At 44.9% G+C, this 52,964-nt stretch overlaps 3 protein-coding genes across 9 annotated transcripts in view; 2 read left to right on the top strand and 1 right to left on the bottom strand.

Annotated features, from left to right (window-relative positions):
* The first annotated feature begins 4,576 nt into the window (after nucleotides 1–4,576).
* NDUFB8 (NADH:ubiquinone oxidoreductase subunit B8) lies at nucleotides 4,577–9,163 on the top strand. The gene is made up of 5 exons (XM_055300046.1): nucleotides 4,577–4,713; nucleotides 4,971–5,097; nucleotides 6,396–6,495; nucleotides 6,899–7,054; nucleotides 8,977–9,163. The coding sequence occupies exons 1-5, from the start codon at nucleotides 4,629–4,631 to the stop codon at nucleotides 9,067–9,069; spliced, it is 561 nt and encodes a 186-aa protein (XP_055156021.1). The 5' UTR covers nucleotides 4,577–4,628; the 3' UTR covers nucleotides 9,070–9,163.
* A 2,707-nt stretch (nucleotides 9,164–11,870) lies between these two features.
* On the top strand, nucleotides 11,871–47,236 carry SEC31B (SEC31 homolog B, COPII coat complex component). Of its 7 annotated transcripts, none has more exons than XM_055300039.1 (26): nucleotides 11,871–12,103; nucleotides 14,410–14,496; nucleotides 14,837–14,960; nucleotides 22,464–22,659; nucleotides 22,873–22,968; nucleotides 23,897–24,040; nucleotides 24,372–24,514; nucleotides 25,348–25,447; nucleotides 25,539–25,700; nucleotides 26,228–26,362; nucleotides 30,174–30,404; nucleotides 33,603–33,677; nucleotides 33,940–34,035; nucleotides 34,389–34,488; nucleotides 35,200–35,378; nucleotides 35,645–35,771; nucleotides 36,162–36,307; nucleotides 37,003–37,176; nucleotides 37,687–37,848; nucleotides 41,633–41,810; nucleotides 42,219–42,530; nucleotides 42,799–42,857; nucleotides 43,162–43,308; nucleotides 43,616–43,735; nucleotides 44,190–44,261; nucleotides 46,541–47,236. In XM_055300039.1, exons 2-26 carry the CDS (start codon nucleotides 14,418–14,420, stop codon nucleotides 46,598–46,600), a joined length of 3,417 nt encoding a protein of 1,138 aa, XP_055156014.1. In that variant the 5' UTR covers nucleotides 11,871–12,103; nucleotides 14,410–14,417; the 3' UTR covers nucleotides 46,601–47,236. The 7 variants fall into 7 exon arrangements, with proteins under 7 accessions (XP_055156014.1, XP_055156012.1, XP_055156013.1 ...); XM_055300037.1 differs by lacking the exon at nucleotides 46,541–47,236 and adding an exon at nucleotides 44,492–45,640 and having other exon boundaries at nucleotides 23,900–24,040; XM_055300038.1 differs by lacking the exon at nucleotides 46,541–47,236 and adding an exon at nucleotides 44,492–45,640 and having other exon boundaries at nucleotides 26,273–26,362.
* Nucleotides 47,237–49,494: 2,258 nt separating this feature from the next.
* The window catches only part of WNT8B (Wnt family member 8B), a 22,321-nt gene continuing 18,851 nt past the window's right edge, over nucleotides 49,495–52,964 (bottom strand). The window contains exons 3-6 of the mRNA XM_055299862.1: nucleotides 52,122–52,260; nucleotides 51,135–51,260; nucleotides 50,250–50,392; nucleotides 49,495–50,040 (exon numbers count right to left, since the gene is read on the bottom strand). Of these exons, the coding sequence (XP_055155837.1) occupies nucleotides 49,495–50,040; nucleotides 50,250–50,392; nucleotides 51,135–51,260; nucleotides 52,122–52,260 (954 nt within the window). The remainder of the gene's footprint in view (nucleotides 50,041–50,249; nucleotides 50,393–51,134; nucleotides 51,261–52,121; nucleotides 52,261–52,964) is intronic.

Below are 52,964 nucleotides of genomic sequence, written 5' to 3'. Positions count from 1 at the left end.
GTGCCCAGGCCTAAACAAGAAGACAAGAAGAAAGCCAGTTTAGTGGGGCGTTGAACTTTACAGTCATGGATGGGGAGCGAAGCAAACACTTGACCTACTTAAGGAAGTCAGAAGAAAAAGCAATTAGTCAGATTGATAGATTTGGGCAAAGGTTGCTTTAAAGGCCTAGACAAAAGATAGATGGCAAGTTGAATTCTTTTAAAATCAAAGATGGTTATCTGTCTTTAGCATCATTTTATTTGTCTCTCTTTTTTTTCTCTTTACCACTTAAAGATGTTTAGGCCATGGGACCAAGCTTATTATTAATGGCCAACCATGAGCGTTCTGACATTTTCAAACAATTTATATTGGCTATAAAAGGCCTTATCAATTACTTCAATGGAGTATTTAGGCGATTTTTATGAATGACTGTGGGAGGCCAAATTCTAAGATGGATCCAAAGATTTCCATCCCTTGGTATACATGCTGTATAGGTCTCCCCCCTTGAATAAGAACAGGTCTTATGAATATGGTAGGGTATCCTCCTGTGATGAGGTTATGCTATATGGCAAAAATGTAATTAAGGTTCCTAATCTGTTCATTTTTAGTTTATCAAAAGGGAGATTGATCCTGGGTGGGCCTGATCTAATAACTCTAGCTCTTTAAATCTGGGTAGAGGTCAGTGACAGAAGTCAGAAAGATTTGAAGCCAAAGAAGTTCTCCTATTGACTTTGAAGGAGAAGCTGCTATGTGGCAGAGAATGGTAGGTAGGCTCTAGAAGATAAAAAAGGCTCCTGGTTGGCATCCAGCAAGAAAGCAGGGACCTCAGTCCTACAACTGCAGGAACTGAATTTTGCCAACAATCACTGAGCTTGGAAAAAGACACAGAGCTTCAGATGAGGACAACAGCCCCCAGAAATACCTTACTTTTAGCTTGGTGAGACCCTGAGATAAGACCCACCTAAACTCTGCCTGGACTCCTGACTCATGGAAAATGTGAGACAATTAATTGGTGTTGTTTGGAGCTGCTAAATTTATGGTAATGTTATGCAGCAATAAAAAACTAATACACTAACTTAACTACATAATTATGGTACAGTGACTATGCTACACCAAACTGATAATGGGATTACTTCTGTGGAGGGTTTAGGGTTGTGGGTGCCAACCAAGGCTTCAGTTTTATCTGCATGTTTGGATTTTTACAAGAGCATATTAATATATACCCTTGGGAATTAAGAATAATTAGAGCAAGAAGATTTAAATTACTAAAATCAAGAAAGAAAGAAGAGTCATTACTACTGACTTTACAAAAATAAAAGGGAGTACAAGGGAATACTATGTACAATGGTATGCCAAAAAATTAGATAACCTGGATGAAATGGGCAAATTCCTAGAAAGGCACATACCATCATAACTGATTTAAGAAGAAATAGGAAATCTGAATAGACTTACAAGTGAAGAGATTAAATTAGGAATAAAAAAACATTCCACAAAGAAAAGCCCAGGACCAAATGTATTCACTGATAAATCTTACCAAACATTTTATTTTATTTTTAAAAAGAGTTTATTTATTTATTCATGAGAGACACACAGAGAGAGGCAGAGACACAGGCAGAGGGAGAAGCAGGCTCCCTTCAGGGAGCCTGATGTCAGACTTGATTCTGGACCCTGGGATCTCGACCTGAGCCAAAGGCAGATGCCTCACCACTGAGCCACCCAGGTGCCCCATTACCAGACATTTTAAAAGGCACTAACACCAATCCTTTACAAACTTTCAGAAAAAATAGAAGAGAGAACACTCCCCAACTATGGGAAAAGCTATCCTGATACCAAAATGGGACAGAGGTATAACACGAAAAAGGGACTACAGACCAATAGCCCTTATGAATATAGTTGCAAAAATCTCCAACAAAACACTAGGAAACCAAATCCAGCACCATATTAAGAAGGATTAAATACCATGACCAGGTAGAATTTATTCCAGAAATGCAAAGTTAGTTCAACATCTGAAAATTAACCATATTAGTAGAAGAAAAAATAATCACATCATCTCAATAGATGACAGAAAGCTTTTGACAAATTCCAACACCTGAAAGGATAAAAATGGGGTCCCAAAGGACACCATCAAGAAAGTAAAAAAGACAATCCATAGAACAGGAGAAAATATTTACAAAGTATATAGCTGATAAGTGACTTGTATCTAGAATACATAAATAACTCTTACAACTCAGCAATAAAAAGTAAACCCAATTAAGAAATGGATGAAAGACTTGAGTAGACATTTTTCCAAAGAAGATATACTGTAACCAATAAGCACATGAAAAGATGCTCAACATCTTTAGTAATCAGGGTAGTGCAAATCAAAACCACAATGAGATACCTTTCACAGCCATTGGGATGACTATAATAATAATTTTAAAAAGACAGTAGCAAGTGTTGGCAAGAAGGTAGAAAAATTGGAACCCTCTTATGCTGCTAGTGGGAATGTAAAATGGTGCAGTTTCTTTGAAAGTTTCGTAGTTCTGCAGAAAGTTAAACATAGAGTTATCCTATGATCTTTCTTTTTTAAAAATTTTTATTTATTTATGATAGTCACACACACAGAGAGAGAGAGAGAGAGGCAGAGACACAGGCAGAGGGAGAAGCAGGCTCCATGCACCGGAAGCCCAATGTGGGACTCGATCTGGGTCTGCAGGATCACGCCCTGGGCCAAAGGCAGGCGCCAAACCGCTGTGCCACCCAGGGATCCCCATGATCTTTCTTTCTTAGCAATTCTACTGCTAGGTACATACTGCAGAGAATTGAAAACATACATCCACACAAAAAGCTGTACAAGAATATTCACAGCAGCATTATTTATAATAGCCTCAACGTGGAAATAACCCAAATATCTATCAACAATGAGTGTTTAAACAAAAAGTTGCAATCAATATGACAATATTATTTGGCCATAAAAAGGAATGAAGAATTGACATATATTACAACCCTGGACCAACCTTGAAAATATTATGCTAAGTGAAGTAAGTCAGACACAAAAGGTTATATGTTGCCTGATTCTATTTATATGAAATGTCCAGAATAGGCGAATCCATCCAGACAGTAGATTAGTGGTTGCCAGGGGCCAGGGGTAGGGGAGATACACTAACAGGGACAGGAGTTCTTTTGCGGGGAGGTGGGGGTGGTGGGGTGGTGGTGGTGGTGGTAATGAAAACAGTTTAGAATTAGTGGTGATAATTGCATAACTTTGTAAATATATTAAAAATCAATTTTATTGTATACTTTAAAGAGATGAATTTTATGGTATGTGAATTATATCTTGATAATAGTAAATAAATTATAGCCACTTGTTTCTTTCTTTCTTTCTTTTCTTTTTTTTTGCCACTCTTGTTTCTTGACCCAAATTAGGTCAGGGCTTGCTATTGATTGAATGCAGATATTGTACAATTATTTTCAACATCAACCAGTGATGCTTATTTACAAGAGGGCAAGTTGTTGTGAAGTAGTTCTCCCTCAAATTTATATGGCAAGTGGTATATATAATTGTTATTGTTTTATTTATTTATTTATTTTTTTAGTATTTTTTTTAAATTTTTTTATTTATTTATGATAGTCACAGAGAGAGAGAGAGAGAGAGAGAGAGAGGCAGAGACACAGGCAGAGGGAGAAGCAGGCTCCATGCACCGGGAACCCGACGTGGGATTCGATCCCGGGTCTCCAGGATCGCGCCCTGGGCCAAAGGCAGGCGCCAAACCGCTGCGCCACTCAGGGATCCCTTGTTATTGTTTTAATATATATTTGAGAATGTCTGTAATAATGGATTCTGCAGTAACACAGTAATCACCCTAAAAGTTGTTGGAGATGTATGTACATTTATATTGTATAAATTATGCAATTCCTGTTTGTGTAAAAGTGAAAACATAATCGTATGCAAACACGATAATATCCCCCATTCTTCTATTAAGCTAGTTTGTTAACTGTGGTCTGGCTTGATATCTATTAATATAAGTCCTAGCCAATCTGAGGCTTTAGCTAGTCTGAGAAGAGCTGCTTTAGATGCTACGATTGGTCTTACATTTGTTGGGTTGAGGTGAGTGGGGCATTCAAATATAAACACGGAGTAAAATTGAGGAGCGAATTCCAGGCCGATTTGTGTGTTGCATCATTCCTCTACGAGATCAACCAACTTGCAGAACAGAACAAGAGCAAGGAAGACCACGGGCTGAATTTGAAGAATGATCACGTTTGGGGACTAAAGGAGGAAGTGCCAGTGAAGGAGAGGAAAAAGGCAAGCAGTCAAGAGAAGGGATTAAGACAGGCTCAGTTGACTTGTACTGCATCTGATATGCTTGGGTTCGGTGTCCCCATTATCCCTGGAAGTGTCTAAGTCAGCTGATGGAGAAAGGGACACAATATGAGATGTCAAAGTAGTGACCTGATTGATTTTCTGTCCTTCCCGCTTTCCCTCTCCGCCTCTATCCATCTTCTTTTCTCACCTTCCCTGCAGCTTCCCAACACGGCTTAAGCCCCGCCCTTGTGGGAGCCTAACGACTTTCCTTCGCTACTGGCTTCCCTCGTCGCGTTTGGCCCGGCTCGGCCGCCGTGACGAGGCCTTTGCGCATGTGCAGGGTGACCCGGGGAGGAAGGTGAAGATGGCGGCGGCCAGGGCTTGGGTCCTGGGAGTCCGAAGGCTGCAAAGGGCTACCCGGACCGTGGTGCCGTTGGGTGCACGGACAGGTCCGCGAGAACGGGCGAGGCCTGAGTGTGGGGATGCCTGAGGTTTGGTGTGTGGAGGGTTGGGGGAGGAGGACATCGCGGATACCGCAGGGGCCGTGTCCGGCGAGGGGCGGAGGAGGAGTTAGACACCCAGAAAAAGGTGTCAGGAGTCTCACTGGTTCCCTGAAGCCCGGGTCGCCGCAGCCACCGCAGCTTGAAGCCTTCGGGGCGGCAGGAGGGACGGGGTCTTTTCTGACTCGCCCTCTTCTGATCTCCAGCTTCGCATATTACCAAGGATATGCTCCCGGGGCCCTATCCCAAGACCCCGGAAGAACGGGCCGCCGCCGCCAAGAAATATAATATGCGGGTAGAGGACTACGAACCGTACCCGGATGATGGCATGGGGTGAGATGCAGAGTCTGCTCGAAGCCGGGTAGTGATGGGAGATGGCCAGCTGGGTTGGGTGGCTTGACTCAGACCATTTTCCCTGAACCTTCTCATGACCCCTCAGAGTCAATGGTATGGGTGACTTTCTCGGGGGAGGGAGGTGGGAAGTGATGGGTGAGCAGCTGCAGCCTAGAGGACTTCAATTTTCTCCTTGGCTCGGGCTGTTTCCTCAAATGAGGAAGCCGAGATTTTAATAGCTCCCTTGAGGACCCCTGAATAGCAGGAACTTTCCTTGGCTTCAGCCAGAGCGCAAGGTTTCATTTAGATTGAGCATCTGCTGGGCTCAGGTGCTGTCATTCAGGCACGTGATCAGACTGGAACCGGACTCCTGTCTTGAGAGCCTTATTTGTAGATGTAGTACTCTATATTCGTCTGTATATCTTTCTTAAAAAAAAAAAAATCTTTGTTCTTATGGCTATGGAAGTTGTAACTGTCAAGCAGGTTAAACAGCCAACTTCTCTATTCCATTTGATGTTATCCATCCCTCCTTTACGTAACATCCCTTTGGTTAGTTATCTGAAGTGATTACTGTCAGGTTTATTTTCTTTCATACATCAGTCTTCCAATAGTGGTTTTAGCAGCTCCTATTCTTCTTGTTGTTTTCCAATCATTTTCTGTGACACACAACTAGTTGTCATCATTTTCTATGTCTCTGATTTTTGTTGTGGACAAGAGTAACCTTAGGAGCAGTGTGTAAAAGTTGATATTGGATTTGTTGGGGAAGACCCAGCTTAGCAGGAAGTCCCATGAGGTGTCTGAGACATGGAGATGTATGCTAACTTGGTGGTTGGGAAGCAGTTACTATGAAGAGAATGCTTTTCTAATCTGGACCCTGGTTGTTTGTATTCCAATTAGCTGGGTGACCCTGGGTTCAGACTAAACTTCAGTTTCATTTTCTATCTAATGAGGGAATCAGAGTGATTGATTGCTAAATTGCCTTCCAGCTCTAACATTATAACATTATGTGACTTTTTAATTGTTTTTTTTCTTTTGGCTTTTTTTATTGTTGAAAGAAGGTAAGAAAAACATGTATGTTATAATGCTTCAGAGTTTGACACAGTCTTTTATTTACACTTTGGACTTCTGTGATTAGCTCTGTGCTTAGTGACTATAAATTGATTTGAAAGTGGGTTTCTCTGTCTTTAGGTGAGTCAGTTATCTCTATTACTTGGTTTCTCATCTCTAACATGAGGGGACTTTGAATTGTCTGAGTGAGGCTGCTCAGAGCCCCTTCCAGAAGTTTTTCTGTCTCTCAGGTATGGCGACTATCCGAAGCTCCCTGACCGCTCACAGCAGGAGAGGGATCCATGGTATAACTGGGACCACTCAGACCTGAGGTTGAACTGGGGTGAACCGGTGAGAGATCCATATCCCATTTGACCTTTCTTCCTTCTCTCTAATATCCCGTGAGGATTCTTTATTTAGCTTAAATGGCACTTTGCTGCCTAAGCAACATTAAGGTTTTCTGCCCAAGGAAACAAGATCCAGTGGTCTGAGATCTGAGGGTCCATGTATGATACATAGGATGGGACTTCTGGAAATAATCAGAGCTCTGTACTTTGAGCTGTCTTTGGTCAGCAGAACCTAGATCTAAGCTAGCACCTAGTCCTATGTGCTAGAGTAGCTCCCACTTGACTCTCAGAATATTGCCCCAGGGCAGTAAAATACCTTTCTTGAAACTTGTGTTAGGCTCTTTTGCACACTGCCTGCCTTTTGTAGGAAGAGCAGTATGTGACATGTAACTGCTTTTCTGCCATAGATGCACTGGGACCTTGACATGTATATCAGGAACCGTGTGGACACATCACCCACGCCCGTTTCCTGGAATCTCATGTGTAAGCACCTCTTCGGCTTCGTGGCCTTCATGCTGTTCATGTTTTGGGTTGGGGAGACTTACCGCACCTACCAGCCTGTGGTGAGTATCTGAGAAATGCCCCAGTAGGCACATTTACTTAGCTCTGTTTCCTGAGAGAATGAAATCTCTGTGCAGTAGGGATCCAACTAATGCCAGGCTTGGCTTCCTATTAAGGCCTGTGGAAAGCCTTACCCATTGACCTGGCACAAGTATCAGAGCACTGCTCCATGCCAATTTCTTGGGTCATTCTGAGTGATAAGAAACAATTTAGGACTAGGTAAGAAATGAGAATGTGTTAAGTCTACTAATCTTCTAGAGTTGCCATTTGGGGACTACACTTACCAATTACATTTTAGCAAGTGATCTTTCAAGGTTTAGTCAAGGAATCTAGACCTCAAACCGTATTCTTTGCTGGAGATGTGAAGGGCACTTCCTATAGGGTACCGGAAGCAATTGTTTACTATAAGCACAGACAGTTTTATTTTGGAGAGTGTAAAGGACATGGAAAGTATACTCTTTGACTTTAAGGAAGTTTGATTTGGATAAGAATAAAATGTAGATAAATGACACAATGAGCAACATTTGAACAGAAATATAGGAATGTAGCAGTTTTAATGTCCATATGTATGTAGTGAACATTTGTGTTAAGGGGTATGAGGTGCCGTTAAAAAAGAAGGATCATGCTAGACACTAAAAATATGTATAGACTTCTGATGGTGGGGAGAAGTTGGGGAGAACATTTGGGACAAGAGAAAATAGAAGGAAGGAAAAGGAGAGTAAGTTAGCTGGAGTGGAATAGGCATATAAAACATTCCTAGATAACCAGCCGTACTGGTTACCTAAAGAGAGGTAAAATTCAGATTTCCTGGTTCAGTAGCTCCATGGTAGGGTTCTAGAATCAGTATTTAACAGGTAATTTTCATGTTCTGGGAAATGAGGTGTGGAAATTGCCTGTTAAGAAACATTGTGAGGTGAGTTGATAATTTAGGTTGGGATGCTTTGATTATGTAACTAGGGATTTGGACTTAGTGGTATAGTAAGCTACTAATTCAACAAATATTTATGAAAACTCTTGTATGTACCAAGTACAGATTGTGCTAGAAGTTGGGGATCCAGTGATGACTTGGTCTGCCTCTAGGCAGCAGGGAGCTATGTTGAGGTTTTGAACAGCCAAGTGACATAACGAAGGCTAGGATTTTAGGATGATTAATCTACAGGGTAGATTGTATGGGAAGGAACTAAAAGCAGGCAGACTGTCATGTTTGCAGTTGGCTGCTCAGTGCTACCTCTGCAGAGATAATCAATGTCCTGATGGTAGCTGGTATGTCTGTGTGCACTGACACGAGCCTTCCTACCAAGCCCCAGGGGCTCCAGGCTGGAGAGTGCACGTAGGGCTGGTGTGAGCACTAACTTCACTTCAGGAGAGCAAGAAACACAGTGTGGCTCTTCCATTTTTCAGTTCTGTAAGCACATCACCCTTTTCTCCTCCCCTTGAGCTGTGTTCTCTGACAGCTGTTTGTTGGTAAAGCCAGCAGCCCCTAAAGCACGTCCCAGTCGTGTCTCCTCTGTGTTTTCCCCCACTGCTGCTCCTGCACGCCTCATTTGCTAGGCCACTTTAGTGGTGGAACCATTAGAGGCTGAGTGACTTAAAGGAGATTGAGTCTGTCTCAACCCCAGGAGAGAGTGGGATGGATGGATGCATCGTCTCATTTAGAAAGCACTCTCCCTCCCTCCTTCTCTCTCTCTCTCACTCACTCACACACACAGAAGTGTAGGCACCACTTCTCTCACAATCTAGGCTTTCTCTCTGCCTTGGGCTGATGAGGGAAGAGGAGTGCTGTTCCTGCTGTTCTAGCCCAGCTGGGTCTGACCAGAGGCTACCTTGTACCCATTTACAATGTGTGATTGTTAACTCAGAGTGGGGTATAGCCAGGTATTGGCTGGGATGTATGCTGTCTTGCTGACCTGTGTTTTTTCCTTAGGGGCCAAAGCAGTATCCTTATAATAATCTGTACCTGGAACGAGGCGGCGATCCCACCAAAGAGCCTGAGCCAGTGGTTCATTATGAGATCTGAAGTGGCTTCATCAGCTTTGTGCCCCTTAACTGACTCCTTCATTTCTAGAGATTTAACCTTAATGAAATCCCTAATAAAACTTAGTGCTGTGGTATCTGTGCCTCATTTCCCCAGGAATAGCCACTGCCGTGAGGACCTCATCCTTTTTTCTTTTTTCTTTTTTTTTTTTTGTCTGCTATCTGTTCTTACCCCCTACCCCTTCTGAGATTAGAAAGATGGGAGGGTGGGGGAGTTAAGCACAAGAAAACAGTACATTTGTTAATTTTTCTGGGACTGTGAAGGTATTTGAAGGTTCCAGTTGTGTGGCAGGTGGTAAGGGTAGCTCCTTTTCCCATTTACAGGGTTGAAGAAGGAAGATACATTCCTGACTTCCAAGTTGGGACAAGATGTATTTCTCATTAAAAAACAAAACAAAACAAAAAAACTTTTTATAGTGGTTAGTTTTTTGTTTTTTAAATTGCACTTTAACATGTTCCAAGTATATTCCAGGGTAAATAGGTGTTTTTGGACTTACTTGGGGCTGTGACTTCTCTAATGTTATTTTTGTTGTAAGAGTGTATTCCTTGTTCCTTGTATTTTGTTGTAAGAGTGTATTCCTATAGCAAATTCTGAATGCTATATTTGTGAATTGGAGGACAGTTCATTGAGTTACTCTGAACCTATGCATGGCTTTTGCTCCTGTTTTTGAGGGTCTGTCTCAATGTATCTGTTAAGTGAACCAATTCATTTTTTTTTGTCCCTTTGGGGACATTTTCTTAAAATAACAGTCATGCTACCCGAAAACCTGTCCACAAAAAAATCACACATTCAACATGACCTATGAAAGCAAATTCATCCAAGTTAGTTTTTGTCCAGGCACTGAAAGGGACTTTTATGAGATCAGGGGATGAATACTGATACTAAAATGCCTCTACTTCAGTGTCTCCACTGGCTTTTTATCTGTCTTCACACTCTGTCCTCTGTCGCATTTGATAATATATTTAACAAACCTCTGTGTATAATATGTATCAGAAACTGATAGATCCTGTAGATATAAAATTGGACAAGACAAAATAATTGCCTTCAAGTATTTACCTAGGAGGTAAGACTGGCAGTTACTAAACAGAGTGAAAAGAATTAAGAGATGTGTGAGCTGAAAGAGAAGAGTGTACTTTTAATTTTTTAAATTTTAATTTATTTTTTGGAAGGGGGAGGGGAGGGAAAGGGAGAGAATCTTAAGCAGGTTCCATGCCCAGCGTGGAGCCAGAGATGGGGCTCAATTTCACAGCCCTGAGATCATGACCTGAGCTGAAATCAAGAGTCGGATGCTTAACTGACTGAGCCACCTAGCCACCCCTGTACTTTTTATTTTTTTTAATTCTATTCTTGAAACTGACCTTAAGCATTTGGTTCAGATTTCTTTTTTTTTTAATATTTATTTATTTATTTATTTATTTATTTATTTATTTATTTATTTATTTATTTATTTATTTATTTATGATAGAGAGAGAGAGAGAGGCAGAGACACAGGAGGAGGGAGAAGCAGGCTCCATGCCAGGAGCCCGACGCGGGACTCGATCCCGGGACTCCAGGATTGCACCCTGGGCCAAAGGCAGGCGCTAAACCACTGAGCCACCCAGGAATCCCCTGGTTCAGATTTCCTTCAGAGCACTCCCACCAGTGACATTTCTGCCTCATTCCCTAATTCGAGGTATAGTCTAAAGTTCAGGTTTCCGCCCTGTTTTACTTGCTGTCAGGTCTCATCCCCTGTTGTGGTGCTAAGATGTTCAAGAAATGTTCAGTAGGTAATTAGTACACAGAGTGGGCAGGACAGACAATGCCCTGAATTGTGTTGTCCTGACTTCAAAACCCTCTAGTCCACATGAAAAGGGAATTAGACTTGTGTCACAGTGATTAGGGGCTCCATTGTAAAATAACTGAACCAGTTCACCATCTTTGAGACGTAACTGGAAAAACACAGTGGAATTTATGCATTAAACCAAAGTTTTGAATCAACAGGTCTAAGGTCTTCAAGTGCTGACCTTTTTGCTTGGAAATGTTCCTCAGTCCACATAAAATCCATCTGATTTTTTCACTTCCTCCTTCAACCCTTTACCTCATCAGTCACAAGAGCCTGTCCAGTTTTCCTTTACAATCATCACCACTATGTTAATCCAGACATTCATCACCTGGTACCTGCACTATTCTGTTAGTCTCCTAATTTGAGTCCCTGCCTCCAGGTCTGTTTTCTCTTCAAGGGAGTCCATATTATTTGTCTCAGAATGTAATCTTCATCTTATTGCACCCCAACTCATAATTCTCACTAACTCCCAATTACCTGCATTGTTGAACTGGTATTCCCAATCTGTACCTGACCTCTTTGATTCGTTGTACGGGAGATGCCAGGGGGCCTATATCCAGTTGGGCCCTTCCTTCTTTCTGAGACACCGCCTATGTTGCTGCTGCAAGGTATGATATCCGTCTCTTGTCCCTGAAAAAGGTTTCACTTCCAGGAAGGCCCTGGTCTACAGTACGCAGTCCTCTGCACGCCTATACCCTTTAATTAGCTCAGCCAACAGCTTTTGGGCACCAGCTGTTGCCGGGCTGTAGTGCGTTGCCGTTATTTACGGCCGGGATTCCTATTTACCTTGTCAATTAGGATAACAGAGAGCTTCTGGAACTAGTACCTGGTCTTCTCCACTTCAACAAACAATGAATTCGTATTTTCCCTTTTCTGGGGCCTGTCCGGGAGCCTGGCTCAAATTGAATAGGCTAGAACTTAGCAGTCGCAGGGTCCGACCCACTGCGGCAGAACTGCGCAATCACAGGACCGGCGACGGATCCCGAAGTAAAAGCGGGAGCCCTAGAGAGCCCTAACACCTCCTTGGCGGGTCCGCCGGCTCCTCGACCCTGCGCTCTGCGCGTGCGGGGCCCTGCCAGGACTACTTTTGGCCTTCGGCGGCTGCCGTCCACAGCGCCCTGTTGAGCCCAAAGGCCCTGTAAGGAGATCGGCTCCGGCCGCGCCGCGCCACCCTGACCTGGGCTTTCCGTGCAGGTGGGTCTTCCCTCACCTGTCTGGAGTCGGGGACTGCGGCTCCTCCGTCGGTAGAGCGCCTCGGCGGAGCTCACCCCCCGCGGACACGCCAGCCCGGGGCCGCGCCGCGGCCGCCCTCGGGTCGCACCCAGCGCCGCGCTCCGGGCCGCGCGGGGGTGCTGCGGCCGGACGAGGGTCTCCCTTCAGCGCTGCCCTCGAGCCTGCCTTCGCGCTCCCGGCCCCGGCCTGGAGCACAGAGTGGGCAGGACAGACAGTGCCCCCCAAAGGGCCAGGGCCCCGGAGGGTCGCTGCCGAGCACCATCACTGCAGGAGTCTGTTCGGCTCTCCGTGGAATGTGGATTAAAAGCCCATCTTCCCGGCTTCTAGACCGTCGGGGACTTAACACCTCAAGTGTCTGAACTAGCTTAGTTTGAACTAATATAATGGTTAAACACACTGGGCCATGGGGGCTGATTGGGGTTCACATCTCGGCCCAGCCTGTTTTCTTCCTCGTAAAATGGGGATAATAATAGGACTTGCCGCATAGAACCATTGTGAGGAATGAGATTGGCACTTTAAACGAGCAGTGCTAAACGCAGCCCCGACTTTTTTAAGGGCTTTCCCCAGAAACGTGAAAATAGCTTTGACCAGCAGGTGGCAATGGTGACTAGATAATATGATATGCAGCGAGTCCGTAGGTAATTGATGTTGCCTCCAGTGTTTAGAGGCCCCCTGAGAATCTTGGCTGAATTGGCAGCCTTAAACTTTCTTCAGGCTGGAGATTACATTAGAGGTTGAGTAATACCACCTGCTCTTTTTGTAGATTGAGGCTAACCTGACGGTGGCCTCCTTAAGCAGGTCACAACGGGTCCCAAGTGTCCTCCCTCAAGTTCAATGTCACCTTAGAAACAAAGAAAACACTTGTCTGCCACTTTGCTAGTCTGTTGGGATGGCACCTTGAATATGCATTAGAATTGGGTTGGAAACTACAAAATTAAAATGGATGTTTACATTTATCCAACAAATATTATCAAGCACTTGCTATATATCAGACATTGTTCTGGCACTAGTTATTTATAATGTGATGAACAATGCAGACACAGTACAGGCTCCCCTGGACTTCACTTATTAGTGGATGAGACCAACAGTGTAAGTGTAAATAAACATAAGTTACCAAGAAGAAAAAAAATGAGTCTAATTTTCATTTGGTGGCTCACCTCTCTGAGGGGGGTGAGAAGCTGAGCCCGGAAAGATGCGATAAGGGGCCAGTTACGCAGAGAATGAAAGGAAGAACATTCAAAATATAGGAAACAAAATTTACAAAAGCTCTGTGGTGGTAAAAAGCCAGGAAAAGAAAAAAAAAGGCTAATGTGGCTGCAGCATAGTAAGAAGGGAATGTGGCAAGAGATGAGGTTGATGGTGTAGGCTGGAGCCTTTGAGCAGGGTCATAAAAGATTTGAGTGCAATTTTATTCTGAGTGCAGAAGTCATTGGAAGGTTTTAAGCATGGAATGCCAAAATCCTGTTTATGATTTTAAAAGTTCACTTCTGCTGCTATGTAGAGAGTTAATTGGGTGATGGTAGAGTGAAGATGACCAGTTGGAAGATTAATGCAGTATTCCAGGTGAGAGATGATGGTATTTTCAAACAGAGTGGTGGTGGTAGTGGAGATGGGGAAAAGTAAACAGATTGAGATACAATTTTGGACGTGAAATCAGGAAGACTTAATGATGAATTAGAAGGAAAAGGAGGAACCAAGGGTGATTTTCAGGTTTCCTGGTTAAGCAATTAGGTGGATAGTGGTACCATTTACTGAGATGAAGAAAACTGGAGGAAGAACAGATTTGAAGGGAGGACATAGTGGAATAGAGAATTCTGTTTGAGACTAATTTAGGTATCTTTGCTATATCAAGATGGAAATATTTGATTAGCAGTTATATGTAAGAATTTGGAAGTCAGAGGAGAGATATGTATTGGTGGTATGAATTTGGGGGTCATCAGCATAAAGCCAAGGGAATAGATGAGGTCACTGAGAGATTATCTGATTTGATAATTATCATCACCATTAGGCCGTGGCAACCACTGTGTTTGAATATCTTTTTTGGGTTAAAGCATTAGGTTTCAGTAATTGGGTAAGTGAACCATCCTTGCCAATCCACAGATGGTCATGTGTATGTCACCCTGTATTGCCCTGAAATGCCCCATTCCATGGTGGGGTGAGAGAAACAAGATCTTGTGTCTGCAGGTATGCCCTAGACCTGGCCCTTAAGTTTGGAGGTTTCTATTTTCAGTAGGCCAAGGGCCATGTCAATTTTCTGCCACACACAGGACAGACCATGAAGCTAAAGGAACTAGAACGGCCAGCTGTCCTAGCGTGGAGCCCAGCCAGCCAGTACCCTGTGTATCTGGCCACAGGTATGATGATTCTGTGGACTACAATCTACTGAAAGTACACAAGTCAAAGGGAGACTTACTATCCAGAATTCTTTACTGAGCTTCAGAGAAAGCTTTAGAGTCATGGAAAGGTGGGGTTTGCTCACAGCACAAGCAAGGGGACATTAGGTGTTTGCTTTGAGCTATGCCTCAAGCCTGGACACCTCTGTTTTCTTGCTTTGTTTGGAGTTATCATTTGAAAAAGGGTATACCCAGTCCTCTCCTGTTCTTCTACCTCTCCACTCACTAACCATTTATACCCCAAATCTGTGCATGTATTTTTGCTTATATGCTGCTGCTTCCTAACTTTTCTTGTGCCTAGGAACATCTGCCCAGCAGCTAGATGCCTCCTTTAGCACAAGTGGCACACTGGAAATCTTTGAGGTTGATTTCAGGGACCCTTCTTTGGACTTGAAGCACAAGGGAGTCCTTTCTGCCTCAAGCAGGTACTATGTCTGAATTGGTGATGGGTATGTGGGGCAGTTCCTGATATAGACCCTGTTGAGGAATCCTGGTGGTAATGTGTGCTTCTCGGGGTTCATGAGGAGATTCATGAGGGAACAAGTTAAGCCTGGGGTTATTTTGCAAAAGGATTTTTTAAAACCACCACGTGCACCTCTTTGGTCAGCAGCAGCAGCAGCAGCAGTGTCAAGCAGAATCATGTGATAGAGATGCTTCATACAAACCTGGACCCATAAGTACCTGATCTCTCTCTGAGCCTAGAGATGTTGGCTCCTTCCTCCATTGGCTCTTGTGAAGATAACCTTACACAATATCTCTTTTTCTGCCAAGGGGAGGAGAACAAATGAGCCTCTTCTCATTGTGGTTAGGAACTGATTGGGTACTCATGGATTTCATGGCTCTCTCAGGCTTATAGAGCTAAGTACTGGCATTCACAGAGCACATGTATACAGGCCAGGGACTATGCTAGGAGCTCTGTATATCATTTATCCCTCAAAATGAGCCTGAGCCATAAATACCATTATTCCCATTTTACATAGGATGAAACTGAAACCCTGGCAAGCTAGGATTTATATCTAGGCTTAACTCCAAAATCTACCTTATTTCTATTATTTAACTTCTCTTTTATAGGTTTGATTTTATTTTTATTTTGTTATTTTTATATTTTTTTAAGATTTTATTTATTTATTCATGAGAGAGGACAGAGCACAAGAGAGAGAGAGACAGAAACACAGGCAGAGGGAGAAGCGCAGGCTCCATGCAGGGAGCCAGATGTGGGACTTGATCCCGGGTCTCCAGGATCACAACAGGCTGAAGGTGGTGCTAAACCGCTGACCCATCCCGGCTGCCCTCTTTTATAGGTTTTATAAAGATGTGGCTTAAATTCTGAAGTAGTGGCCTCCAAATTTTGATGTCACCAGAGAAAATGTGAATTTTCACTATACTCAAGTCCTATAGGCAATGTAAGTAATATACATGTGTTACTCTACTATTAAAAAAATGCAATTTGTATAATTTTATAGATTAAAAATATAAATCTTTTCCCTACAACTTTGAAAATTATCTTGGCCATCCCACTTTAGAGATTACTGGTCAAAATGCAGCTTTGTATTCTCCTGTGCATTTTTCTTTTTTTTTAAATTTTTATTTATTTATGATAGTCACACACACAGAGAGAGGCAGAGCCACAGGCAGAGGGAGAAGCAGGCTCCATGCACCGGGAGCCCGATGTGGGATTCGATCCCAGGTCTCCAGGATTGCGCCCTGGGCCAAAGGCAGGCGCCAAACCACTGCGCCACCCAGGGATCCCTGTGCATTTTTTCATCTGAGAGATTAATTAAGATATTTAGACAGGGGGATCCCTGGGTGGCGTAGCGGTTTAGCGCCTGCCTTTGGCCCAGGGCGCGATCCTGGAGACCCGGGATCAAATCCCACGTCAGGCTCCCGGTGCATGGAGCCTGCTTCTCCCTCTGCCTGTGTCTCTGCCTCTCTCTCTCTCTCTCTCTCTCTCTCTCTCTCTCTCTCTCTCTGTGACTATCATAAATAAATAAAAGTTAAAAAAAAAGATATTTAGACAGAAGTATCCTCTTTTTTCTTTTCATGGTTTAGCCTAGTTATTGTCCTCCCTTTCTGAAGCCCCTTTATGACTTTCTGACAGTATCCCTTATTTCAGAATTCTTTACATCTCTGTATTTCCAGCACCTTTCCCTTTGAAGAGCAGCCACTGAAGGGTTTACCAATAATGATGAGATATTCTTAGCATCTAAGCAAGCATTTCAGAAAGGGCCCCTGAAAGGAGTGGAGCTAATTCAATTACATTTATACTTCTGGAGTTAAAGAATAGGACCAGTGGGCAAGGACTCTTGTCCTTAGCCAGCAAATTAGCAGCTTCAGCACAGTAGTGGCTCCTTAGGGCAGAGTTCCTAAGAAAGAGGCAATAAAATTGCTTAAGAAATCTTGAAATTGGGGCAGCCTGGGTGGCTCAGTGGTTTAGCGCTGCCTTCAGTCTAGGGCATGATCCTGGAGACCTGGGATCAAGTCCCACAGACCGGGATCAAGTCCCACGTCAGGCTTCCTGCATGGAGCCTGTTTCTCCCTCTGTATCTCTGCCTCCCTCTCTCTGTATGTCTCTCATGAGTAAATAAATAAAATCTTTACAAAAAAAAAAAAAAAGAAATCTTGAAATTGAATCCTAAGAACTCTATGGGCAGAGATTTTTGTCTGTTTTGTTCACTGCTGTATCTCTAGCTCCTAAAACAGTGCCTGGTGTTAGATACTTAATAAATATCTGTTAAATGAATGAGTGACATTAGAAATGTCGGAATTACCAAACTGAGCATTCATATCCACCATTTTAGTTAGTTATAGTTATTCTTCAGTTAACCTTAGTTCCTTGAGAGCTTTTCAAGTGTGATGATCGGTTTGTTTTGCAGCCAGCTGTGTTGAAGGGACCCTTTTTGAAATGTTGATACTCAATTCATGAATCATAAACTTCATACCCTGTTCCGTCCTGCAAGGATTGGGGGCTATAACCCAAATAAATAGTACAATTAACACTATTGAGAGTATTTCATTTTTACTTTCTTTTCCACTTCTATAATTGTGTCCAAAGACCTAAGGAATTACCTTTGACCTAGACCTTGATCATTAGAGTCTTGTTGAAGAAATCATCTTGGACACCCCAGGGTCTTAGACACCCACTTTCTTCTCAGCCTGGATTCAGTCACTTACTCAGAAATTCATATCTGAAACTATTGATCAGAGTAGGTAGAGGGCTGTCCAGTCTTTGTTTTATGCCTCCCTCTTTCTTTTCTGTGTCATCTTTTGCATGGTTTAGCAGAATGCACAGTTGTATTGGGTTGCATGCTTGATTAAAGATACATGACTGTGCAAATGGTATTCTGACACTGGTCTTCAGTTTCCTCACTTATGTTTAAAGAAGAGATTGTGTAAGATGCCTGCTGAGAACCTACTGAACTCTAAATTTAGGTCTTATGTTCAGTCTTTCCTTCCCTTTCTTTTTAAATTATTTTTATTATTTATTTATGATAGAGAGAGAGAGGCAGAGACATAGGCAGAGGGAGAAGCAGGCTCCATGCACCGGGAGCCTGACGTGGGATTCGATCCCGGGTCCCCAGGATCGTGCCCTGGGCCAAAGGCAGGCGCCAAACCGCTGCGCCACCCAGGGATCCCCCCTTTCTTTTTTATAGCACAGTCCCCCCCCCCCCAAAGATTTATCTATTATTTGAGAGAGAGAAAGGAGAGAGGAGAAAAGCAGACTCCTCACTGGGCACAGAGCCTGAAGCAGGGCTCAATCTCAGGATCCTGAGATCATGATCTGAGCCAAAATCAAGAGTTGGACGCTTACGCAGCTGAGCCACCCAGGTGCCCCCCCTTCGTTATTACATAAAAATATACTTTTCAGAATCTTTCCTCTTCCTTTTCCTGCCATTTTCACCAGACCCATGGCTTAACCACATTTGAATCCTGAAGACCCCCTTATCCTCAAGCCATGATGCATCAGAGAAATGTCATATATTTAGAAATACTTAACTGAAAAAGAACTGCTCTGAAACACTGATACGGATGTGGATAGGAGACTGTCTCAGACTATATAGGTAGACTGGAAATGCGTGGATAAATGCCACTGGATGCGTCAGAATCAGTACAGATTAGCATGCACACTGAAGCTGGCAATATTTGGTTTGTTAGATGAATCTCATGCAAGAAGAGGTTTTGGGGAGAAGAATACATGATTTGTGTGTTGACTTGTGAATTGAGGACTTAGCTGCTGTGGCTGAGTAAGATCAGAAGCTGATGTGTAATGTGCTATATTCCACCCTCTGTCTACACTGACCTAGATCTCCTTGTGGTCTCTGTAGCCTCTGTATGACCCATCCTCTCATAACATGAAGAAGGTAGGAGATCTATTTTCTAGTACCTTTATAGCAGTTCTAGCTACTTGGGGAGCATTGTGACCCCTCTTTGGCTGCCTCTGTATGGAACAGCAAGCTGAAAAAGATCATGTATTTCTCTTAGTTTTCCCATTTCCCATTTGCCTTCTTTAGAGATTACATCAAGATCACAGAGTAGAGAAAACATGAGCTTTGTTGTTGGATAGACCTCGGTTCAGGACCCAGCACTGCCATCTAATGTCCTCTTGGGTACATTATTTAGCTTCTCTGGCCCTGTTTTTCTCTGCTGTAACTTCAGGATACATAGGCATTTAGTTTCTTGGTGCATACTAGGTGAGCATCAGGACAAAACTTCCCTCACAGCCATGCTTCACTATCTTCATTCTGTAGCTTGGAGTACTGCCTGCATTGCTCTGACTTTTAAGGAAACTTGGATTCCCTCAGCTATTTTTTTTTTTTTTACCCTCAGGTATTTTGACTTGTTTTCACTTGAGTTCACTAACATGACGTTGGGATTTTTAAAAAGAAACCTAACTAAGCAAATAAAAGCAAAATCCCAGATAAAGAAGTACATATAGAAGCAAGAATTTACACAGCACATGTTCCTAAAAATAAAGTAGCTAAAGCTTGGCCTCAGCTGAGCTTAGCAGGGATGACCTTCTGACCTCTCAGGCCTCAGTTTACTCTCTTGAACCTTGTCTTTTTCTCTCCTCCGGAAGCATAGCCATGAGGTGGTTCTTAGGGCTGATTCTATCTTTGCGAATTTCAGTGTCTTTATTGGTCTAGGCTGGTGTCAGTCTGATGTATCTGGTACAGGGGTTCTCAACCCTGGTTGCTTATTAGAATCACCTGGGGGCTCATTAAAAATCTGGATTCTGAGAGTCTGTCTCTGGGAGTTCTACTTTGCATGGCCTAGATAGGTATGTAAATAATCTGTATTTTCTTTAGGTGCCACCCATCATTCTTGATGCTCTGTGGTATCTATTGTTTCCATCTCCGTGGGAACCACTTCAGAGAATTCCCCTGGTATTCTCATGTTTTGAAAGTTCCCATTCTGTACAAACTCTCCCTTTTTTTTTTTTAAGATTTTATTTATTCATGAGAAACAGAGAGAGAGAGGCAGAGACACAGGCAGAGGGAGAAGCAGGCTCCATTCAGGGAGCCCGATGCAGAACTCAATCCCGGGACTCCAGGATCACACCCTGGGCCGAAGGCAGGTGCTAAACCGCTGAGCCACCCTGGGATTCCTCTATACAAACTCTTCCTATACCTTCTCCTTAAATCCCTTCTAATTTCTGAAAATCCTATTTTCAAGCCAAAGGCCATCTTGTTTTTAAGTTTTTTTAAATGATTCAAACATAGAAAAGTAGAATAGTACAATGAATAATCATACACCTTTACTTAGATGTATCAGTTGTTAATATTTTGTTGTGTTTGTCAAAATGCTTGTGCTCTTTCTCTGCATGCACAACACTTGCGTGTACACACACACAGTTCCCTGTCCATTTGCAGAGCAGAGATGATTGATACTCTTTGAACCCATTGAATAATCATGTCCAGGTCGTTGCTTATCTTGTCTCAGCTGGTCCTGTTCTCCCAGGTGTAGTCTATCATGCCTGTTTCCTCTCCAGCTTCACCCTCACTAGTGAAATGGTTAACCATAGGACTATACTTTTTACATGCTTAGAGAAAGAAAGTTATTTTGTCATGCTTTGTATTCTACATTTGGTCACTTTAACTGGGCTTTGTTTTCCAGCTCTTTGGTGACTCCCCCTTGAGGTTTCAGGTACCTTTATCTTTGGTCTGGATATCATACACTGTGACCATACTGAGGTTACCACAACATCTTCTACCATCCCCATGTGAGTTTTTCTCTGGCCATTCTCCTATGGTTCCTATGAGACCTATTCAGGGATTCTCTAGTTACTCTGTTGACTTGCCTCTGCCCACACTAACCTCTCGCCCCAGGGTAACATGGCAGCCTCTTGAGTTAATATGGCACACATTCTTCTGCCCTATTAAGATCAGTCCAACCTTAGAACACATAGCCTTTTGGACAGTAGCTTTAGAACTGCTGTTTGTATCTGCTCTGCTGTTTTATCTCAGTTGCTGACCTGGTCTCAACCAGTGCTCTTCTCTTCACTTCTAACAGGTGGTTGCTGTGCTAATGACTGGCCAAACAGGTTCCTGCACAGTCACTCCACTCCGTTTCTTGGCTGACTATTCCCAGGGTGTGGGAACATTTCATTTCAGCTAGGGATCTTATGACATCATTTGATGTGAAATCTGGCTTCTCTGTAGGGCTGTGGAAATACCCTTGGCTAGCAGCTGTGAAATAGAGGACAGATTACCTGTCCTCTATTTTGGGGACTCACATGGCTTCCCTAGGGGCTTTGCAGAAGACCCATCTTTGTCTGTAGGGGCCCAGTGTCCATCTTTTTCTTCTGTGCAAGACACTGACAGTGTCTTGTTAGAAGCATCTTCAGAAAGCCTTAAATGTTTCTCAAGAGATATGTTTATTTTTTATGCCTGTATGTTTCCAGGGCTGGCCCACTGCAGCCATATAGCAGATCCATAGGCTAGTCACATAGAAGAGACACAGGGTAGAGAGATCCTTGGGTCTTTTCTTACTTACAGCTTGAGAGGGAATAAGGGACAGTGATTGTTGGTGTAAGAAGCCTGCTTCTAGTCAGGTACAAAAGGGTTTAGATCTTCCTCTAAATAGAATACACTATTTTGTGATGGTTAAGAGCTCAGGTTCTAAAAACAAGATGGGCCAGGGTGCCTGGGTGGCTTGGTCAGTTGAGTGTCTGACTCTTGACTTCAACTTAGGTTATGATCTTGGGGTTGTGAGATCAAGCCCCATGTTGGGCTGTATGCTGAATATGAAGTCTACTTAAGATTCTCTTTCTCTCTCTCTCTCTACCCCTCCTCACCTCTAAAAAAAGAAAATAAATAATAGAAGATGAGCCAGACTTTAAACCTTTATTCTACCACTTTCTAGCTGTTAAATAGGGATAAAAATTACTAAATGTGTATTCAGAAGTTTCATAAATTCTCTGTGCCTCAGTTTCCTCAATTGAAAATGGAGTTAATAATAATACTTCATAGAGTTGTTGAATATTAAATCAGCTAATATATGTGAAGCACTTCAAACAGGGCCTGGCACATGGGAAGTCTTCAATTAAGTGTGAGTAGTTGTTTTTTGAGTTGTGAGGATTAAGTGAAGTAATTAGTATTTGAAATGTGTTTCTTGGGCCTAAATAACCCTGATAGTGTTAACTTAAAAAAAAAAAAGTATGCCTACACAACTCTGAGTCAGAGGCCTCCTGACTTCTAGTGTAACAACGATGGAATCTTTTTCAGAGAAAGGGCAGGACTAAGCAAGGAAACCTGTGTTATGTGTCTGGTAAGTGAGGGAGACAGGCAGACTCCATCTCAGGGTGGGGATGCCTGCATAATGGCAGGGGCTGACAGAGATGCCTCCTCTCTGCCTACCGACATATTTCTGAGTTGGTACTGATGCCAGTTCCTCCCCTTTCTTACCTTTTACCTTACCTTTTACCTCCTCAGGTTTTACAAGCTGATCTGGGGGAGCTTTGGCAGTGGGCTTCTGGAAGGGTCCGGGGTCATTGCAGGCGGCGGGGACAATGGCATGCTTACTCTATACAATGTGACCCACATCCTGTCTTCCGGGAAGGAGCCTGTGATTGCCCAGAGACGGAAGCACACAGGGGCTGTTAGAGCCCTTGACTTTAATCCTTTCCAGGTACTACATTTCAGTTGGTTGGACATGGCCAAGCCATGGAGCAACAGATCTGAGTGGAGGCATTCACTCGTGACCTCCAGTCTATAATTCTGAGCCCTTCCCAGGCTGTTATGGGGGAGGCTTTGGAAGCCCCAGATGTAGGTCTATTTCCCCTTTCCTGCTCCTACCTTTTCATGGGGTGGTGGTATCTCCAAAGGCCTTTTCTTCATACAGGGCAATCTCCTGGCCTCAGGGGCCAGTGATTCTGAAATCTTCATCTGGGATTTGAATAACCTAAATGTGCCAATGACCCCAGGATGCAAGTTACAGGTAAGGAGGCTCCCAGGGCTGCTGATTAGCGTGTGCACCTGATTTGCCCAGAAAGTCTTAAATTCTGGAGGCAGCCAGAGTGCAGGAAATTTTGGACTTTACCACTGGAGGGCAATAAAGCTCTACAGACTAACATGTTACCAGCCAAACAGGAGGGAAGTGTGTATGTGGTGGTCTGTGGTCATTAACTGTCCTAGGCTTTCTAGAAGGAAGATGAAGAAAGGCAGTAAAAGACATTGAGAAAAGGAGTGAGAGTACTATTTATCATAGTAGAGCTTAGGCAGAGTAGAGTAGGGCCCGGGGCTCAGTGGAGTGGGCCCAAGAGGGGACACTCAGGTACATCCTTGTCCTTTTTGTGGGGTGGGTCAGTTTTGCCTCTGTATCTGGTTCTGTCATGCAGTTGGGGATCTTATGTATGTCTGTCTCTGAGTGTACCTACCTGTCAGTCTGTAACTGGCCTCATCTTTTTGCTTCCTGGTTGTTTGTCTTGTGCTTACAGTATCGTGAGGTAAGTTAAATATAAAATTTGATAGTACCTAATGCTCTAGAAATAGCAATGGCTTTTCTTTCTGCTTCATTTTCTCTGGGGTCTTATGTGTCTGTATTTTCCTCCCTTCCTCCTCCTCTGTCTCTCTCTTTGTCATAGATAAGAGGGCTGTTTTAAGTCTTGATTGCATCCTCTCTGGGGCACGTTGGGATAGGAGTAAAATCCAAGGGTGCCTGCCATTCTCTTAGCTTCCACACCAGTACCCTAAAGGATCCTCTCTGGAAAATTCAACTCCCAGCTCCCTGACACTGTTTGGGTTTGGGAAGCCCCATGTCTACTCTTGGGCTTTCTGTGGGTGGTTGGGATCAGTGGAACAGCAAATGGCTCTTGGTCCAGGGGATGACAAGTTGTCCTCTACCCCCTCCCCCATTCCTGCCTCAGCAGCCTCCAGAAGACATCAAGGCAGTCGCTTGGAACCCACAAGTTCAACACATTCTATCTTCTGCTCACCCCAGCGGCAAGGCAGTTGTGTGGGATCTCAGGAAGAATGAACCCATCATCAAAGTCAGCGATCATAGCAACAGGGTGAGTTATTGGGCAGAATACAGGCTTGGGCTCTGGCTTCTTCCTCATGCCTAGTCTTTGGAGCTGCTCTTCCCAGGCCAAGGTTCTGTTTTCAGCCGTTGCACTTGTAGATTCTACCTCTTAGCAGATTTCCAATAGAGAGTGAATGCTTAGGGAAGCTAAACAGGTGATCTGAAGGCTTCTAATGTTCCTTATTTTACTCATGGTCATCACTTATCACATGGAAGAGACACAAAACTTGCCCTCAGAGGTCCTATTCCAACTGGGCAGAAAAGGTTCATAATCAGAAGAGTCAGGTCACATCACCCATTGGGGTCTGCTTTGTTCACAGATGCACACTTCAGGGCTGGCTTGGCACCCAGACATAGCCACCCAGTTGGTGCTCTGTTCAGAAGATGATCGTTTCCCAGTGATTCAACTGTGGGATTTGCGCTTTGCCTCCTTGCCCCTGAAGGTGCTAGAGAGCCACAGCAGGTAATACCTCAAACTGTCTACATCCTTGCTGGATAATGGGGCATAATTGAGCTGGGTAGGAGGCAGTGAATGCCTCACTTTACTTACCGAACATCCTCCCTGTCTTTAGAGCCATTCCCAGTGAACACACAGTCTCCCAGTCCTAACTCTAGCCCCAACAAAGAGGAGTTCCTTGAGATTCCAAGGTTATGGAAAAGAACCTAAGATTACGTTTAAGTTCCAGAAATGGGAATGTAGATAGAGGCATGAGAAATACTTGGAGTCCCCAGGCTCTGATCTAGGATAATGTTCATTTCTTTAGGTTGTGAGATTGCTTCCTCCAGGAGTTCTCCTTAATAAGAGAACCTTGGTGCCTGTCTAGCCATCTGAACAGGCTTGCCCCTGAAGCTGTAGCTCTTGGACCCATGGCAGAGAAAGCAGCCCCATGCTGTTCATTCTTACTAAAGAGCTTTATATTGCCTTTCTTCCTTCTTGGGGACTTTGAAGAGTTGAGTCCTCACTTTCCTCCTGGGCTAAAAAGCACCCATGGGGATGGATGCTTGCCTGATTCATGCTAATTCATAGCCTCATTCTAGTCAGGGAAAAAGAACAGGCCATTGTGAGGGGACCTATGGGAGGCAGAGTGATACAGTGTGTAGTGCATGGGCTCTGGGATTTGACTTGGATTCTGGCTGCATGATTGCTTTTAATTTTTCAAAGTCTCATTTTCCTTGTTTGTAAAATGAAATCAGACTGCCTATTTTATAGGGATGAAATTTATCCAAGATCTCTAAGGTACTCTACTTAGAGTAGGCATTCAACAAATGTTAGTTCCTCTTTCCCTTCCTTTTTAGGGGGATCTTATCTGTGTCATGGAGCCAGGCTGATGCTGAGCTGCTGCTCAGTAGTGCCAAGGACAACCAGATCTTGTGCTGGAACCTGGGGAGCAGTGAGGTAGGCTGACCCCTCTGTGGGGAAATAAGCTGTGTGTTCTGGGTTGCCTCACGTAGGTCAGGGCTTCCCTAATGGTTGGGTTCCCTCACAGGTAGTATATAAGCTATCCACACAGAGCAGCTGGTGCTTTGATGTGCAGTGGTGCCCTCGGGACCCTCCAGTGTTCTCTGCTGCCTCCTTTGACGGCTGGATCAGTTTGTACTCTGTGATGGGTAGGAGCTGGGAAGTCCAACAGATGAGACATGCTGACAAGGTTTGAATGGCTTGGTGGAGAATGCTATCTCTATGGGGGGGGGGGGTAGAGAAAGAGGAGACTGGGGATGGCCTGGAAAGAGGTGGGAACTTTTGGAAACTGGGAAGCCAGGGCCCTGGGTTGGGAGAGCTGCAACCTTTGCTCTAGTGCCCATCTTCCTGGGAGGATGTCAGTTCCTGCCATAGTACAAAAGAAGCCTCATGTTGACTGACTCTTGCTCCTGGATGTTCTCTGTGGTATTTCGGGGATACTGGACCTCCATGCTGGGACCATTACTTTGGAAGTATGAACTGTCTTATCTCCTTTTCTCCTATAGATCCATTTTGTGTCTACCCTCCACTGTAGACCTTAGATACAGTAGGCCTTCCAAGAGCCTTGGGAATCCTACCCTCAATACCAGTTCCCTAGAAAACAGGAATCAAGGCTTTGTAGGCTAGATTGGGTATCTCAAGGATTTCTTCCAGAATAAATGTTTATGGATGCAGCACCACTTTGAGTTGGTGATACAGGTGTCTTTTTGCCCTTAGATCTATTCTTCCTTCAGCAAAGGCCAGCCTCTCCCACCATTGCAGGTACCAGAGCAAGTGTCCCAAGCATCACTGATACCTCCTCTAAAAAAACCCCCCAAATGGATGAGAAGGCCAGCAGGTGTTTCATTTGCTGTAAGTGTAGTGTGTGGGGGTGTGTGTGTGCATGGTTATGCATAAGTTTGTGAAGCCTCTCATAAGCCTAATGTATAGCTATGTTCTATAGGAGATTTATTCCTACTGTCTGTGTCTCAGATCAGGTCCCATTTTAGTGCTCAGAGTTTCTATAGCTTTTCTCTCTACCGCTTCACCTTGCTTACTGTGCCAGGCCTGTCTGAAAGGTATTGGCTGCGGGATGCCTGGATGGCTCAGGGGTTGAGCATCTGCCTTTGGCTCAGGGTGTGATCCGGGGGTCCTGGGGTCGAGTCCCGCATCGGGCTCCCTGCATGGAGCCTGCTTCTCCCTCTGCCTGTGTCTCTGCCTCTCTCATGAATAAATAAAATCTTAAAAATAAAAAATAAAAGGTATTGGTTGCTTTAGACTGCTCAGTTATAGAGAACTTCCTGTGATTCTGCCTAATTTTTCTCTCTTACATGTCTGGACTGGTAGTGAGTCCAGACATGTAAGGGTTAGAATACAAAGCAGAAAAGAAAAAAAAAAGTAGGTTCCACCTTGTCACTCCTTTGCTCAAAACCTTTGGCCCCCATTCCCCTATGGACTCCAGACCACATGTACACAGGGCTTCACTTACCTTTCCAGGTTTTTTTTAAGATTGATTGATTGATTGATTGATTGATTTTAGAGAGGCAGAGACACAGGCAGAGGAAGAAGCAGGCTCCATGCGGAAAGCCCGACATGGGACTCAATCCCACGTCTCCAGGGTCACACCCTGGGCTGCAGGCGGCGCTAAACCGCTGCACCACCAGGGCTGCCCACCTTTCCAGTTTTTATTCCCACCTAATTCTTATGTGTTCCCTAGGTTTCAGATACATATGACTCCTTTCTGTTCTACAAATAACTACTCAGCTTTGCTGCTTCAGCCCATACCCTGCCCTTCACCTCTCTCCTGAGCCATTAAATCCTACTACAGAATTCTACTGTCTTAAATACCACCCCTCCACAGTGCCTGTCTTTAAACCCAAATCAAATTTCACTTCAAAGATTTCTAGTCCTAGAATGATACATTCTAACTGTACTAAGGTTATTTATATATATGTGTGGAGACCCTACTATGTAATAGATTCCTTGAAGATAGGGACCTCATTTTGTTCCTTTTCTAAAGCAGCTGCTTCTTAAGCTTTAATGCACATGCAGATCACCTGAGGATCTTATTAAAATTCAAATTCTGGTTCATTCAGTCTAGGATAGGGCCCAAGACTCTGCTTTTCCTTTTTTTTTAAGATTTTATTCATTTATTCATGAGAGACACATACACACACACACAGAGGCAGAGACACGGGCAGAGGGCAAAGCAGGCTCCATGCAAGGAGCCCGACATGGGACTCGATCCTGGGACTCCAGGATTACATCCTGGGCCAAACCGCTGAGCCACCCAGGGATCCCCAAGACTCTACTTTTCCAACAAGTTCCCAGGTGATGCCCCTGCTGCTGGTCTGAGGAGTGGCAGGGCCCTAAAGCACTTAACGCAGTGCTTTAAATTCTGATTTGAATTGAAAACAGATGTATCAAAGAAGTAGTTCTTGTGTTTGGAGCCACCAGTTTTATTGTGGAGGGAAGGCTAACATTCTCAGGAGGCAGTACAGTGAAGAATTCTGATGTTGAAAGGGGTACATTCTTTTGGTTCTTTGTTTCAAGAGGCAATTCTGTGTTTAATTTTCTGAGAAATCACCATACCATTTTCCACAGCAGCTGTACAATATTTCCAACAGCAATGCCTAAGAGTTTCATTTTCTGTATATCAGCCCCAATGCTAATTTTCTGCCTTTTTAAATTGAAGTACAGTTGACACAATGTTACATTTAGTTTCAGATGTACAATATATACAATGTAATGATTTGACAAGTCTATACATTATGCTGTGCTCACCACAAGGGTAGCTACCATCTGTTGCCATACAAAGTTGTTACAGTACCATTGACTATATTTCTCATGCTGTGCCTCTCATCCCTATGACTTATTCATTCCATAACTGGAAGCCTGTACCTTCCACTCTTCACCCATTTTGCCTATCCTCCTACCCCCTTCTCTGGCAACCACCAGTTTGTTCTCTGTATTTATGAGTCTGTCTGGAGAGGCCTGCATTTTTTTTAAAGATTTATTTACTTATTTGAAAGAGAGAGAGTGCGAATGCATAGGCTGGGGGGTGGGGAGAGGCTGAGGGAGAGGGGGAGAGAGAATCTCAAGTGGACTTCCCACCAAGTGCAGAGCCAACATGGAGCTCTGTTCCACAACCCTGAGATCACAACCTGAGCTGAAATCAAGAGTCAGAGCTTAACTGACTGAGCCACCCAGGTGCCCGAGACCTACATTCTTATCATAGCTCTGTCACTTATTAGCTGGGTAGCCTTGACCAAGTTACTAACTTAGGACTTCAGTGTTCTTTTTTTTTAAGATTTTATTTATTTATTCATGATAGTCACACAGAGAGAGACAGAGAGGCAGAGACACAGGCAGAGGGAGAAGCAGGCTCCATGCAGGGAGCCTGATGTGGGATTTGATCCCGGGTCTCCAGGATCACGCCCTGGGCCAATGGCAGGCGCCAAACCGCTGCACCACCCAGGGATCCCGGACTTCAGTGTTCTTATCTGTAAAACAGGGATAGTAGTACCTGCTCAGCTTATGTTAGTGAATTGGCATGAACATCAAATAGGAATATATATAAGCACTTTGTAAGACTATCAAATGCTAACAAATCAAAAGTTGAGATTGTTTTGTTTAGCACTAATCTGTAGTATAGGTTTGCGCTGTAGGAGTCAAGTGAAGAATTCCAAGTGGGAATGTTCATTAAGGAAGAGGTCTTAGGAAGGGAAATAGTGAAGGGTTGGGGGAGTAAGCAGTAGTAGTAAACTATGACTTCAACCTGAAGAACTTTAAAATATACTGATACCCAGTCCCACTCCGAGAGATTCAGATTTTATTGTCTGGAGTATAGCCTGATGATGCAGGAAAGCTCCTCAGGTGGTTTTAATGAGCATTCAAGGTGGAGAACTGATGGAATAAAGGTACTTTACTGGGCTCTGCTTGGTGACAGATGCTTTATGTAGGATCGTTATTTTGGCAAGAAGTATGTTCGGGTGGGGGGTGTCTTGGTGGGTGAAGGCTCAGAGGCAGGAATGAACTAGGCACTTTGGGGATGTTGGAGCAATTACATAAATGAGCAGGGAGAGAGAGGCTAGCGAGTCTGGCTCTGACTTTGGAGGCTTTTGTACGCTACAGGCAGAGGAGCTTAAGGTCTCTTCTGTGGCCTTGTGAAACCATAACACACTCCTGAGCAGCAATAGGTACAGGGTGGTAGTCTAAGGCTTGGACTGGAGGATGGTTTGGAAGGAGGAAAACCCAGAAGCTAGCATCCTATTCCAGTAACCTAGGTGTGCTAGCACTGGGAATGGGACAGAGGGGCCCTGCATGAGAGACACTGCACAAGAAGAGGTAAGACTGCTGTTTTGTAGGTGTGGGGGGTATAAAGACTGTGATAATGCCAAGGCATGTAGCCAAGGTGACTGGGAGAATGGTGCTACCAGCACAGATGAAAAGATGAGTACCGTGTGCTAGAGTTTTAAGATGATGGTGCTAAAAATGTGGAAGTGGTTTTGGTATGGAGGCACTTTTGCTACTCATTTCCTGATCCCCTTCCACCCCCAGGAGTTCTTATTGTTGATTTCCTATTCTAGGGTGAACCAATAAATAGCCTTCCCTGTGATGTGGACTTGGTGTTAATTTTGAGCTTGAAGATACAACCTTTACCTTTCTTGTTTTTCTTCAACAGTTTGGGGGGAAGCTGGTTACCTTTGGCCTTCCCAACACCCCTGCCCATCAGGTGCCACAGCCTTGCCTCCGCCTTGTCTTCATCAGTCAAGTTACCACAGAATCTGAATTCCTGAGACGATCAGCTGAGCTGCAGGAGGCCCTGGGATCAGGAAATCTCCTGAATTATTGCCAAAACAAGATAGAACAAACGTCAATGCAAAGTGAAAAGATGCTCTGGCAATTCTTGAAGGTAGGAAGCCTGAAGGCTGGCTACTCTGAAGCATTTCCCCAGAGCCAGAAACTCCAGGAGATGGACAACCACACTGTGACCTAGGTTACAGAGGCCCTGACCTCTCAGGCTTTTTCCTATACCACACCACCCTTTGGATACAGAATCTTCACCTTATACCAGTGGCTCAGAGACCTTTTGCAGTTAAGGAAGCTGAGGGGTACAAGTGACATTTGCATTTTTTTGCTTCTATTGCTGACATCCTAGATACTTTACCAAGGACAAGGTGAAGGCTTTATGTAATTCCAAAGGGCAGATAAGGTAATGGGAAGAGAGAAGAGAAGGAAAAAGAAGAAAAGAGGATTGGCTGGAAGGGGGCATCATCATGAGAAGGCTTTGAGTTTTTTTCAGATAATCCAAGACAAGTTATTGTGATGGGACTTTAGACTTAAGTCCCAATTTACTCTGAAGCATGGATCAAGTTCCAGTACTAATGAAATTTATTTTTTTAATAATAAATTTATTTTTTATTGGTGTTCAATTTACCAACATACAGAATAACACCCAGTGCTCATCCCGTCAAGTGCCCCCCTCAGTGCCCATCACCCATTCACCCCTATCCTCCACCCTCCTCCCCTTCCATCACCCCTAGTTCGTTTCCCAGAGTTAGGAGTCTTCCATGTTCTGTCTCCCTTTCTGATATTTCCCACACATTTCTTCTCCCTTCTCTTATATTCCCTTTCACTACTATTTATATTCCCCAAATGAATGAGAACATACAATGTTTGTCCTTCTCCGATTGACTTACTTCACTCAGCATAATACCTTCCAGTTCCATCCACGTTGAAGCAAATGGTGGGTATTTGTCATTTCTAATGGCTGAGTAATATTCCATTGTATACATAAACCACATCTTCTTTATCCATTCATCTTTCGATGGACACCGAGGCTCCTTCCACAGTTTGGCTATTGTGGATATTTCTGCTAAAAACATCGGGGTGCAGGTGTCCCGGTGTTTCATTGCATCTGAATCTTTGGGGTAAATCCCCAACAGTGCAATTGCTGGGTCGTAGGGAAGGTCTATTTTTAACTCTTTGAGGAACCTCCACACAGTTTTCCAGAGTGGCTGCACCAGTTCACATTCCCACCAACAGTGTAAGAGGGTTCCCTTTTCTCCGCATCCTCTCCAACATTTGTTGTTTCCTGCCTTGTTAATGTTCCCCATTCTCACTGGTGTGAGGTGGTATCTCATTGTGGTTTGGATTTGTATTTCCCCAATGGCAAATGATGCAGAGCATTTTCTCATGTGCATGTTGGCCATGTCTATGTCTTCCTCTGTGAGATTTCTCTTCATGTCTTTTGCCCATTTCATGATTGGATTTTTTGTTTCTTTGGTGTTGAGTTTAGTAAGTTCTTTATAGATCTTGGAAACTAGCCCTTTATCTGATATGTCATTTGCAAATATCTTCTCCCATTCTGTAGGTTGTCTTTTAGTTTTGTTGACTGTATCTTTTGCTGTGCAAAAGTTTCTTATCTTGATGAAGTCCCAATAGTTCATTTTTGCTTTTGTTTCTTTTGCCTTCGTGGATGTATCTTGCAAGAAGTTACTGTGGCTGAGTTCAAAAAGGGTGTTGCCTGAGTTCTCCTCTAGGATTTTGATGGAATCTTGTCTCACATTTAGATCTTTCATCCATTTTGAGTTTATCTTTGTGTATGGTGAAAGAGAGTGGTCTAGTTTCATTCACTAATGAAATTTCAAGTTGTGCATGACATTAGGAGTGTTCCACATGTCAAAGGAATTGAGTAGATGAGAGGAGAGAACTAAAGGGAGAAAGAGAAATAACCAATTAGGCAGTAGGAGGATTATTCAAAACTTTGAGATCGTAGCAAATAACGCAAGAAGGACAGAACCAGTCCCAGGGAGTCTGAGAAAAGCTTGGGGTCTATGCTTCAAACAATAGAACTTAGTGATGATAGACACCAGGAATCTGGGAAGGAGAGAGGATTTGAGAAAGATCTTCAACTGTAGAGCGAAGCTAGAAAAAAGGTGTGGGAAGATGAGAATAAGAAGTGATACTTTTGTTGTAAGCAGGATACAGGCAACTGCTCCAGGAATGGTAGAATGAGAAAGAGAATAGAGGGCACCATCAGGAGTTGAACCTTTACTCTTCTGAATAAAGGAGGCAGCAGTCCCTAAGGATAGAAGGGAGTCTGATTGAAAAGCTACCTAAGAGCTGTCCATCATGATGGTCCTGAAGCTGAATGTGGCTGAACATTTCCAAAGGATGAATATGAGAGAAGGAAGGAACCCTGAGAGACTGTGAGATAGATAGCGGTCAGAATTCATGGGTCTGTGTAGGGCAAATGAAGGGCCCCATTACCTAACACAGATTAGGGTAGGGCTTCAGGAAGGCTTGTCCCCCAGTATCTGGGTAAGCTGACTTTGTTTACTGTATCTGTGCAGCTTCAATCATGAACTGTTTTCAACTAGGTATTTAGACTCACAAGACTCTGTAGGTTCACTTGGCATCAGTCTCCTCAGGATATAGGACAGGAACCACAGTTTATAGGCAGCATGACGTAGCAGTAGGTGGCGCTCTCCTCTGGGGGCGTCTTTGCAGCAGCCATGCAGTGGTTCAGAGTTCTCCTCTCCACCTCCCCAGAAGATGAGCTTCAGAAGAAGACCCCTCAGGTGCAAGAGATGAGATGCACAAGGCAGGTGTGTAAGTGGCCCTGGCTTAGAAGACTCATGCTACAAGAGGCATTGGCTCCAAAAATGTAGGTTCTAGAGTCCCTACAAGAGATCTATTCAGTTACAAGGTCCTTGCAATCAGGAAGCCTAGAGCATGGTGTTCACAGAGGCTGTTTATAGTTTGTATAGTTCCAGACCAGATGCAGTTTATCCATTACAAGCAATGTTGCCTGGAAACATAGCTGACATTTTACTCTTACCAGGTAACCAGGCTAAACAGATTGAGTAAGTCAATGGAAGGCCCAATTCTCATGTAGAAGTGGGAGAAGGTTTTGTTAACACCATGCATCCAGCCCAGCAGGATCAACTCTGGGGAGGAAAAGGGGAGAGATGGTGTTCGCCTCAGTAGGGTACTTCTGGTAGTATGAAGAACTATTTTAGAGGGTGAACTGGCACGTGTTGGCTTATGCAGGAGAAGGTCATTCACGATGGTTTAATGGAGACTTGTGTGTTCTGTGGTTCCTTAGGTGACCTTAGAGGAAGACTCCAGAATGAAATTTCTAAAACTATTAGGATACAGTAAAGATGAGCTTCAGAAGAAGGTAAGCTGCTTTCACATAAGAAGCATGTTCTTGAGACAGAGAAGAAGAGAATGCTGTCAGTGGAAACTATCTCGATGACCTCTTTCTGGGTTTCATTAATGTATATACAAACATTTTACTTTCTGGAGGTAGGCTTTTCCTCAGGCAAATAGTCCAAGGATCTCAGAGAGTGCAGTCAGTGGGGTGTGGAGGTGGGAAGAAAGCATAATAATGTGTTTGACCGTGTGCTGGGGAGAGGGTACTCATAGGTCTTTTCCTGCAGGTGGCTGTGTGGTTGAAGAGTGACTTGCTGGGTGAGAGCCCTCAGTCCAAGAGAGATGATCTCCACAGTAACAGACGGCAGGCCTTCTGCAGCCAGGTGTGGTTGGAGCCCAGGTAGCTGGACCTAGGGTACCACAGGAGACCTGCCTTCAGGGCATCTGCCCCTTTCTGGCCCTTTGCTTTGCTCTCATAAAGTGCTCAGCATCTCTAGAGGCCTTCAAACTACTCACTTTTTGGAACCACAGTGAGACACAGAATGCATAAGCTTTTGGGCTGAGAGAGGAGCTATGTTTTAACCATGGAACTAGAGCCCTTCCCAAACCTTATCTGGTTTATTCTTTTAACTTTATTAGGGGCCAGATAGTAGAGGTCCCAGAGAGGGCTACTAAGCCAGCTCTCTGCTTTTGGGTTCATTTCCAAAATAGCCACCTCTGTCCTTTCTTGTCACAGACCTCCAAACATATCACAGAAGAAGCCTCTGCCTCCTCAACCTTCTTTGATGAACTGATCCCTCAGAATATGGCTCCATGGGAGATCCCCATCACAGAAGGTACCCTGATCCTGAGTGAGAGAAATGCTCTGTGTGGGAGTAGGTGGGCTCAGAGTTCTTGGACTTGAGAACATTTTCTTGTTCCCTGCCTCCTGCCTCCCTCCCACCATCACAGATGCTGGGTGGTTCTGTAACAGAATACTGGTTAGAGCTCTCTCTGGATTTTTATGGATACGTCTTTTCTGTGGAAGACCTTCTGGCAAGATATTTTTTTTCTATCCTTCTGTTTTCTTTTTTTTAAGATTTTATTTATTTATTCATTAGAGACACAGAGAAAGAGGCAGAGACACAGACAGAGGGAGAAGCGGGCTCCTCACAGGGAGCCCGATATGGGATTTGATCCCCCCAGACCCAGGATCACACCCTGAGCCAAAGGCAGACATTCAACTACTGAGCAACCCAGGTGTCGCTATCCTTCTGTTTTCTTATTTAAAAGACTGTGACCCTGTTCTTGCTGAGCAACACACACTATACCTCCGATATTGCCATATGAAGCCCTCTTCATCTTAAGCCCTGTCCTTAGAAAATTACCACTGGGGCTGACATGCTGGGACAGCCCACTACATTTTGTTGAGGAATGAAACTTGGGAGTTTTGTTTGGGGTAAGGGAAGCTTAGTGATACAGAGATAGAAAGGGTACTATGGGCCCTGGAGGGGATAGAAAGCTAGGGTCCAAGGGCTGGCAAACATGGAGGATGTCTCTGCCTGCAGACGCTGATGGACTCCTGAGCCAGGCTCTCCTGCTTGGAGAACTGCACCCTGCTGTGGAGCTGTGTCTGAAGGAAGAGCGCTTTGCTGATGCCATCATCCTGGCCCAGGCTGGGGGTGCAGATCTGCTAAAGCAAACACAGGAGTACTACTGGGCCAAGAGGAAAACCAGAATCTCTTCGGTAACTGTCCACTGTGTAGGAGAGGAGGGGAGGGGATTGCTTGGACTTTGTCAGGTGGATGCCTATACCTTGGTGTTCAGAAGATCTGCCAGGCTCTCTCTCTTCCCACTCCAACTATCCCTGCCTCAACCCCCCACCCCTAGTCAGTGATCTAATAGGAAACCTGCTCACGAGTCGCTTTTCTTAGCATATCCCCCTGTACGTGATTCTGGTTGCCTGTGCTAGATGGATGGCTGATGGCCTCCTTCCCTTTCTGCCCATTATAGCTGCTAGCCTGTGTTGTACGGAAGAATTGGAAGGATATGGTGTGTGCCTGTAGCCTGGAGAACTGGAAAGAGGCACTGGCCTTGCTACTGACATACTGTGGGCCAGAGAAATTTCCTGAGCTCTGTGGTAAGTAGCCCTGGGTTTCAGGTTGGAGTGGTGTGACTCCAGCATGGAGTTAATGGACACGATGAGGGAGGGGGCAGAGGAGCGGCCTGAACTCTGGGAGGCTAGGCCATGTTGTCAAGGCCAAGGTCTGGTTCAGCTGGGAGGCAAGGGACTACCGTGCTTGCTCCTACTTTCAGTAGGGATAATTTCTTGTCCTGTTTTACTCTTTCTCATTACATCATGATGCAAGAGCTCTGCCCTTTGTTGTAGAGAAAAATTGGCCTCAGTATTGTCCAAAGCCACTGTGATTACTTGTACTGTAGCTCATGGTCCTTCACCTATTTTCAAACAGGAGAATGAGAAGAAGCACAGGAAAGCTATGCCATTAAAGAACTTTCCATCTCTCTGCAGACATGCTGGGTACTCGCATGGAGCAGGAGGGTGGCAGAGCACTAACATCTGAAGCTAGACTCTGTTATGTGTGCTCAGGGAGTGTGGAGCAGCTAGTGGAGTGTTGGGCAAAATGCCACCAGGCTTCATACCCCCTGGCTCTACAGGTACACCTTCTCTGCAGGGCACTAGTCACTCCATACTGGGCTGTTAGGAGAAGCTAGTGGTAGAGATATGCAGGGACATCAGAGATGAGTCTTCCAGTGAGGTCCCCAGGCTGAAATCAGTATATTAGGGAGTAGAAAAAGGCCTTCAGTATCTGGCACCTTCTCCCATGGATGAGCTAGCACCTCCCTCTCTCCTTCTCATTCAGGGGAAGCTGAGCAACAACTGTTTAGGTATTAGCCTTCATAATTTTTTTCCCCACTTTAGGTTTGGTTATACAAATTTATTCTCTATTTGAGTAATTGTGATCCTGGGCCTTCTATTAGCTGCTATGAAAAGTTCTGTGGATTTAAATTGTACCAGACACTCTGCAGGTAACCAGAGAAGACTCATAGGAAGACAAAGTCACAGGTGAAACAATAGCAAAACAGAGACTGAAATTGATGATGTACTAGCAGAGCAAAGGGTAAAGGAAGCAAAAAAAAAAGAGGCAGAAATGTATGAGAATCTAAGACCCAGATGAACCCAGTTGAAGCAAATACTAACAGCTTGGGAGGTGAAGTCAAATGGCCCTTCTATAACCGTCACATCTCTTATGTGATATGACTTGTCACCAAGTCCCTAGGTGAACTGCCTGGACTTAGAGAGCAGGATGTGCTTTGAAGAGATCTGACTGCCCTTATTCCTGTTCCTATAGGATTTGATGGAGAAGGTGATGGTCCTTAATAGGAGCTTGGAGCTACTGCGGGGTCCTGGTGGGGTGATCTCAGGCCCTGCCACAATCTATAGGGTCAGTCAGTATGCCAATCTCCTGGCAGCCCAGGGCAACCTGACCACTGCCATGAGCTATCTACCCAGTGACTGTACTCAGGTGAGTGGGACCATGTAGAGAGAGCAAACCATTTCAGTCATCTAACACTGGCTGAGCACGTCTATATTCCAGGCACTATGCAAATGCTGAAATTCTAGGGTAAATGAGATCTAGTCCTTCAGGAAGCTCACAGTCTGTTTAGGGAAATCAGATGTCAATAACTTATAGTGTTAGAAGCTTATAGTAAACACTGTGGGACTCCAGGAAAGGAGCTGGTTTTGCCCAGAGCAATCAAGGAAGGCTTCCCAGTGGTTAAAACAGTTGAGCTGGACCTTCAAAGAGAAGTAGCTTACCAGCAGATGTAGAGCATCCTAGGCAGAAAGAACAGCAAAGAGGGAGGCTTGGCAGGGAGGCTTGGCAGGAATTGGGGACCTTTGAGTCATCTAAGGTGGCTGAAGTGCAGAGGGTCAACTGAAGTTTGAATGCTATATGGGGCTAGGCTTATAAGAAAAGATGTTTACTTGTTTTAATTTTAATTAACACAGTTCTTCATTATTATAACTTTTGTAGCCATCAGTTCAGCAGCTGAGAGATCGGCTTTTTCATGCCCAGGGTTCTGGTGTCTTGGGCCAACAGTGTCCTACTTTCCCTTTCCCTCGGGTGGTTGTGGGAGCTACCCCCCACTCTAAAGAAACATCATCTTACAGATTGGGATTCCAGCCTTCTCATCAGGTAAGACATGGTTTGGTTTGTTCATTCCTTTGCTCACTCATTCGAAAATACTTATTAAATGTCTACTAGGTACCAAGCATGATTCTAGGCTCTTGGAATATACTACTGAACAAAAATGATGAAAATTCCCAACTTTGTAGAGCATAGATTATTTTTCAAATAACTGCTATCAAACAACTGCTAGGCTCTTAGACCAGAAACAGGGACAAACCATGATTCATGCCCTTAATTAGCTCATAGTCTAGTGGAAAGATAGATATATAAAAAATTAGTACAGTAAAATTCATAAATTCTGTGATTGGGGTATGATAAGGTGCTATGGGATCACACAGGAAAAAGCAACTTAGACTTTGGGGGAGCGGGAGAAGTTTCGGGAATGTTTCTGAATGAGTATGGTGTTTGATCTGAGTATTGAAGATTAAAAAATATTTAGGCGAGGGAAGGAATAGGTAAAGGCTATTTCAAGTAGTGGGAACAGCATGTACATAAACATTGAAGGGAGAGTAAGCAAAGCCCACTTGAGGAACTACTGATATTTTAATGGGGCTGCAAAACAGGTGTTTGTGGTAGGGGAGTAAAGTCAGATGAAGCTGGAGTAACAGGTAGGAGATAGATCAGGAAGGACCTGGAATTCTGTGCTAGAGACCTTAGACTTGACCCTAAAATTGATAGCAGTCAGGAGCTATTGAATGGTCTTATTCAGGGGAATGACTTGCTATGTATTTAGGAGAAGGGCAAGGCTGGAGGTACTTAGGAGGTGAGAGATGATAAGAACATGAGATGACCTAAAGCTGGAGATTGAGATTACATTTAAGATATTTAATAGGTAGAATTGACAAAAATTGGTGATGGCTTGCAGAGGAATCTGTAAAGTGGTGGGACTGACCCCTAGGTTCCTGGCCACAGTGCCCAGTTGGTTAGGGTGTTGTTAACTTAAGATACCAGGATCCTACTGGAGGGACTAGGGAACAAAATCCAGAAAGATGGTAAATGGAGTTATCAGATGATTCATCCTGTCCCACCTTCAATTCTCACCCTAATTTTCTTTCTTCTTTCTTTCTCCTGCCTCATCTTTCTACTCTAATTCCTTCTCTCTCTTTCTATCTCTCCACCCCTCCTTCTTTCCTTTCTATTTTGAAATAATTATAGATTCACAGGAAGTTGCAAAGAAATGTAGTAGGAAGTCTCATGCATCACATCCTCACCCCACCTCATGCCAGTGTCCCACACAACCATAGTGCAATGTCCATACCAAGAAACTGATATTAATACAATCCATAGATTCAAATTTCACCTGTGTGTGTGTGTGTATAACTATGTAAGAATTTGTCTACTCATCTTTTAAACAGGGGCCTTCACAAAGCAAAGATTTTTAATTTTATAAAGTCCAATTTATAGTTTTTCTTCTGTGGATCATGCCTTTTGTGTCTTTGTCAGTCCACTGTCCCCTAAAGTTTTCCTGTGTTCTTTTTCTAAAAGTTTTATAGTTTTATTTATTTATTTTTATTTTATTTTATTTTATTTTTTTAGTTTTATAGTTTTATGTTTTACATTTAAGTCCATGTTCTATTTTGAGTTAAATTTTGCATATAGTGTGAAGTTTAGGTCAAGCTGCTGCTTCCCCCCCCCCCCAATGGATATGTATAAAAGGGTTGTCTCTTCTCCACTGAATCACTTTTGCTCCTTTGTCAAAAATTAACTGGGCATATTTGTATGGCTTTATTTCTCAGATCTCTCTTCTATTCTATTGATCTGTGTGTCCTTCCCTCATAATACCACTCTGACTTCAATACTACCGCTATATAGTAAGTCTTGAAATGGGGAAGAATAATTCTTCGCACTTTTTCTTTTTTTCAAAAGATTTTATTTATTTGAAAGACGGAGTGAGGGCAAGAGAGAGCATGAGCAGGGCGAAGGACAGAGGAGAAAGGAGAATCCAACTCTCACTGAGCAGACAGCCTGACACCGGGATCTTGGGACACTAGGATCATGACCTAAGCTGAAGGCAGAGGTTTACCTGACTGAGCCATCCAGGCACCCCTGGTTTTCTTTTTTCAAAATTACTTTGGGTGTTTTAGGACCTTGCATTTTCCATATAAATTTTAAGGTAATTATGTCTGTATCTGCAAAGAAACTTGCTGAAATTTTGGCAAGAATTTCATCAAATTATAGATTAATGTAAGGAGAATTGACATTTTTACTATATTGAGTCTTCCTATCCATGAATTTGGTATGTCTTTCCAATGCTGTTTGCATCAGCATTTTATAATTTTCATCATACATATCCTGACTTTTTTTCAATTCAGACATCAGTATTTAATTTTCTCTTGAGCAGTTTGCAATCAAATGGCAATTGCATTTTGAATTTTGGTTGCCATTTGTTTATTGTTAGTATATAAAAATATAATTGATATTTTTGTGTTATGTATCCTGTGACTTTTCAATGCTCAGGAATGAGTTTCCTGAACTCATTTATTAGTTCTAGGAGTTTTTTGTGGATCCCTGGGATTTTCTATGTAGACAGTCATGTTATCTGCAAATATAGTTTTTCTTCCAGTCTATATGCCTTTAATTTCTTTCTCTGCCTTATTCACTAAGAAAGGTGACAGTGAACATCCTTGCTTTGTTTCTGATCTTAAAGGAAAAATATTCAGTCCTCCACCATTATGATGTTAGCTAGGTTTTTTTGTAGATACTCTTTATAAGGCTGAGCAAGTTTCCCTCTATTCCTGATATGCTGAATTATGAATTATTGTCAAATTTTGTCATATATTTTTACTATTATCATTTTATTAATTTTGTTTTGTTTTTAAACATTTTTTAAGATATATTTATTTATTCATTCATTCATTCATGATAGACATAGAGAGAGAGAGAGAGAGAGAGAGAGAGAGAGAGAGAGGCAGAGACACAGGAGGGAGAAGCAGGCTCCATGCTGGGAGCCTGACGCGGGACTCGATCCTGGGACTCCAGGATTGTGCCCCGGGCCAAAGGCAGGTGCTAAACCGCCGAGCCACCCAGGGATCCCCTTTAAAAATTTTTTTTTAAGATTTTATTTATTTATTCATGAGAGACACAGAGAGAGAGGGAGGCAGAACACAGGCAGAGGGAGAAGCAGGCTCCATGCAGGGAGCCTGACATGGGACTCGATCCCGGGTCTCCAGGATCATGCCCTGAGCCAAAGGCGGCACTAAATCGCTGAGCCACCCAGGCTGCCCAGATTTTATTTATTTATTCATGAGAGACACAGAGAGAGAAGGCAGACATGGGCAGAGGGAGAAGCAGGCTCCCTGCAGGGAGCCTGATGTAGGACTTGATCCCAGAACCCCAGGACCATGCCCTGAGCCAAACGCAGATGCTCAACCACTGAGCCACGCAGGTGTCCCTTCCTTTAATAATTTTAGAACTATTCTAGTTGTCTATTTAATTTTGACTGAGGTTTTCTAGTCTGTGGTTCTTGAGGAATTGGCCATTTCTTCAAAGTTGTCAAATTTATTAACATAATTTGTTAATAATACATGTTAACAATAATTTGTAACTTTATTACTTATATTCCTCTATTATCTCCTTAATGGCTGCAAGGACTGTTGTAATATTCCCTGTGTCATCCCTGATCTTGATGATTTGCGTCTTCTCTCTTCATCTTTGTCGCTTTTTATAGAGTTATCAGTTTTGTTGATTTTTATTTTAGGAGCTAGCTTTTTGTTTCATATTCTGTTCTTCTATTTTCAGTTACTTACCTTTCTTTTCCTTTCCAAGTGCTGACCCTTTTTTCTCTTCACAGGTTCCAATTTCAGCTCCAAGGCCAAGGATTTTCACACCTCAGTCATCACTAGTGACACCCTTGACTCCTTCCCATCCTAGCCCTTATCAAATCTCCCAAACTCAGAATATAAGTGACTACAGGGCACCTGGGCCCCAGAAAGCCCCGCCTTTGCCCTTGTGCCCTGGTGTAAGGCCTGGTGAGTAAGTGAAGATTTGTTTGGGCAAAACACAGAGGCAAAGAGTTGGCATGACCAGAATGGATTTGGGGGGCATTACGTCTACATTGTAGTGAGAGGAGCTCTGAATCCCCAGTACTATCACTTACTGGCTTTGTATCTATGGGCAACAGACTTAGGCACTCTGTTTCTTGTGAAAAGTGAGAGTAGCTATTATGTTGGTCATTTCAATCCCACAGGATTGCTTTTAGGGTCAAGTTAGGAATAGTTAAAAGTACTTTGTGTATGGTAGATCTCCATACACAAATATTAATTTTTTATTATCATTATTAGGTTTGTTTTATTGCTGCTTTATTCTTACCTGATATGCTCTGAGTCTCTCCCAAGTTGAAGTTTGGTGGCAAATGACCTGTTTCTGTTCCTTTTCAGCTTTATTTGAGCCACCTCTGTTAAGGCAAAAAGTCCAAGTTCCTAACCCCATGGGTTTCCCTGGGACATGGCCTCTTCCTGGTCAACCTCCGTCCATGGCAACTCCAGACATCAGACAGCCTGGCTCTACTTCTATAGCTGAGACTACCCGACTATTCCCTCTGCTTCCTGTGAGACTACCAGGTGTCAGCCCTACCAGCTTCCAGTCTCTAGCCCCACCTGTCGATTTCCCCATGACACACCCTCCAGGAGGGCCAGGTACTACATGCTCTAGCGTCCTCCCAACCACTGGCCCCTCGAGTGCTCAACAAGGTCAGTCTTCTTTCCATGGCTTCTCTCTTCTGGGTCGTTGCCTCCTTCTCTTTCCCTCTTCACTACCACCTTAGGAGTCTCTCCTTAAGCCAATGAACTGGGGGCCTTTGGGTTGGAGAATGTCAACTGAGAGTATGGCTGGTTTGCAGAGGGAAATGTGATCAACTCCAACTAAAATGATCTTGCTGATCTTCAGACTGATGATTTCAAGTGCTCCTAACTGTACCCCTATATACCTTATGTGCTATGTTATCTTTGTGCTATGCAGGACCTCAAGATTCCTTGAAAAATGCCCTAATGCCCAGGGCAAACCTCCAGAGGAAAGAGGTCAGTGTATCTCTTGCTACCTGCCCCTGATACATTCACCAATGACCTGTATTCTAGTTTCTTCCAGCATTTAGCCCGTCCCCTAGTCAGGGACACACACAGTCCTGTCCCTTTCTCTACTCATTCTTCTCCCCTCATCCCTCTCCTCTTTCCTTCTTGCATACATGTATCAGTCTCTCCCTCTCCTGGTTCCCGACATGCTGCTCTGTTCCCTTGCTCACTCAGATCTTCTGCTACTCTCTCAAAGCAGGGTCTAGGAAGTCGCTCAACTTAGACTCATATGCCTTTCTTTCTTTGTCTCTAGTTTCCAGGGACATTTATGCCCCCAGCACCGATTACTGCTCCAGTTGTGAGCCTCACCCCTGAGCCACGAGGAGTCCTTTCTTCACAGCCTTCTGTCCTTGTTGGGGGCCATGCTCCTCCGGGAGCACCAGGAGAACTCAGCCTGCAGGTGACAGGAGCAGCATGTTCCCCTCCTCTTGGAAACTCACCTCTAACTTTCCTTGAGTGTAGAAAAACAGGGAGCATGGTGGCTGGGCCTCATTCCTCAAGGGGGGAAGGCAGATTCTGCACTGGGGAACAGGTGTGGGCAGGTGCCAAATGTCCTTACTGCAGAGAAGAGGGCATATACCCCACTCCCCAGCTGTGCTCTGCTTGAGTGGGAGCAGTGTGACATTGACTCACTGAGGACTAGTCCATAGGGCAGCTATGAGAAGGTCAGCTTACCCGTCTATCCTGTCTCCCTGCTCCTTCCTTAGCAACTTCAGCAGTGGCCTCCTGAGAGGGTGGGAAGGAAGGAGCTGCCTCCAGAGCATCAGTCCCTGAAGACCAGCTTTGAGAAGCTTCTACAGTGCTGCTCCCTGTCTGCCACTGATTTAGTAAGTCTGAGCCTTCCCCATGATGTCCTCCTCACACCATTAGCTTGTTCCCCAGACTCCTGAGCTGTAGATCAATTCCTTTTTTGACTCTTTTCTCATGGTCTCTGGGCCTGCTGTTTGCATCTTATATTTATTTGGGGGCAAGGAGGGGCTTATCTGGTCTGAGCCTAGCTAGCCGGTATCAGGGCTCCAGCAACACTGAGGCTTACCTCTTGGAAAGGCAGTATGGGGCACTGGAGGGAGGGTGAAACTAGGAGTCAGGAGACCTGCCGTTCATGCACCGGCTGTGTCAACTTAAGCAAGTCACTTATCCTCTTTGGGCCTTCATTTCCTCTCCTGTGAAATGAAAGCAATAGCATGAAGTGGTTCCAGCTCTGATACACTGTGATTCTTTATAGTCCCGTGTAGTGTTAGTTTTAGGGGTTGGAGTCAGAATCCATTTTCCTCCCTGCAGAAAACAAAACGGAAGCTGGATAATGCAGCCCAACGTCTAGAATGTCTATATGATAAGCTCTGCCAGGGCACAGTAAGTACACTTAGTGGTATTCCTCTGCCCCCTGCCCTCCACCATCACCATGGCCAAAGGGACCCCAGTGTCCTCTCCCATAGGTCTCACCGACCTGGTTCCCCACAAAATACATACATACACATTTTGCCCAAACTGGGCTCCAGAACTTAAATCATCTCTTACCCTTCCATGCTCCCAGGGTAGGGGCTGGGTTGGGCTCCCTGACCTAAGCGTGCCTCCCTCCACAGCTCTCGCCTCATGTCCTGGCTGGGCTCCATGAGGTTGCCCGATGTGTGGACGCAGGAAACTTTGAGCAGGGCCTTGCGGTGCATGCCCAGGTGGTGGGCTGCAGCAGCTTCAGCGAGGTCTCCAGCTTCATGCTTGTCCTGAAGTCTGTCCTCACCATTGCTCATAAGTTGCACGTGTAAACCAGGCAGCCTCTCTTGTGAGGAGCCTACTTCTGCTGTTACTTAACTCCTCCCTGCAGAAAAGGGGGAATTTTGGAATAGATTTTTTGTTTTCCCCACCCCTCTTCCCTTGTTGCCAGGTATATGATGCTATGGGCTTGCCTCTAAACTAGCAGAGTGCCTGCTTTCCACCCCTTTATGCCTGGCTTTCTAGAATCTGCCCAAGACTCTCTCAGCCTCTGAGGCAGAGCACAGAGTTGGCTCTTCACTTGCCTTGATGCTGTACTCTGACAGGACCCAGGACAGTTCATCTTCTCTCCTAGGGATATTCTGTTTTAAGTGGCTTCTGAGGTGAGCAGGATCAGTACCTCCAAGTCTACCTCTGCTGTACCCATCTTGTGGGACTTTTGTTTTTTTCCCTTCCCTGGGTTATGAGCCTGACCTTACCTTCTTGGCTCTGACTTCATATTTCCAGGTCCTTTATACTCTGGGCCCCAGAGGCTGGGGTAGAGTAAACTCTTGTTCATTTTTTGAACAAGTCAAGGTTATGAGGGGTTGGTGCTGAGCAGAACCAAAAGGAGGAAATTTGGCCTTTTACAAGGACCTTCTCTTCTACCAGTATTGTAAGGGTGGGCTAGATTAGGTGGAATATAGAAAGGATGCACTGCCTTTTGCTGGGAGCTGTCCTAGGCTGTGAAACAGGAGCAGAGGGACCACTGCCTGCAGGGAATGGTCCTGACTTGACCTGTCTGGGCCCTGGCCCAAGGCCCTCAACCATTCATTCTGTGATCATAAGCCCAGTTCTGGAATTGGAGCCATATTAACAAAAGACTTTTCTAGCACTGCTCCTCAAGGGTTGGAGGCCCTTCTCCTCAGCCCCTACATGTCTCAGGGCTGCCTTCTCTGGCTGTACTTTTCATGGTTGGACTTTGTATTTGAAGCACTGATGTACTTAATGGGCAATAAAGCTGCTTTGATTTGGTTTCCTCAGTCCTCTTCCAATTATTATCTCTTCTAGATCCTATTTTGCCCTTATCTTTCTTCCTAGCCTCTTTGTTTGTGCTCCCTGTACCCCAATAAAGCAGGAGAGAGGCTTGAGGACAGATGGGGAGTCTAGAAAGTTGAAGAAAGGAGGATGCAAGGAGAAAGCCTTGCAGCTTCTGTGGCCACTCTGCTGTGTGTGTCTGTCTGTCTCCATCTGTGCCTGACGTTCGGCTCTAGGGTTTTCCCCACAACACTTCAGGGCTGAGCTCAGCTACACAAAGGGGCTGGGTGTGAAGCGGGGGGTACTATCTCTAATCCTGTTGTAGATCCCATCATGTCTGTGGGCTAGATGTGTGTGTTTGGGAGGAAGGGATTGTTAGGCAGTATTTGTTTGTAAAGCCACTTGCTCTTCAGATAATACTTGCACTAACTTCTATTGATGAAGCAGTGTGAGCCCCAGCAAAGTCCTTTCCCAAAGTGTCTTTGAAGCCAAGAGCCCATTGAAGGGAAGAAAGGCAGGGAGAGGGGATTAGTTTGTTCAGCAGCTGTGAATTTCAGTGGGAGGTTGATGAACTCCGAAGTCTTTGTTTAAATTAAAGGGGGGGAGAAAAAAGCCGCTGCTGGAGCGAGAGCCCCACTTGGGGCCCTGAACTAACACAAGGAGAAGTCTGAGCTGCAGGGAGCTGTGTACTGACTGCGAAGACTTTTCCCAAACACTTTCGGGGAAAGGTGTTGTGAGAAGAGAAGGGGGCGGAGTGGGGGGATTAGCATGTGAAATGAAGTTTTCATTGACTCCAGTGGGGGTAGAAGGCTATTTTAATGGCATTTTGTTCTCTTATTTTCTCTTCTTGAGCTCTTTAGAGATATTGTTTTGCTAAGGCAGGCTTTCTTCCCCCTTCTTTCCAGTCTGCGGATTGCCTCTATGGGAGCCAACATAAATATTTCTCCTCCAGGAATGCGGGTTAATTAAAAGGAAATGAATGAGTGGAAGCATCCAATCCAGACCCACAATAGGAGGGTGCCCTGGCCTGCCCTCCCCTCCCACCACCGCCAGCACCACCAGGGCTGAGTGCGACCCTGGCTCTGTCTTTGCCCTAACCTGCTGCTAAGGCCAGTTGAGGCTGAGATTCTTTTCAAGGAAAGAAAGCCCTGCCTGTGTGTAGGCTCACAGGCCAGGAACAGGAAGGACAGTGTTTTGCGCCCCTCCTCCCCCACCCAGTGTCCTTGTCACTTCTCAGGATCTCCTTCTGCTTCTCTCTGGTGGAGATAGATGGGCCTTAAAGAGGACACAAGAGGAGGGAAGGGACCAGGGTTCCAGTATGTACCCCATGGTAACTTACTAGTTGGCTGAACAAAGACAGACATCTTTTTTAGCATCACTTTTAGTCTGTAAAACAAAAGGTTTGTCTAGCTGACCTCCAAAGTGTCCTCCCAAGCAACTGTTCTGGAGTTGTCCATGTTTGCAAAGGGGAACACAGCCCTGGTGTTTGAGTATAAGAAAGAACCTAAACTCCATGAATGCAGGGAGGTTATTGTGTTGTTCACCACTCTATTTGCCCACCAGTGTTTGTTGAATGACCAAATGAATGAATGGATAATACAAGAGAGGAAAAAAAGCAATACAGATCTAAGGTAGCTCAATAAAGTTTTCTTTATAAAACTCAGATGAATCTGGTATCAATCATATCCATTTGGGAATACAGAACAACAACCTATGAAAGGACTTTCTGGCAGTATGACAGGTTTCAAGTACTGACCTGGAATGATCAAATATGAAGCACAATAGTATTCCTACTTTTATGCTGAGAGACCTCTTGGAGAATGCAGTTTTCCTTTACAACTCTGTACTTTTATATTTTCTAGCTGTCTTGCCAGATTTTCTTACTGAACACTATCAAGTAATTCTGCCAAGTGGGACAGCCAGCTTAGTATATGCTGCTGCTTGATTAGGGAAGAAGGACACATTGGGAGATTCAAAAGGCCCAGATCAAAGCTGAGGGATGGAGCAAAAAAGGCCTTTTGCTGATAGAACTGGAAATGAAGCACCAGAAGACCCTGAAGGGAAGTGTGTCCCTGTGAGGAAGGGCAGGCAACCTCTCTCCTCAGTAAGTGTTAGCCGATCAGAGGATGTGTAGGGATGAGGCCAGGGGTTTGGGGTCTGACCCAGCCACTGTCCCAATCTGGAATATAAAAGGAGTCTTTCCACTCTCATGGGTCAGCCCCTAAAGCCTCAGCCCCCCCGCTCCCCACCTACTTAGAGCCACATCTCTGTGTTCTCTCTACTCTGGAAGGTAGGATGAGGTGGTCTGGCATCTGAGCAGTTCTCCTAAAGAGCAGTTCTGTGTCCAGACCCATGACCAGCTTAGGAGAAGGGAGATGGTTGGGAAGCTTCTTAGCTACAGAGAGTCTGTCAGGGATTGACTCTTCCCTTTCCAGAGCCCTCTTTAAGAAGCAAGTCCCTGCTATACTGCTTCTATCTCAAGCACCACAAGCAGTGAGTCTTAGCTACTGAGTGAATGTATTGGTATAAGATTTACATAGATGATTCATTAATTGTTGGCAGATTAGCCTCAGTCAGGCCAGCATAACTACTTAGGCCATGGGGGGAGTAAGGCATGTTCTGGCAAGGTGGGAGGGAAGAGTGGGCCTAGACGTATCTTCCACCCACCCTCCCTTACGTCCCCAAGAATAAGTTCAATACCTAGAAAAGAAGGCACATACCACAGTGCCAGTAATAAATTAAAGTTCAAGGTGCTGAGCTTCCATTTGGAAAGTTTCATTGCAGGAAGTTTACCTATTGAAGAAAAGTAACCAATGCCCTGAATCCTGTCTATTTGAGATCCAGTTTTGTGAAAAGGAAGGGTCCCAGCTTCTCCTTCCTTATGACCTGCTTTTAGAGGTGCAAACTGGGGTCTAAATGGGAAATTGGCTTTATTTAGCTCAGTCTTGGCTCAGAGGAACAAGGATCCTTTGGGGCAGGAGGAGAGGTAAAGTTGGTTGCTAGGAAGAAATAGGTTTTGAGCAAGAAGTTTCCTTTAAGGGATAGAAAATGACTGGTAATCTGCCCTTACATAGTTCCTAGACATTATGGGTATGTCTGGAGCTCTTCGGGTGATTGTCTAGGAAGATCACTGCCTGACTGGTGAAGTCCACTGAAGACATAGTATCACGAGCAAGTCGGCCCTCTAGGGTTCCCACTTCTTCCATCTTCAGGCCCTGCCTTTAGGAAATAGTCCCCAAAGACATGCTTTTTCCTGGGTCAGTTTTGTCACAGTTTTTCTTCAGGAAAAGGGAACAAGAGAAAAAGCATTAGAGATTGCTGGAGTGTCTGCCAACAGTTAGCAGGGAGCTAACAGAAGCACGGGAGGAGCCCTGCAGAAAAAAGATGTGGCTATGGTAGAGACCTGGCAGCAGAAAAATGGGGGAGGGGTGCAGGAAATTGTAAAAAAGAGAAAAGCATGGCTTTACCCTGACCCTGCATATCCGGGAAGTGTTTTTCTGGTTTCCTAAGGCTCCAGAGGCTAGGTCAGGCATTAGGGCAGCTAGGAAGGGGAAGAGGGATGCCTGTTCTCATCCTAGTCCAAGGAAGATCAATAGCTCAAAATCTCAGGACTGGAAGTCCTCAGACCTAAGTGTGGACTATGAGGATGACTCAGATGGAGTTTGAGGAGATCTCAGAGGAATTGGGGGAAAGAGTTGGAAAGTGGAGAGCTCTGGAGAGATTGCAGCGTCTCTCTTTCTTGGGATCCCTGGGCAGGGCAGGGTAGGGGGCTGGGGAGCATTCCCTTGGTGCCTCTATTACTGGGGTCTCTAAAAGAAGCCAAGGACAAATGAGGGAGAGGTGGGGAGAAAGGAGACCCTCAGGATTTTCTCCCGGGTTTGTGCGCTGCGCCCCCCCGCGGCCGCTCGGCGCGGCTGCAGAAGTACTTGGTAACCCGCCGGCGGCACTGCTCGCAGCGGACGGCACAGCACCAGTGGAACTTGCAGTTGCAGCTGGACACGGTCTCGGCCCGGCGCTCCTCCACCGCCAGCCCGCAGTCCCCGCAGAGCCGGCGGCAGCTGCGGCGCTCCCAGCGGCCCAGGGCCCGCCCACGCCGCAGGCACTCTCGGCCTTCAGTACCCAGCAGTCCTAGCGTTTTGTTCTCCAGGCAGTAGTCCGGGGAGTCCTCCAAGTGCACCAGCTCCCGCGTGGAGATGGAGCGGAAGGTGTCGGCGATGGCACCCCGGCCGGCAGCACTGTTGCCAGCGCCCTGCAGCAGGTCCACCTTGAGAGCTGCGTGGTACTTCTCCTTCAGGTGTGCGCCCACCTCGCGGAATTCAGGCAGCTGCAGCCAGCAGGTCTGCGTGGTGCAGCTGCCAGACACACCGTGGCACTTACACGTGCGTTTCATGGTGCCCTTCACCGCCTGGGGAGAGAGCCAGGAGTGAGCTGGCCAGGGACTAAGTGGTGGGGAGTCGGCCTGGGGGGGGGTTGTGAGGCGTCTAGCTAGTCCATATGGCTCACGGGCTTTGTCCCTCGCTTTTCCAATCTGTTAAATGAACTGAAGAGCTGTCCACACCTAGGGCTGGTAGAGGATGGAGCCAGCTGCCTAACCCCAAGGGCTACAAGACTCACCTTGCGGCCAGCCTCATTGTTGTGCAGGTTCATGGCTGCCCGGGCATCCTGTCCTGTCTCTAGGGCATCGACGAACTGCTTGGATATTGCCTCTCCGAAGCCCACGTTGTCACTACAGCCTCCCCACAGCCAGCCTTGGCCACCTGGGATGAGTGCAAGGGGAGGAAAGGTCTTTGAACAGGCGAGCTTGGGCTCCTGGGCTACTGTTTCTAATTGAGTTTGGCCTTGGGCAAGTGCCCTGTCTCCAGATCAGTTTCAGCTTAGATTTGTTTGGGCCACTTTTGCACTTCCACTTCCAGCCTCAGCCAATCCCCTGCTCAGGACTCCACGAGGTTAGTAGTGCAGAGTGGATTCTCTGCAAGCTGCCAGTGCCATGCCCCTGTTGCTGGCCTTTGAGCAGAGTGTGTATATGCCTGATCAACGATTGATGTCCACAAAATGGCAGGAAAACAGAAGGGAAAGTGCCAGCATTGAGGAGGAGAGAGAGGCACAATGGAAATAATATTAACAAACAAATTGGAAATTGAGCTGGAGGACAGAGAGGATTCAAGAGGACAGAGGAGGTAAGGAGTGGGAAGGAAACAGGGACAGGCAATATGGAATAATACTCTCTCTATTCTGAGAGAGTAACAGAATTGAAGCCACAGGGTGTTGTTCCTTTATCGTGTTTAAAGTAAGGAAACCACTCAATTGGGAGAGGAGGGCCCCAAGCTACATTGAGCCTAGTTTGTCACTCTAGGGTTTCGGCTTAAACTGGTTGGCCTTGATTTTCTTCAGATTTAGAAGAATACAACTCTTCTTCACCTCATCAAACTACTTACCAAACTTTTCATGCGTAGTGAACTTTGCTGGCCTGGCCTGGCAACCCACAGTACTACTACTCACCCAGCTGCCCATTGCGGGAGTCGTCACAGCCACAGTTGTCAAAGTCGCCAAGGCTGCAGTTCCTAGTCAGAGTGTACATGACCCCAGCAGAACTGATGGCGTGTACAAACGCTGTCTCCCGATTAGCTGGCAGGAACCAAAGATGGGTGAGTTAGAGGGAGGGGTTGCAACTCAAAGAAGTACCAGTCATGCTATCTGCCTTTAATGCCATCATTATGTTCTCCATCTCCGGCTCCATCCTGTTTCCTCACCCTTATAATATACCTTACTTGCTTCCATGGTCTGTTCCAGCCTTGGTCTCAGTGCTATGCTTCTCCCCTCCCATCTTTTCAGGTCACACATTGACTAGGTGGCTGGATTATTGTTGACATACATGGTTGTAAAGGACTTAGGTGGTGAATAGCCAGAGGAAGAAATGGGGAAGGAGATGAATCTGAAGGCCAGGTTGTAAAGAACCCATGTTTCTTTTTTCTTAAAATACTAAAGCCTGAGAGGCACGTGCCATCTAGTCCTGAAAAGAACTGATTGGCAGCTATTTCATTTCGTGGCATGGCCACTCTTTATCTTCTTCTTGGGAATCTGGTGTCCAAGTCAGTCCCCATTCATCCTGTACCTCTCCGCTGAGCTGCTGAAGGGAGGGCTAAGAGGCTTGAAGAATTAATACCCCCACCTACCTCCTGATGCTTTTTATATTGTGAGGAAGCCTTTAGCCAACTGGGAGGCCAAGGATGGCTTAAGGTTGGGGATGAGGCAAGGTCCATTCACTGAGCAGTGAGGGTTTTGGGAAGAAAGAAAGAAAAGCTTTATAAGTAGGAAGGAGGTGATGGAGAAGGGACAGAGAAGATCCCAGAGACAAGATCACCTGAGAGTAGAGACCAGGTGAGGACTAGAATATGGATATAGAAGCAGCAGGGGGCCATCCCTGAAGAGTTGGGCTCTAACCTGTGGCCAGGGGGTCCAGGGAACTGTAGCCAAGGCTTTCCTTACCACTGCGAAGGCCGCCATGGCTGGACAGCTGCAGGGCTCTCTCAGGGCAGTTCCATCGGTCCCAGGCAAACTGATATTTGCATTCTTCAATACCACTCTGGGCACCAGCTGCCACACTGCTGGAATAGATCAGGTAAGCCTACAGAAACACAGGGGTCAAAATTCAGACTCCCAGCTGAACTTGGGAGGCATTTGCCCTGAAGTGGCCAAGCATCTCTTTTCATGCCACTTTCCCCTCCTAAAATAATGACCGAGTAAGCACTCTAAATATGCTGTCCCATTTAACATCACAAATAACCTCATGAAATAGGTACCATTTTTATAGATTAGGAGCCTGAAGCTTACAGAGGTGAAGTAAAGCAGTTTGCTCAAGGTCCCAGAGCTAGCAGATGATAACCGTAGGAATGAAATTCAGTATTGCCAGACTCTAGACCTCACTAGCCTTTATTCACTATACTATTTTACCTCTCCAAAATGAGACCAAATACATACTTCATGGATTTTAAGCTGTTCTCATCCCATTACTGTCTTAAAAAAGAACATTTTGAGACTGGAACTGTCCTGAGGGATCATAGAATACAATTCCAGCATTTTAAAGATGGAAAACTGTGTCCTGCCATTGCACTGAGAAGGATGTGTGGCTGCAACCTGACACCAGGAAAGGCTTCTGACTTTTCTGGCTCTGGAAATTCTGTCCATAAGTTCAGTATCAGTACTCCTGAGTTCTTGCCTTGGCCCTGACACTAGTTTGCTGTGTTCTTTTGGGTGCATCTCTAACCCTCTCTCTGCATGGTTTTTCATTCTGTAATATACACAGCTAATAAAAAATGTGGATATAATGAA

Source organism: Nyctereutes procyonoides, unplaced genomic scaffold, assembly GCF_905146905.1.
Source record: "Nyctereutes procyonoides isolate TBG_1078 unplaced genomic scaffold, NYPRO_anot_genome, whole genome shotgun sequence".
Lineage (NCBI taxonomy): Eukaryota > Metazoa > Chordata > Mammalia > Carnivora > Canidae > Nyctereutes > Nyctereutes procyonoides.
This window is presented reverse-complemented; position numbering and strand designations above follow the sequence as displayed.

Coding starts and splice junctions, on each gene's coding strand:
- NDUFB8 (XM_055300046.1), top strand. CDS start 4,629: ATGGCGGCGGCCAGGGCTTGGGTCCTGGGAGTCCGAAGGCTGCAAAGG. Junction 4,714..4,970: donor GCCGTTGGGTGCACGGACAG/GTCCGCGAGAAC, acceptor TCTGATCTCCAG/CTTCGCATATTACCAAGGAT. Junction 5,098..6,395: donor TACCCGGATGATGGCATGGG/GTGAGATGCAGA, acceptor TCTGTCTCTCAG/GTATGGCGACTATCCGAAGC.
- SEC31B (XM_055300036.1), top strand. CDS start 14,418: ATGAAGCTAAAGGAACTAGAACGGCCAGCTGTCCTAGCGTGGAGCCCA. Junction 36,308..37,002: donor CATACCCCCTGGCTCTACAG/GTACACCTTCTC, acceptor CTGTTCCTATAG/GATTTGATGGAGAAGGTGAT. Junction 43,309..43,615: donor CAGGAGAACTCAGCCTGCAG/GTGACAGGAGCA, acceptor CTCCTTCCTTAG/CAACTTCAGCAGTGGCCTCC.